The sequence below is a fragment of the Cibotium barometz genome, chromosome 16, assembly GCF_041138505.1.
Source record: "Cibotium barometz isolate CiBa-2024 chromosome 16, ASM4113850v1, whole genome shotgun sequence".
NCBI lineage: Eukaryota > Viridiplantae > Streptophyta > Polypodiopsida > Cyatheales > Cibotiaceae > Cibotium > Cibotium barometz.
In genome coordinates this window covers 39,788,437-39,860,525 of record NC_141061.1, presented here as the reverse complement: position 1 = coordinate 39,860,525, position 72,089 = coordinate 39,788,437, and the positions used below count along the sequence as shown (strand labels likewise).

General features: G+C 43.0%; 3 protein-coding genes across 6 annotated transcripts in view; 2 read left to right on the top strand and 1 right to left on the bottom strand.

Moving 5' to 3' along the window:
- The window catches only part of LOC147630640 (uncharacterized), a 17,236-nt gene extending 11,934 nt beyond the window's left edge, over nucleotides 1-5,302 (top strand). For both annotated transcript variants that reach the window (XM_086810569.1, XM_086810570.1), the window contains exon 3: nucleotides 4,361-5,302. In XM_086810569.1, coding sequence (XP_086666695.1) covers nucleotides 4,361-4,550 — 190 coding nt within the window. In that variant the 3' untranslated portion in view covers nucleotides 4,551-5,302. The remainder of the gene's footprint in view (nucleotides 1-4,360) is intronic.
- Nucleotides 5,303-22,101: 16,799 nt separating this feature from the next.
- On the bottom strand, nucleotides 22,102-55,265 carry LOC147630638 (membrane-associated protein VIPP1, chloroplastic-like). 3 transcript variants are annotated; one of them, XM_086810567.1, is made up of 12 exons: nucleotides 54,934-55,265; nucleotides 24,833-24,939; nucleotides 24,629-24,739; nucleotides 24,482-24,546; nucleotides 24,315-24,396; nucleotides 23,810-23,884; nucleotides 23,605-23,675; nucleotides 23,404-23,486; nucleotides 22,980-23,044; nucleotides 22,809-22,883; nucleotides 22,478-22,604; nucleotides 22,102-22,371 (listed from the first exon to the last, which is right to left on the bottom strand). In XM_086810567.1, exons 1-11 carry the CDS (start codon nucleotides 55,151-55,153, stop codon nucleotides 22,488-22,490), a joined length of 1,071 nt encoding a protein of 356 aa, XP_086666693.1. In that variant the 5' UTR covers nucleotides 55,154-55,265; the 3' UTR covers nucleotides 22,102-22,371; nucleotides 22,478-22,487. The 3 variants fall into 3 exon arrangements, with proteins under 3 accessions (XP_086666693.1, XP_086666692.1, XP_086666694.1); XM_086810568.1 differs by having other exon boundaries at nucleotides 22,198-22,363; XM_086810566.1 differs by having other exon boundaries at nucleotides 22,102-22,604.
- LOC147630639 (uncharacterized) lies at nucleotides 36,493-38,334 on the top strand. The gene is made up of 2 exons (XM_086810059.1): nucleotides 36,493-36,625; nucleotides 36,824-38,334. The coding sequence occupies exons 1-2, from the start codon at nucleotides 36,493-36,495 to the stop codon at nucleotides 38,218-38,220; spliced, it is 1,530 nt and encodes a 509-aa protein (XP_086666185.1). The 3' UTR covers nucleotides 38,221-38,334.
- Nucleotides 55,266-72,089: the final 16,824 nt, after the last annotated feature.

Here is a 72,089-nt window from a genome sequence, read left to right as displayed (position 1 = left end):
CAAGGGGCCAGGAGGGCCCAAGACTTTGCCCACCAGCCAAGGCAAGGGCTGGAGGGGCAGTCGGCCAGCTCCAGAGCCTCTGGACAGGCAGCCGACAGAGGTTTAAACCCTAAGACAGCAGGCGGCCAGGTGTGGGGGGCAGTCCCACACCTCTGCGTTGAATGCCCAGCAGCCAGGGTGCTGTCCCAGCAGGCTGCGCAGGCTGGACAGGCTCTAAACAGGTGTGAAAGCACTTTATTAAAGTGTGAACACCTTTTATTACAAGACTCAGTCGTGGGGCTGTTATGAGCAGGCCGACTGCATGATATGAGGGGTATAAAAGCCCAAGTCCATAATCCCATTATCTCATCTCACAATTCACCAAGAGCCTCAAGCATTCAAGGGCCAGGACAGCCAAGGGTTTGCTAAAGCTAAGGGGTGAAGGACTGAAGGTCAAGGGCAGGTTTTCCAGCCAAGAAAAGGTCAAGTACTTTGTATTTGTTTCAGATTTACATCATTCTAATAAAGCAAATACACCATCCGTGGTGGGGGCCCTACAGAGGGTAATTGGGACCCAATACTGTGTCCTTCTCCATCTCCCCCCTTCTCTCTCTATTTTTCTGCACATCGTCTTTCAATTGTGCGTTAATTCCGTCGCGAAAAGAGTGCTGTTTTCTGAGTTTTGAAGTACCGATCTTTCTCCGAAGCTTCCGCATATTACAATAACCTCCAATCATTGTACTCCATGACACCACATCAAGCACTAGCACTTCCTCGAAGACTTGTTGTGCCTCATCAATGCTCCCATATTTTGCATACATGTCTATAAGTGTGCGGCCCTTTTATAGTACTCAGAGTCGGCACAAGCTCTCAAGACACTCAAGAGCCGACCTTTGTTTGGTTTAATGCTCTTTGCTTGACTTTACAAATACTTAGCCATTCTGGTTGTTTTCTCAATAACTAATAGAAGGATCTTTTTCCCCGTTACTCTCCTTGGACTTGTGCACCTTCTTAGGACACTAACATTTAGTTTTGCTGAGCCTTGTTGGAAGAAAGGCCTTATCTCTGTGATTGTTATGGTCGATGTGTACTTGATCTAAGTGCGTGTGTGTGTGAATGGTTGCTAAGCCGTGTTGTGTGTGTACTTGGTTAACATAGTGTGTAAGTGTATTATGTGTGTGAACCCACTCTTATGAGTGAGGTAGTGTGTTTGTGTGAACCACCTCTTAGAGGGGTATCAAATAATGTCTAGATATTTATGTACTGTGACATAAGCAATGATGTCATTGGGTCTTCCTTTCTCCCTGATGGCTCGCTCACAACCTCAATAAATAGCCAACCATGAGGCACCTTCACACGTGTGAGAATCTTGCTACTACTGCCTAAACCTATTTTTTTATCCTTTGCCTAATTAGGGATTAGCCTTGGAAAGCTGCCATGTCCAAGTGTGCACATGACAATACTTCTGGTGTCTAGGCTATGAGCGAGTGGGGGTTGACAGCATTTGTCTTAGGCAATCACTTAGTGTAACTCGCCTGAATCCAACTCCAAGAAGCAGTTACTTGTTCCCCAATCCCTAGTGTCACGTCAACCGCATGTTGCTCTCCACTGGCTTCCATGCTTATACATGCAAGGACCTGGTCGAGAAATAGAAGACCGATTGATCATGCACACCGATGTAGAACGTCCACTGGATCGGAGCACAGACGTAAAGTACCCAGCATACCAGATTCCAGTCTATTGACACTTGGCGTAGACATAGTCCCCTACCAAGAAGGTGTCAGGCCACATGACCCTTGGCGTAGACATAAGTCTCTTGCCAACAACTAGGCGTCATGTCCACTCTACCACTTGCACTCCGTGTTCGTACTCTGACCACACACCTTGGAGGAGAGGTGGGCTCAAGTGTGTAACATAAAATAAGAATCACTCACAGGCATAGATATCTTGGTGCTCCACATAGTTTATAGGCATTTTGGCCACCAATATTTTACATGCATTTCGGCCGCCAATAGAAATCCTCAATCCATGAGATAACCATGAGTTTCATAAGTCCAATCATCCCAAATAAAGGGAGCCAAAAGCATAATCCATCCCAATAAAGGGAGCCATGAAAAGAATTCATCTCATTAAGGGAGCCATAAGTCCATAAAGCCATCAAACTGAAGAATGCAAAAGATGACTATATATATATATATATAACCATGTCATATATTACAGTCCTCGAGCATCGTGCTCACAATAAAAATGACCTCTAGATTCTAGGCTTCTCAACCATGAAAAGCATTTTTCTTGAAACACATTCAAAAAAAGCATACAACACTTCTCCTTGCATTTACACACGAGGGTTAGGTGTTCAAAACACATAAACCATGAAGAATCAAAAAGTAATAGCTTTGTAACCTCAAAGAATACTTAGCTCTTCTTATTTGCCAAAAACATCATGAAGCAATAGAACTCCAATTGAGCTTGAGAAGCAACATCCATAATACAAAGATAGAGGATAGACGCCTCCTCATAGACTCCAAGAAACCATAATGTTCACTTCCCATTATGCGTGGTACTATGTATAATGCTATCAATGGCCATAGACCATAGTATGCACCTTAATAAGATCATTCTCACATAAGAATGAGAGAAAGTCTTATGCTCTGATACCAATGTAACTCGCTCGGGAAGCACGGGAGTGGGTGTGCATCACTTTGACCATGAGCACAATTAAACATTTTCGCATTTAATCACAGCCATTAAATAATCCACAAAGCTGAAAATAAAAGTTGCACAACTGACACCTCCCCTCCTTTGGTGTGTTTCATTATCCAAGGAGAAATATAACATTTACGAGCTTTGAGGGCCTTACTCTCCCCATTAGAGATGCCGGATTATCCATATACAATCATAAACCTGTCCTCCTTATCCAATATGGCTACCCAATATGTCCTTCAATAGGGGCACAAACATGTATAACAGCCCTCATGGCTCTTTATGGCTTATCCATGAGCGCATAAACTAGTATAACAGCTTGTATATCGCATGAAACCAGAAATTTCAGCAAGCTTTAGGACTTTTTTTGCTGAAAAACAGCCATCTGGGGTGTGCAAGATGGTGTAGAGTAGTGAAAATCATCTTCCCCAAGTTGGATATGGCTATGGTGGGCTTAGAAATGAAGAGAAATGGAGAAAAATCAGAGTTTTTAGCCTCCAAAAACTTGTTTGAACCTCAAACTCGCCCAAGAGATAACTCTCTCATGCTCAAATAAGCAAGAAAATGCTACAATGCCATGTGTAGAGCTGAATTGACAACTGTGAGGACACTTGTCTCACTTTTATCCTCTTATTTGCCACATGTCCCAAATCCAAAGGCCAAAAATTCCACAATCTTCAGCTTTGAAAATATCCCAGATGATAGGTAATTTCACACCCGCACTTTGGCAATACTCGATCTCTGTCAAATTCCAGAGGTAATGACGCGAGCGGAAATTCCATCGGAGATTACCAAAAATAGTAACTTTTCCCAAAATTTAGGAGATGATCTCTTTGTGCTCCACCAGATGAGAAATACATGTAAGCATCATGTAGAAACTCGTTTCATTGCTTAATCTCTCCCAAATCCTCAAGAGTTCGCCATACATACTTTCCACTTGACACTTGAGCTCCAAAACCCATTTCTGTGTCCAAGAAACCGTCTCGAGTGCATGGACCTTGCTACAAACACTTGGTCCTCTGTACTGGATAATCCCCCATTACCAAAATTTGTACATTCTTGATCTTTTAGGTGTCCAAAGCCCTTCCACAAACATGAATTCTGGAGAAGCCCAATATGGTGACACTTAGTAATCTACTCTGAGAGCAAGATTTGGAGGTGACATCCATTCTATTGAGATTAAAAATGAAAATTTATGTTAGGGTATTTTTGTGCAAAGATGTAGCATTATTTAATCAATGTTCAAGAGGCCTTGCCTTTCCTTTGTTTCTTCTTCCTATTAACATATTGCCTGTCCACAGAGCTTTCAGTTCTCATGGTTTTAGAACACTGTTCAACATTTTTTGTTTCACATTTCAACATCCTGATATTTATTTGATTATACAAACAGTAGTAACTGGTTCTATTTTCCTACTTATAGTTCCACAGCCCATTTATATGTTAACTATTGTGGGAAGATTAAACATGGGCTATGGCTTGCAGTCCAAGCTCTAGGGCAAGGCATCTATGATGAAAGCATGCAACTGAAGTTGATGAAAGAAGTAAACTACAAAATACCGACTCTTGATGAAAGAAGTTGATACTGACTCTTGATTAATTAACATCTCCTAGGGTATTTTTCGTATTTAATCTCAAAAAATTGAAGCTATTTCCTTTATCTTTGACTTGCCTATAACAGGGAAATGCCACTCCCCACTTCTAAAAGCATTACACAGAATTTTCTCTCTCAAGACGGACCTGGCTTAAGATTTTCTTATATGGATCGGGTGCAGCAGAGTGGACCAGAAGAATCCCGGTTCATGGGTCTACGAGGACTTCAAGAAAAAAGAGCCCAAGCAACATCAAAGCATGCAGGGTTTTCACTTTAAAGCATCATACCCCTTGTTGCATATAGAACCCAGTTTATACTAGGGGATGAACGCTGGAGGAGAAGGGACAGCTATTTATACTTGTACATTTATGTACCAAAAGGGCACATAGGATGTGTATAGGCTGGATTAGTTTTGCTCCAAAGTAGAAAGTTTAGTGATGAGCAACCTCTTTGAATTTTTGGTGCTTTTGAATGAAGTAGTGAGGAACAATCTTATCAAGTGTGTGAAGGTCATTCATATGAGAGATGCAGCCTGAAATTCCGCGATAAATATTTTGTGGTGCCACAATTATAATCAAGTTCCAAAACCTACTTCACATATTAAGAACTCTTGCTGCTTAATCATTGGAGGTGAAGCAGTACGAGAGCATGGTCGTCTAACTTGACGGGTAATTCCCAAAGCCCTTTATACTCTTTCCCTTATATCAATTATGTGGCAAGATGTTTGCATGCAGTACTGCAAGTGTTTTACTTGACTGCCATTTAACAATGTAAAGGAAGCATAGCTGGGATGTCCAAGCTAGCTGCTGTTTGCTGGTTTGGTTCAAGTTTCAGTAGCAAACTCATACTAATGTTTTGTGACGATGTGACTAGTTCTCTGGCAGAAATACTAGTTCTCTCGCTCACTAGTAGGCTTTAAACAAGTGTACAATGATTAAGCGTGATCTCAATGCCCCTATTGAAAGCTCACAGACATTACTTCAATTTTTTTTTTCAATATTATTTTTCACAAAATGTGGAACTTGTAAAGTTTGTGAAGCTCCATGAAATGGCTTATTGTTGATGTGGTTGCATTATTAAGAAGTAAAATCAACTCTCAGTTCGGTGGCTTGCCAAGCAGTGTTCGGATCTTGGTGTAAAGAGGATCATTCCAGGGTGGCAGTTAAAGCATCATCATCATGATATGTATTTTTTCTTTTTTTTTTGTGGATCAAATGTGATCAGCATGCAAAAGCTTGTAACTTTGCAAGTCAATCCTTCAATCAAGTAGCTGCCAATGCTTTATTGATTTTTGAAATCACATCCAAGGGGTTTGCGGTCCATTGTTGTGCTTATGCACCACCACGCTATCCCTCTCCGAAAGCTTCGTGGGATCTACTAGTGTTGTGCACAATTGAGGTTGATATCTATGCAGGTTATTACTCCTGCTTTCCCAGTCTTTGCTTTTGGCATAAGGTTGGGTATAACTGGCAGTAACAACTTTGAGTTGCTTTTCTAGTCCATGTATTGAAAGCTGTGTACTTTTTGAGATCACCCAAGATCTGGAGTATACTATTAAATAAATGAGCCATGTTATTGGCCCATTTCATCAATACATTAAGGTGCACCTGGGAGCATCCAGTAGTAAGGGCTCCCCTGCCAGGACGCCACCCTGCAGTGCCTAGTGCACCCTGCACCCCCTCTCACCCTCTGCATCCTCCTCTTGCATACGTACGCCCACAGCCTACAGGACAGGCCTGCCCCACCCCTTGAATGTGTGCGCGTATGTGTGTGTGTGTGTGTGTGTGTGTGTGTGTGTGTGTGTGTGTGAGAGAGAGAGAGAGAGAGAGAGAGAGAGAGAGAGCAAGAAACTGTGAGTAGTCCAGTAAGTCATCAGAGTGTCTGCCAAAAAGCCAGAATTGCTTGGGGAAATGATGCCGAGGAAAATGAGCCTTCAAATATCCAGAAAGCCTATCAAGAAGAGCATGAGAAGACCGACAGTGCCAAAGCAAATGAAGCACCATTTCTCGTGCATGATAGCACCTTGGCCAGTAGTATACCCACACGAAGCACCCCAACCAGGCATTCCACAGGAAGATTTTGTTTCAAAGGAAGTTATTTTCCAGATTCTATTAAGGCATGTTTTCCACCAACGAAATGGTTTAGATATCCGCCAAAGCTAGTTAACATGCTCAACAATCCATGGGGGAGGAATAATCAGCTTATATGCATTAATTGCTCAAGCGCAATAGGCCTACAACCAAGCATCTATCTAGCTAATTTCCAATCCATCAGCTTGTTTTGTGCTGATCACAGGTTGTTTAGATTGCATTATCCACACAATCTCTTACCATATTGGTTTGTGATGCATGCCCAAATCATATTCACGATTTGCTTGAGGAAAGTTGAGAACCTGTCCATTCGCATCTATAACATCTTGTATATATCGAATACCTTTGGTGGATAGAAAATAATCCTTTGAAGGTTCCAATAATGCTAGTGGTTCCTCAAAGACTCTGCTCTAGTGTGTACTTTCCAAAGCCAGAGACTTTTTCAATGTCAACATTCTTTGGCTTTGGAAAGTATACAAGATTTTAGGCACTATGGACTCTATGGCATGATAGAAATCAATGAGTCTTTAGCGACTGATCAGTTGATACCTATATCTATTTTAGAGGCTCTTTGTGTGAATCTCTCCAAGACTCTTATGCCTTCAACCTTGGTTGAGATTTTTCCACTGTTTCTAGCTTGTCTATTCTTATGGGCAGCTATGCTTGTACCATACCTTGAGTGATTAATTAGACAATGGTTTCACGAGAGCGAGATTTCTTTAGCTTGAAACTAAAATAACTACAAGGTTGTCACGTATCTGTATTGATTGTATCCCTAAAATGCTCATAAAGTTAGGTGACCTAGAGAGCTCGCCAATGCAATTGGACCTGAGTAATTGAAGATCTGCCTAGGAGGCAGGCTCAAAGCTATCATGAAAGAATTAAATAAGATTTACATATAAGGGTGTGGGGACTAAGGTCTTCCATGCCACTTGTCAGTCTCATTGAGAGCTAGGGGGAGAATGGGTGAGTATGGCCTGTAGAGAAGCTAATCCATGTGTAGTGGTGGAAATACAGGTGAATGAAGGGGCCAACATTGAATTGAAGGAAGATATTCCTTACTATTTTATGAGGTTATGCAGTACTCTTGAACTCGGTTGACGCTCAAAGCTTTTCCTTCTCTTCTGGCTTCAAACTTTTATGTGTGGGCTTGTTGAAAGCTTTTCCTCTTGAATCTACACTCCTTTTTTTTGAGAAAGTTATAAGAGGGGAGTGTGAAATTTTGTTGGTAGTACTAGGAAAGGGTAGAAGGTCTTTGAAAGGGGTGGAATAGTAAGATTTATAATGGTTCAAATTTAGCACCTTCGGAAAAACTGGTGGGTTGTTATTAAGGTTTCTAACCTTTGATAATGTGAGGTGAAACGTTTATGGCTAAAGAGTGGCATCACTCCTTCCCCCATGTTATGGTGACGTAGGTGTGCATGCTATTGAGTATGTCGCACATGCCTTGCCCACAACTAAGCAAAGAAAGTTCATCACCTGTTATAGCAAAGATGTAGGAGCTGACAAATGTGGGCGGCCGATGCGATGGACTCGTGGAGTGATGAGAAGGATGGCATGCTTAGGCTTGTAGCTTGGGACTCTCACGTAGAACAGAATGCAGGCAGGTTTGGCTAAGGTGTGAGTCAAGCTTGGCAAGCACAGAAAAGAAAATGAATCACAGGAGAAATAGGTAAGGGAGATCAGGAAATAGATGGTTATCGGGCGAATCAATCCATGTAAAGCAAGGGGAAAAAATTTGATGATGATGTATGCCATCTCCCATGCGGAGCATCGTAAATTGCAAGCTCGTAAAACTATAGTGGAGATGTAATTCCAAGGAGTCGAATGCTTCTTTGAAGCAGGAAATGCTGGAGCTCCCGCTCTCCTCCTGTAGAAGCCCCCCCACCCCTCCCCTGTGCATCGCCCCGCCTCTGCTGTGCCCCCTCCCTCCACCTCCCTCCCTTTTTGCCCCAGCCTTCCATCCTCCACTTCTTCCCGTTTCATGCTGCTCGGGTTCTAGTTTGCTCTTCGTCAGCGATTGGCAGCTGTTTCTGGTCTCCCCCCTTTGGAGAACTCTATGGCAGCTACGGCATCTTCCCTGACCAAGGCCGCCACCCATTGCCATTTTTCAGAAGTGGCCCTCCAGTGTTTGGCATTGGCAGTCTCCTCCTTGGAAACAACATCCCTGATTTGCAAGATTGTGGGTAGCCGACCTCCCAGGGGTTAGAACTCGAGATGTCCTGCAGGCCGCCTTGTTAGGCGGGCAAGGGCAGATTTCCGACATCCAGCTCCTTGGCCATGGCTACATCCACATGGATCTCGACTCGGCCACCATGGCGGATAGAGTGCTCAGTCAGCATCCCATCACGTTGCAAAGTGCGCATGCATACTTTGCTCGATGGCCACACGGCTTTGTGCGCACATCTGACCCCTTGGCAGCTGTTGCAGGATTCCAGTCACAGTTTGCTTTCCGGGCCTTCACAAGGAGTACTACCCCTTTCTCGAGGCGATTGGCTGCACCGTGGGCCACGTTGTCAAGTCCCTCAGACGACAGCCTCAGTTGTCGCTAGGGTGGCTGGCATTCCGTCCATTAGGGTGATTGTAGCTGCTCCAGAGGCTCTCCCCAAGATCATCACCTTGCCCTGCCTCAACGGCGGACGTTTTTAGCAGCGGGTGGAGTACTCTATTCTCCCTGGACAGTGTGTCATCTGCCGCTAGATGGGACACCTAATGAGATCCTGCCCTCGTCGTTGTTCAAGGAGTGGTTGGCTGACTCCGGCTCCCCCAGGTTCAGTTCTGTTGCATGGCGCTCCTCTCCCTGAGGGGGAGGCGCCTCCCGTTCCACAGCTGCAACATTAACAGCCACAGCCGACGGTTGTGGGGCAGCTTGGCTGACGATGCTAACATCAGTGCCCCCTCCCCCCCCCCGTGGATCTAACTTGGCATGTGGGACCCCTGAGGTTATGGTTCGATCTCAGAACCGTTTTGGACCTTTACCCTTGGACGGTGCGGGAGATTTAGGTGGAGTCTCGGTGGCCTCACAGGTCCCGTGGTTTTAGCTCCAGACACGGCACCCCCGATGGCAGCCACAAGATTACCGTGGATGATACGGGAGATCCAGTTGGATCCACAGTGGCCTCAGAGGCTTCCTTGGCTACAAATCTTGCAGAGTCGGATGCCCCTCCGTGTGGGCTTGGGGTCAGTGCGGCTCTTGGAGAGCAATTGGAGGTTCCAGCCAGGCGCCCCCCCGCTTTGTCGGTCCGCTACCAATTTATTTTGTCCCAGTCTAGTAGAGAGGCTCCGCCCTCGAGATGACTCTCCTTACATGCATGAGATGACCCTTGTGGATCCTTGGAATGCTGGAGGACCCTTTCTGCAGCTGGATGCTGCTGCTCCTCTTTGGAGGCTGGGAGGTAGGTGTGGACACTTAAGAGTAGGCCCATAGTGTGGTGTTCTATCTTTGTATTGGCAATGTGGCCTTCCTCCGAGAGCGGCTAGCCATGGAGGAAGTGCCCCTCTATGTTGTGTTTCTTTTACTGCTGTAGCAGTGTTTGTATTGTCTTCTAGGCAGGTCTAATAGAAGGATCTCTTTTTCGGGAAAAAAAAATACTTCTTTGAAGTCATTGGCTGAAGCAGCTAACAATGTGATGGGATCTCATAGTGTCAAAGTCCTAAACACTCAGAGGCTTAGGGAAAGAGCTCCACAACTAGTAGTGGTAGTGGCGTTTATAAAGATTTGAAACCTCCAAACTTTGGGTGAAGAAAAAGTTTTAAACATGGATTCCATTGATAACTTCCTACAAAAGTAGCCAGGCCTGCATAGGTTGTGGAGAGACACTAGTCTATCACTAGAAAACCATTTTTAGTAGTGGTGGATGAGTCTTAAGAGGATGGGAAGTTGCTTGAAACTTGGGAAGCTTTTCAACAAGCCCTAAACAAGGGATTCTTGTTAGAGATTGACCAATATAGAGTGTGGACAACTTGGGAAGAATCTATATACTATGGATAGCTTGGGTTGAATGTGAAATGAGGGGAAACCCTTAAATCAATTCATTGCTACATATAGAAAAGTGATCCTCAAGGTGAAAGGCATTGATGATTTTTAAAGTAGGGATTTATAAAGGGTCTCGATTTCAATTACAAATTGGAGTTCAAGAAAGGCTCTTCCAAAGTTTGGAAGAATTTGTAAACTTGCCCATATCTATGATGATATAAACAAGACATGTAAAGCTTAGATTGGACAAGGTTCAACTAATTCATAAGGACTTACTTTAAAAAAGAAAAAAAAACTTTTAAAGAAACATGAGGGAATCTTACATGGAAAACCTAAGAGATTCAATTCCGGTATTTGACTTTACATTAGATAATTGTTAAAATTTCTTGAATTATGCTTTAATGAAGAAAATGAAGTTGCCAGAAAGCTCACAAGTATGTGGTATCTTTTGCAAAGAAGGTGTGTATAAAAAATGTTACTGTGGTGGAAATTTAAGATTAAAAAGAAATTTTGGATTTTCAAGTATTTGGACAAATTGATGTAGTCCTAATGTAGAGAGTGGCTTTATAGCCTAAGTCATTCCCTACAAAGAAGTTATTCAAATAATTTGAATAATTGAATAATAGTGCTTCGTTAGCTATTATTTAAAACCTTGGTGGCTAACTACTCTAATAATACATTACATTTTATGATGTAGAACTTAGCACCCTCAACGTTTTTTTACTCTAGCATTTACATTGTCTATTGTGCAAACGCTACAAGAGCTTGTAAGGCATGTTGACTCACTAACAACCCCCCATATTTTCCTTTTTGAGAGAATAATATTGACTCACTAACAACCCCCCATATTTTCTTTTTTGAGAGAATAATATTATACTATATCCATAAGAACATACGTCTCGACTAAAGAACTCTTAATCAAATGATATATAAAGTAGGTTCCAAGATAAAACCAAGTCCATGAGATGAGTAGATCCATATATGATTCTCATATGATTGCTAGCTTAATTTTTGAATGCTAACCAAACTCCCCAAATTTGTTGTAATGTGTATTAGGATTAAGTTTCTTGTATTACAATCTCTTGGGTCCTCACTTGCATCAAATTGTCAAGAGGCTTTGATGCTAAATGAGGCTTCCTTTGGTTCCCCTTTTACTATTGTACCTTTCTATCACGAGAGTTATAATTATTTAAAGCTAATATTCTATACCTTTTTCATGTTCCATGTTATGCTAGTTGTACCTAATATTTCTATGCTACATTAGATTTTTTATTTGTAGTTGTACAATCCATCAATTGAGTTGGCATATTAAGTTGAACTATGGGTACCAATTCAATTTTGACTTAATAAAATGATGTACTGTTTTCGTAATATAATTACTTTTGTCCTAGATTGGGATTTCAAGTAACCTACAGATAGAATTTCTAGTTTTCCTAGGTGACTTTGGAATGGTTAGACTACTTTTGATTACACTTACAAATCAGGGCATGACATTAGCAAAGCATGTGAAACGAATGCATATATCATCGTTTATGAGATGAAATGTGATTACACACTTATAAAGCAAGGTGTGATGTGAGCAAAGAAAGCATGTGAAGCATAGGTAAAAACCAATGGTAGCATATGAACGTCTCATAAGCAGTGATGTGTTGCATGAGGAGGGTACCAGTGGGGACACGAAGGCACGTGACTTTTGCCATAACATTGGATGCCTAGGGTCATTGGTTTATATATGGTTGGGTGGATTAACATAGCATACCATGCTAGGTTTTCTTCTTGGTATTTTTGGAGAGCTCATCTTCTTCTCTCATATTTTTGCATGAGCGCTTGAAGACATGCCTAGGGTTTGATGCATTAGGGCTTTACATTCTCCTTGTAATATCTACTGTGATTAGCAAGAGTTATAAGGGAAACAATGGCGTCACTCCTCTCTCATTCATATTTAGCTGCCTCATCACTCTACACTCAGCAATTCCAAAGATAGATGAAGAACCAAGGCAACAAACACTCCATGAGAAAGATATAGTCCCACTGCCTACCGATAGATTGAAGTAGCTTCAAGTTATCATCTCAATAAGAATTTCATTTTCATAACTATGCTCCATAGGTTAAGGTTTAACACTAGTTCTGTAATTGGACACTAAAGTGTCCTGAGGACACTAAAGTGTCCTAAAAAGTTAGCATTTTTTTTTGAATTTTTGTGGGCAATCTATTAAGAGTTTTGAAATGCTTAATATCCACAGATGTTCCTCAAGACCCAAAAAATTCTTGAGATTTTTTAAATTGCACTTTTCTTAGCTTTTGCAAGGCAATATTTTAATTTTCTTAGACACATGCTGATAAAACGCATGATTTTTGCTATTTTCAAAATAGTAGTAATTTGGACATAACTTTTAGAAGGGACATAGATTGATCATGAAACTTGGCTTGATGGAAAGCCCATGATGTAAACTAAATCCTGGAATCATCAAACGACAATTATTGGATAAATTTTTGACTCGCTAATATTGAAATGACGTTTTTTATACAGGTGGAGCATGAATTTTTCTCCTTCCATATATACAAGCTAATAATGTAAAACTTGAGGTGCACCCATGTTATATAGGGTAAATACTACTTTGCTTTGAATTTTCCAAAACTTTAGAGCCACTTTTTGGGCCTCTTCTCATACATGGCCTTTTGCGCAACCTATTTTTAATACATAAAATGTCTAATTATGAGCCTAATTTTGATTTTCATCAAAGGGGAAAGCTGTGTAAGTGCATTATTTGTTGTAACTATAGGTGTAGACTACTTGTGCAAGCATAGTTATGATTAGTTTTTGATAAAAGATGATCAAATTTTACATTTTTATTTTTTTACAGTTCTTTTAGAACTAGGCGATAAGAACCTACTTAAGTGGAGGCTAAGTTAGTGTCATACACATCAAATTATGGCTTATTTATCTCATCTCAAGCATGAAAACCAATAATCAACATTCCCATTGATAGGGTTACGTTAATTTTTAGTGGCGTGATTGAGTTTTGATAATACGCGTTACTTTTATTGATTTTATGCAACTTTTTTGGAAAAAATTCTAGGAAAGGAAAATGATTTTTTTGGTGAACTTCTACCTCCTTGGACTGATGTATGCTATCAAAATATCTTGGGAAAAATGCTATTGATATCATTGGATTTTTTTTGAGAGAATGATGCTTGCATATTTGGAAAAATCGTGAAAAATGTTCATTTTCAAGACATATGCTACTTTGTTGCTTATGTACTTCCAAATAAAAAGGCATTTTATATGTTTAGCATTTTTTACATAAGCATAGGGTTATGTTCTACATGCCCAATGAAGCATTTTGGTTTTTAAAGCCTACATTAGGAGTTTGATTTTTTTTCGCAACCCCCAAAAAAGGACATTCAAGTGTCCTGTTTTGGTATCAAACTAGTGTTAAAGGTGTGGTGTTAATGGCTACCTTGTAGGCACAATCCGAATGCCTATAGATCTGATGGTTCTATTCCACGTTCAACCATCTTTGTCAAGAGATCTTGTTAGTGCTTTTGACCTAGTCATTTTCCTGTGGGTAATATACTAGTGCACGACGATCAATTCCTTTGATAGAAAGCTCGCAACTTCATTGATGAAATGTGTTCCTCTATCATTCAAGTGGACACTGAAATCTAGTGATTACATATTTAAGTGGGCACTATATTACCTATAGGTAATATGGTAGTGCACAACCATGAATTCCCTCAATAGGAAGCTCACAACTTCATTGATGAAGTGTGTTCCTTTGTCATTCAAGTGGACAATCGAATCTAGTGATTACATTTTCATATAGGAATTTGGTTTAGATCTTACATCAACCAACTTTGGTTTAGGTCTTGCATCAACCTTTCTAGTTGCACAGGCCTCGACCCATTTTTGGAAGCGTGATCCATGGTTGCTATGAATGTTTTTGTTACTATTTGCTAAACTTGGTCTAACAAAATCAATGCCCAATTTCTCAAAAGACTATAGAGAAACGATAGGGCATTCTACTAATGAACCGTTGACATTTGTCACATTCTTTCCCAAACTTGGCTGCATCAGAAAACAATGTAAGCCACCACAAGTGTGACAGTAGAATTTTCTTAGTGGTGGTGTTTGTGGTGAAACGTTCCTCCAACCACACCGAAGTGGACATATTCTAGGATCTAGACATACTCAAACTCTTGTGGGCATCGTCGCATTGTCTTGTACTAGCTTGTACAAGTGCCGATAGATAGGGGCTTGCCTTCTTGATAAGGAATTTGGCATGATCTCTCTTAATTGGTCTTTCCTAGGGCAAGCCATTGATTAGATAGTGAAAATTTTCCTCTACCCATTGGGAGCTCATAAAAATTGATGCACTTGCCAAGGCTTTCTTGAGAGTCTCGTAAGCTCTTTGGCACTCTTTTGTCCACTCAAAAACAATGAGTAGACAATAAAAGGGATCTTGCACTGTTAGCATATGTTAAGTACTACAGTTAACATGGTCTTGCCTATCCATTCTACTATACCATAAGGCGCTTTGCCATCTTACTTTTTATAGTAGAGAAGCTTATCTTTTGTGAGATGGCATTGGATATTTAAAGCAGCCTTACTTTGTGTTTATTAACACCAAATGGGGAATTCAAACGTCAAGTGTATACTTAAGGCTAGACATAGTGGCCCCATGGATTATTTTTAATTTATGACCAACCAAGTGCAAACACTCCATTTGTATGTAAGGTAATTTTAACATTAAGCAATATACACAATCATTCCCCTTGCAATCGAATTCTTTTGAACTCTCTTCTCCCTACTATATCTTGCATGATTTGTCTTGGACCTTTGCGTTGGTTGATGGATTGCATGCTTAGGTAGGATTGATTTTATAGGCTCTCCTTTGAATGAGTTTTCCTTCTCATAACACCTCTTGTGAGTGAGAAACACCGTGAAGGAGACCCTCTTCTTGCCTCCATCAAGGTGGTTGAAGCTCTTTCTCCTCACCCCATTGCTATGGAGCTCTCTGGTGTATGACATCAGAGTGAGGATTTAGATAAACACCCATAACCAAAGAAGTTACACTTTACAGCTCTAAAGGTAAAGCTCTTAACAACACATGTTTTAGTAAGGCTGGATAAGCTCTTAACTTTAACATATTTGGCATTGCTCCCTTGGGGAGTAGCCTAAGAGCTTAGCTCTGATTTTGATCTATTCCAAACTATTGGGATCACCCAATATTGTTTGGTGTTGATTAGGAGGTCACACTCCGAAGGCATATGGTTTTGCAACCTCAAATGTGTTTGCTTTTTATTGTTTTCAATCTTACTTGCATTAGATTTATGATATTCAATTTTTTAAGGTTTGGAAGGGGAAAACCCTAATTTTTATTAGCTATTTGCATGATTTTTAGGCCCAAAAGGCTTGATTACTTAGGAGGCGGCATCATCATCCATTCCAAAAACATTGGCTAGAAGCTCTAATCTTATGGATTAGAGTGTGGATGCTATGTTTTTTCTTATTGTTTCTTGTTTATGCATTGAGGAAAGCTTGTGCTTGAGTCTGTATTCACTTTGGTAATGTCCCATCCTTCCATAGTGAAAGAATTTCTTGGTGGTTTTGTTGAAGTGCTTCCTTGATTTAGCTCCTTTTCTTCTTTAAGAAGAGAGGAGACACATCCTTCAAAGGTTGGTTCTGGCATATTATTTATTGTAGTCACCAATACATTGCACTCTTTTGGCATGCTTTTAAAGAGAATGGCTAAGGCATCTTTATCTCCTATCTTAGCATCTATGCCATCTACTTGTGTCATTATTTTTTTCATCTTGCTAACAAATTCTGCTAGTAGTGACTCACTGAAATTTGCCATTTAAGAGCATGGCTAATGCATCTCTACTAAGCGGGAACCCCAAGCAATAGAGTTTTAACCAAACTTTAAGCCCTATTGGATCCCCATCAAGCTACTAGAAGCCCAAGGCTTCTACGAAGGGAACAAATCTATCTAGGTCCCCAAAACCTCGTCGTCCACACGACCTCGAAAACCAAAAAGATCTAGGTGATGGCCTCAATACCCAATACCATCCTATAATTCTATGCTTCATTGGATCTTGACCAAATTGCCTTATGCACAAGGATTCTATGAAAGAAACCCCCACATGTACCCCACAAATGGGTGCCAAGATCAAAGAAAATCGTACCCTGGACCCCCGCATTCACACCCTCAAATATCACAAGTGGGTGTGAAGACCCAAAGACATGCCTCCCATGCTAACTCCTAAGTTTATGTAGGAATGGAGAGTAGTGGCTTCCACCTCGACTATTGTGTCGTCACACAACCTTCAAAAAAGTCGTAAGAGCCCATAGACTCCGATCAGCAAGAGGCCACACCTTGTACATATGCAGTGGCCCTACCCCTCCTTGTTCCCATCAAAGCAAAGATACCCATGGTGCCGAACCCCAAAGAGAACCATGCACACACTTTTGTAGCACAATCAACAAACGACCCAAGGTTCAAGAAAATCACACGACCCTACAACACGTGTGCGCCCCATCATAACACCAACTGGCAACCTAAAACTTGAAAGACACCGCTCTTACTAGCAAAGTTGTCCGTCATAGTAGCATCCAAGCTTTCGTCATGGATGAGCATTCTCCATCCTTGCCCGCTGAGAGCGCGCATAAAGGGGTGAGCCTCGAGCTCTAGCCCATGTGTACATATTGAACGCAACCCTCCCCGTCTTAAGTGTACAATCACTACCTTCAGCAAATCCCAAAAACACATCAAGAATTGTTAAACAAACAACTAAAAACACGCACATTTGTACCCCGTGCACACATTTACATGTGAGCACTCCCCACACGGCGAAGGGTAGAGCTAGTACAGTTGGTTGTTTGCATGTACTCTCCAAGAAAGTCCAAACACATCTTTTGAGACAGTTCAAACCATCTCCTGAACACGTAACCACACGACCGCGCACTTACTTAAAACCTAAGAGCTTAATTCATTTTGCATAAGAAACTCTGTGCACACATTACAACGGACAACGCCACATCCTTTTTTCACGGGCACTCATGCACATAGGCCCGAATAATCCTCTTTACGTTGTGGTCTTTTCAGCATCATCCATCCTCGCACCTATGCCTTCTGTTGATCGCACCCAATGGTCTAACCACACCTTATCAAGACACTCTGACACCTTTGCATGGATGTCTTTGATCATGTTGTCTTTACTTCTTCACTGAGTCTTATTCTTGCTCAATCTAGCCTTCTTTCCGTCCATGAAGCACAATTCTAGCGCCCTCATACTCACAAGGACTACTAGCATTCCAAACACGCTCGGCACACTCAGACTTTGTGAATATGCCACCAGTGAATCTTCCATCTTGCCCAATCATGGGGCCATCCCCATCTATGCTAATCAAACGGGGTAGAGTTGCCCATGGTACAACCACCGCCTGGACCTTTTCTAAATTTACAAGAACCTTCCTTGGCCTCTGTCTTTGACCACACCACCCATTCAACCCACCCTGTCACTATCCCCAGTGCTTAACACCGCCAAATCCCTCAAGCCATAGAGGCCGCCCTTGTAGCTATGGACACAACCTTGTGCACAAACTTTTTGCACAACCTTGTACAAAGCCGGTTGCCATGCCTCAAACAAAGTACTAATAATGATGTCAAGTTAACATTGATGAAAGCAGCAAAGAGAGTCAAAGACAGCAGTTGAGTTGGAGAAATTTTCATAATAGAGAAGTGCACACACACAAGCACACCTTCCACCCATTGCCCATGCACGTCACCTGTATATTTCACAACAGGTATCAATTTTTTTCACTTTTCGCATCTCATGACACACAAACACATGCAATCATCAATGCCAACTCTCCAGATACATCTTTGGATGGGGGACCATAGCAGGCGCAAGCCTGGCCCATGGTTCAACCCATCGCCTAGAGAACCCTCGACCTTGCAACAAGTACTTCCAACGAGCTTGCATTTGCCTTGTAGAAGCCCAATATCTAAGCATCACGCTATAAGATCCGAGCATAATACCTTATATCGCCATAATGTCTCGGACCTCCATCCACCAAGCCAATCATTTCCATGCAGCCTTGGCACTCATTCTGCCAAACACAAGGTGCAAACCGCTTCTACCAACTACCTCCTGTTAAAGTGCCTTTGACAACAAGGACTCGTTATTGCTCATGCCCATGAGCTTGAACTATATTCTCTTCTACATGCATTTAAAATCATAGAGGCTTTACCTATGTAGAATCAAATTTACAGTATATATGAATTATCATACATTAAAATATTTTTGGATTTGAGAGGATGCCAAGACTGGCGGTCCTAAATGATGCAAGAGTTTCATATGGAAATTATTTACGAGAGACTCAAAAGAATGTTGTCACGATAGCATTATCTAGGATAATATATCAAAAAGAGCTTCAATTTTACAGAAAATCAAACACTCCAATAGATACACAAAGTTCAAAATTCATACAAGTATGTCAAAGCAATGTGCTCTAACATTGGCCTGATTAATACAAAAGGCTAGCTCTAATTGAATCATTGTCAAGATTTCCATATCATAAGTCTATAATTAAGGAACAAGCGGAATGTCAAAGTATGAGTCCCTGACTCAAAGGATTGTGTTCAAGTCAAAGGCTTACCTTTGCCTTGCTGAAGCATGTGTCCTTGTGTTTTGCCTTGGATTCGCCGTCGCGTGTCAAACCAGAATGCTCCTTTTCTAGAGGGGTAAGAGGAGAGCTCTCAATGCTTAGATGGAGACAAGAAGAGAAGATACTTTGTGATGGTTATCTCTCACAAACAATTGGAGAAAAAGAAGCTAATCAAAGAGAGAAGCCTACAATCAAACCTACTCAAGTATGCATACATCAAGCAAGCATGAATGCAAAACCACACAAGCAAGCAAGAAGAGGAAAGAAGGAGAGTTCACAAGTAAACTATTACAAGGAAACAATTGTGTATCGCTTTTTGTCAAAAATGATATATATATAAATATATAAGTGACTAGTTTTCACATTGGGTCGGCCAAAACTAAAAATGGTCGGATGTCTATTACTAGTCTTAAGCCCATAGACTTTCACTATTTGACATTAAGCACATGGTAAGATCGGATCTCTATTACTAGTCTTAAGTAACTAGGTACACTAAGTCCACACACTTTCCCTATTTGACATTAAGCGCATGGTAAGGTCGAATCTCTATTTCTAGTCTTAAGCAACTATGTACTCTTAAGTCCGTAGACCCTCCCTATTTGACATTAAGCACACGTAAGATCGCTTGATATATTCCAGTGCCGTCTTATAATAGATACGTGCCCGTTTGCCCCAGTAACATGGGAAAGCGCCATATTGTAGGCCGATCGAGCGAAACCATGTTAAGCAATAGAATGGTTAACATATCCTCCTTCCTAATGGTGACCGCGTTCTCACGTCACCCAAGTTGGTCGTAAAGCTGTGATGGTGTGGATGGTTCATGATACGCCAGAGTTATTGGCAGCGTAGATTAAGTTGGTAGTTCGAGAATTTCCCATACCATCCTTTGTGGCATCTAGCTCTTCAAATTGCCTTGTTGCTACCTCATGTGCTCGTCTGGCTGCAGCCTCCATTCCTTCGAGACCGACTACAATAGATGCAAGGTAAAGTGATGGGAAGCTTTGGGTAGCCCTGATAGCAAGAAGCTTGTCGAGGCACCATGGGAAGTGATAGGCGATGTGGAGGTGCTTCATGCCGAGTCTCCATTGGTGTGTGGATGGTTCATGATACGCCAGAGTTATTGGCAGCTTAGATTAAGTTGGTAGTTCGAGACCGACTATAACAGATGCAAGGTAAAGTGATGGGAAGCTGCAATGGTGTGCATGGTTCATGATACGCCAGAGTTATTGGCAGCTTAGATTAAGTTGGTAGTTCGAGACCGACTACAACAGATGCAAGGTAAAGTGATGGGAAGCTGCGATGGCATGGATGGTTCATGATACGCCAGAGTTATTGGCAGCTTAGATTAAGTTGGTAGTTCGAGACCGACTACAACAGATGCAAGGTAAAGTGATGGCAAGCCCTTGGGCAGCCCTGATAACAAGAAGCTTGTCGAGGCACCATGGGAAGTGATAGGCGATGTGGAGGTGCTTCATACCGAGTCTCCATTGGTTGTGAAAGTGGTGTGGACTACCCAACCTAGCTAAACAAGGATATATTAATCATATCCACTACAAACTTTCCAAGAGATGGTGTAAACACATCATTTGTTAATATGATGAGTGTAGCAGATATATTGGTTAAACCAAATAACATAACTAAATATTCATAATATCCAAAATCATAGCAAAAGCCATCTTAAGAATGTCATCATCCCCAATATGGATTTTTTGATGATAACCACTTTTGAAATCAACCTTATCAAAAGTCCTTGCTCTTCCAAGTGCATCTAAGCAATTATACATCCATGGCATCAAATAATGATATCTTATAGTAATCTTATTTAATACCCTATAATTAATGCACAATCATGCCAAGACCAGCCATCCCAAACTTCAATCCCTTTGCCATTCATTGATCCCAAACTTCAACCCCTTTACCAACTCCACCATATACTATGTGGAGAAGGTTGTGTCGTAAGCTTGAAGAGTTTTACTAATGTAGAATTGATCACATTACGCATGCAATAGTAATGCATTAGGAGCTATCAGCTTGTGTTGGCTCAAAAAGCAACTTGTATTTGCTACCCTCATAGTATCCTTGAGCTAGCAGCAACTGTTTTGCCACCCATCTTTTGATGCTTTATAGATGGGTTTGGACACCGCCGATTTATTTTTGTCTATTGCAATGACCTTTATATTGTCATCAACGACTTAGGATAGTTTTGAAGGGGGATTGACGATGCAAGGTTTTTTGTGATGGAAGCCTCTTTCGCTAGTGAGGTTAGTCGAAGAGGGATTCTGACAATAGAGCCTTTAGCATGGATTAACGCGGAGGTAGGGAGTTGGTCTTGATTCTCAACAAGAAGTATTGGAGAGTTATGCTCTTCGGACAAAGGGAGGTTGAGGTTAATCACCTTTGTCAAAGTAAGATTCTGTGGATATCTATAGGGTCTAAGGGACATCTTCAAGAGTGGCTGTCAATTGCAAAGTTATGGACATTGAAATAGAAGCTTGCTCCCTAGATAGTACAAAGGCTTCATTGGAGAGGGTCTTCGACGGAGAAGATAAATCTTCAGCAAGAGGGGCGCTTGGGTGTGGAAGCTAGCAGCAGTTTGAGCTCAGCATCATAGCAATCGTTCAGTGTAGGATCATCTCAACGACTATCATAGATTGCATGAGGTCTGTATCTAACTCCACGTGGCCGCCCTTCCTGCTTCTTTGCCCCCTCTCAAGGATTCCATGGCAGACACTCCATCTACTCCGCTGAAGATTGCTACCAGTACTTTAATCTACAGCTTCTCGCCTCCACTAGGGCAGGGGGGAGCAAATAGGAAAAAGGAATGTGGAAATGCTCTAAGGAAACAAAGGAGGGGGATCAAAATAGTATACTGCTCCTCCTCCTTAACACCCCTTAGCAGAAATACAACTTGGGTCGCTCCTGAATTGATTTCTAAGAAGTGGGTAATGCTACATAAGTACCTGAAATTTGCTCAAGGGGTAAAACGAGTCTCCAATCTGTCTATCCATTGGAGTCACATCCTATTGAGTGCCACAAGGAGCATGAAGAAATAGGGGAAAGTATTGAAAACAGCCCAAGCCCAAGGATATAAAGGCAACACCAAAAAACAGGGAATAAAAGGAGGACCAAAGGAATTTCAGGCCCTTAAGACAACCAACATCACGTTCTTCTACGTCCTGTGGAATTCATTAGAACCTTTAAATAATATCATTGCATGACTGTATACATCAAAAACCCTTGAATAAAATGTTTGTACCACCACATTTGCTTGTCACCCCCATAAGAATCCTGGACACCAGCTGGAAAGACAGCGAAGTTTGGAAAAATCTGTCCTTTCCTTCAAAGCCTTCCTGCAAACCTTTTGGCAAATTGGAGACGTGCACTTCTGTTACCACCAAATTTCAAGGCTTGTTCACAGCATGATGAGTTTACTCATAAGGTGACTAGTAAAATACTGGCCTTACAAGTCATCATTCAAGAGTTGGTCTGCCTTCTTAACTCATTCAACTCCATCTCTATCTCTGAATCTTGAAATGGATAAGATGCAGTTCTGCTTACAGGTGTACGGCCAGGAGGAAGCTCCCCTGATTTCTGTGTGACAACCACATGACGGGTCACCCTTTGACATAAAGATTACCATACTGTGCAAGATCTTGAAGTATATTTAGCATTCCTAGTGTCAACTATTGGCAAGCAGTTTAACATTCTGGTGCAAGACCTATATAAACATGTAACTAGGTCAATGTGTAATTTTTTCGAAGGCCTAGTCTATATAAAAATTTGGAGGGAACTCACCTTTGAAGTCCCAAGCATTTCCTTTTTCAGAGTAGCGAGATCGTCATCAACTGAACCATTCTCTAAAAGAGCGAACTGTACACAAACAAGGTCAGGCCAGAGACTCTTTCAAACAGCTGCATCACCTAGGAACCTTCCAAGCATTAACTCTGAAGTGCAAGGACTTGGTACCTTTCCAGCAAGATCATCTGTGCTAAGCTGATTTAGGGCATCAGCTTCAGCCTCAAGGGCATTAACTGCAACATATACTCAACCATTAAAATGGGTTGTAAAAACAAAAGGCCAGGAGAAAGAAATCATAACAGTAGTCATGGGTCAGGTACAACACAACCTGAATCTGTTTAATGCTATGTACAAATCTGCTACCAAACTGGCATGAAAACTCAACTTCTAAGACTAAGACTAAGACTCGAAGGCACACTCCTTTGAGTATCAAAATGTAATCATGAAGATTTAAACTATGAAACTTGGAAAACAATCAACATCTACACCTTTGCCATATCCCATCCATAGGTGCAGATTATGAGAACGCTGAAAGTTTCGCATTTTTTAAACAATTCAACAGTTGGCACTTCGGTTCCAGTACGTTAATTACCTTTTTCTTCCATCTTCTCAAAAGCTGCTAAAGCACTGCTGGTATTGATGTTCCCAAGCATTTCATTCACCTTCTGTGCAGTTCTGCAAAATATCCAAATTGTTGACTACAAGCTTGTATTTAAGGGTTCTCATCACATGTATATTAAGAGTATGTGTGTGATCAGAAAGAAACAAAGCCTCAGAGAAAGAGGAGACAAACTTGGCAGATTGTGCACGAGCTTTAAGAGTATCTTTCTTTGACTTTGCTTCCTGAATCTTACTCTCTAGCAGCTGCATGCTACAAGAACCTTGAAATCATTCCTTCGGTACTTATCTCCACAACTTATATTGCATGTTAAAAAACCATTTTTCTCGACTCACTTCACATGATAGGAGGCCACAAGAACATGGAGTTGTTGCTATACCCTAGTGTTGGAAATGAGCTTCTCAACAACTGTTGTCTGCTGGTCAAGCTGAGCTTTCAAGGCTTTGGCATTGTCCTGCAAATGCAACTGAATTAAAACAACTCTCTCTCTCTCTCTCTCTCTCTCTCTCTCTCTCCAAATGGCATGGAGCCTTCTGTGCCTGTTTCGCACTATGCGGAGGTGGTTTCCCTTCGAACAGGTCCCGCCCCCCTTTTTTGCTGTTGTGCAGGCCCTGAGCTGAAAACGTCCTATGGTCATTGTAAAGCCTCTTGGTACTCTAATCATCTCCTCTTTTTCTTTACACAAGTACAGAATATAGAGAGTATCTTGTAATAAGGTCCATCAAATCATTATTGCCATGACTACAACATTTCTTTCACAACAAAATGCAGTCGTAAGAAACTCATTTGATTGTTATTTGTTGAGTAAGACCCAACCACTTTCATGATCTTTTGTCTAGCTCAGTAACTTCTATTCTATCCTTGAATTGTTACTTTCAGGATACCTCGTAGTCTTTTCTTCTTTTTAAAGCTTCGCGAGCAAGATCCTCCTCTCCTTTCTCAAGGGCTAGCTTTGCTCTTCTATACCTGATATTAAGTTTAAAAATGAAACAACAGACTATTAGCTCCTATCTATAGATGAGGTTATGCATGTGCAGGATATATGGCATACCAGTCATTAGCAGTTTGTTGTGCAGCCTTGTACTTGTTCTCTAGTTGTTTTTGAGAGGCCAGAACCTTCATATGACAGCAAGAACCACTATCAGCATAAAATGGCAGGTGTTAAAATAAACCTGGGTACATAACGGTAGAAGAACACCTGTGCAGAAGCTTGCCGTAACTTTGTCAGATCTTCGTTCATCTCTAGTACTGTTTGATCCAAAATTTTCTCTGGATCTTCGGCTGAACTTACAATAGAATTTGCATAAGACTGGCCCATCCACAATAGGCACAGAAGAAAAAGGTCAGCAATCAGACCTGAATTCCTCTGAAAAAATGCCACCCAAAACATACACCCACATACCCTGAAAATTCGTGCAACCCGTTCAAAAATGTTCATCTGAGATCCAAGAGCACCCCCAGCTGACGCAATACTTTCATTGAAGACAGAAGCCAATGCTGCTGCAGTTTCTGAGAAGCAAACTCTAGATCACATTATCTAAACAACAAGAGAAAAACCTCTCTCTCTCTCTCTCTCTCTCTCTCTCTCTCCAGTCATTCATGTACAAAGGTGATGCAGTTGCCCTTGTCTCTTCATATGTATACCTCAGGGTTACTTTCACTGGCCCCATCTTCTCCATGCGACCGGCTGCCCAGGCCCACCTGGGCAGAGGTTATGCCACCTCTGGCACGATTTGAGAGATAGTGCTTCCAAGCTCATTTCCACAAGCCGAGCACTAAGAGCTGGCTATTTGACACATTGGTGAGAGACCTACGATGATGTATGGAGCTTCATTTTGGGCCCAGATCTGGAAGAGGATAGAGAGATTGCAGGTGATGAAGTTCACATGCATGATCAGAAGTAAGCCATCAATACCACATGACCAGCAGAGAACAAACCAAATAAGCATTAAATGTTGCCGACTTCATCTGGTTGATACTGTCCACCTGGCCAATTGCTCTCTTATTTTCCCGACTAACTTTAGGCCCAAGATCCTCTCATAGTTACCATTTTTCACCACCCGAAGGTGCCTACCCATAAGCGCATTTTTACCACCCATAAGCAATGCCACCGAGGAAGCACCTTGTCAAGTTTTGGACCCAAGACCTCCTGGTCCTAGGCAAACACCTTCACCACTTGGGCTATCACCTCATTTCCCTGGCCAACTGCTCTTCTGACCATGTAGGGCATCTTTTGTGATTGTCTAAGCCTACTAGTGCCCTAGAATTACTCCTAGACTGTTGCCTAATCAGGGATTAAATATGAGTGTGCACATGTCCACATGTGTGCACATGACATTCCCTCCTGCTAAACGTGATGATGGGTTGGAAACCTGTCATCCTTCCTCCCTAGACTACTAACTCTCTACTTTGACTGCTTGACTTCTGCACTTTGACTGAAAACCCTGTCATTCCTCTAATTCCACTCCGAGATTGGTTTGGGAACTGTGCATTGATTCCACTTTGTCCCCATGCCTCCAATCCCTTTCCCTTGACAGAGTTATAGTCTCCTGCTGAGAATGATCATGCTTGATGCTCCACCTTTGGAACTGATCTGAGAGCCAATGGTATGCTCCTTTGAGCACACAACTCCAAGAGAATGATCTCCTCTCGCTTTGCCTGCTATAAATGCTATACCTTGGCTACATTCTTCTGTGGATCTGTTCACCTTCCTTGGGACAATTGAGTGCTTAGATGGCTAAGCCTGCATGCTCTGTTACCAATGTTGCATGCATGGAATCCTTGCTGTACTTGATCCAACCCTAAGCCTACTAATTAAGAACACTAATAGAGACGCAATGAATAGAAAGCAAAGAGGAGAGCGAGATGAACTGTATTTTCAGTATATTACTATGATACAAAAAGATGTCTTTATCTGTACAACTGCTGTGGCCTTGGGCCTTCAAAAGAGAACTGAATTCTAGACCAAAAGACTGCCTAGTGATGAACTATGACCTGGACCCAAGTCACCCAACTGGGGATCAGATGGATTTTACAAGCTCCAATAATGCCATGTAAACTGGCCTACTGCTGTCAGCCAGCAGAGGACAAACCAAATAAGTATTAAATGCTGCCGACTTCATCTGGTTGCTACTGTCCACCTGGCCAACTGCTCTTCTGACCATGTAGGGCTTCTTCTGTGCTTCTCTAAGCCTGCTAGTGCCCTAGAATTACTTCTAGATTGTTGCCTAATTAGGGATTAACTGAAGATGGCCATGTCCACATGTGTGCATGTGACAATCGTGCTTGCTGAGTTTGGGACTCTCCCGCTGGTCCTTCATGCTCTTTTATAAACCATCACCTACATCTACCATGTATACACACACTGGATAGGGACTATCTCCCACAGTTGGCACTTGAGCCTTCTAGGCAGCTTGCACAAAAGAAAACTTCATATTGATATTCCCGCACCACCAACTGGTTTGACTCACATGGTCTTCAAATGGATTTGGTTGTGCCATTTGGACTTACGAATCCTCCCGCCACTTTCAATAGAATGATGGACATAATTTTTAGACCTCAGCACAAGTTCACAAGAACTTTCTTTGATGATATTATCATTTTTTTCAAAGAGTGAGGCTGAACATAAGGAGCATCTTGCCATTGTTTTTGAAGAGCTAAGGAAACATAAGCTTTTCATCAATGGAAAGAAGAGTTCTTGTCAGAAATTCACTATTTAGGACATATTGTTTACAAGGATGGAGTACGCATGGATCCCGTAAAGATTCAAGCCATCAAGGATTGGCCAGAACTACAAAATGTGCATCAAGTTAGGAGCTTTATTGGTTTATGCTCTTATTATCGTCGATTTATTCGACACTTTGCTTTCTTAGCTTCACCGTTACACGATCTAACAAAGAAGAAAGTAGCCTTCCATTGGTCGGAACCCGAAAAGACAGCTTTTCAAAAGTTGAAGGATGCCATCATATCAAGGCCAGTTCTTATTATTCCAGATTTGCATAGACCTTTTATGGTCGAGTGTGATGCATGTGGAGATTGTTTGGAGACTGTTTTGAACCAAGAGGGACATGCAGTGGCTTTTGAAAGCCGCCACCTACAACGTGTAGAATTGTATTTGCAGGTTTATGAGAAAGAGTTGTTAGTTGTTATTCATGCCCTTCAAACATGGAAGCATTATCTTTTGGGGGCTGAATTTATGGTAAAAACAAACCACCAGGGTTTACGGCACTTTCTTACACAGCCTAAACTCTCGGAAAAGCATCTAAGGTGGGCAAACTTTTTGTCCATGTTCCATTTTTAGATTTTGCATACTCCGGGCAAGAAGAATTTGGTAGCGGATGCTTTGTCACGCAGGCCACAAGTGCCGACCGCCTACCATCAAGACTTATCAGGGATGCGAGATATATATGCTTTGGACATCGAATTTTCAGCTTATTTGGGCTAATTTGAATCATGGTACTGCTATCCCATCTTATTCAATTAGAGATGGGTTTCTGATGATGCAGAATCATATTTGTGTAGTGCGTGAATTATGCCAAAAGGTTATGGAAGAGTGTCATGCTCCACCATATGTTGGTCATTGTGGTTGTAACTTGGTTGAACACAATGCTAATCAATACACTTAAATACACTAAGATTTGATAGACACTTGCTCAAAATACAAGAAGTGAATTGCTGAATTGACAAGAGACACACAATGAGCCGGAACGGCCGACCCCAATCAAGTACATAGTGTCATAGGCATTTCTGACCAGATTTCCATACCAATGCATATGAATACAGTATTGCAAACAAGTGGTTGTCGATGTAGACTTGCAACCCACACTACCCTCTCAAGTGCCCATGTTCCCTACCATCTGCTCTCTATTGTTCCACCAACACATGGTAGCAACAATCTGCAAGAGAGCACGTAGGACAAGAGAACGCTACACAGGGTATGTGATCTTGTAATCCGGTTCCTCCCTCCTGCTACTTGCTCCCATATTTAAGCATAAAAGCTTACCAATAGCAAGTAGAGTCAATGACAGCGGAAGTCTTCGTGATGAAAATCCTTGGAGTGTTGAGATCTTTGATTTGTTGCCTTTCTTCGCGACAAAAGTCTTCAAAAGGATGAAGGGAACCTTGGGAAAGCTTCCCCTATGATTCAACTTGAGAAAGAAGAGCTGAAATTACCAAAAATTACAGCAATAAAGAGAGCTGTTTTGCTGAATTTCAGTCATTGGGAGTGTGTAGGAGAGTGATTAGCATCCGAAAACACTCTAGGAAGCTTGAAAATCACCTTAGCAAGCTTGGAAATGGAGTTGGGAAGGAGAATGTGCAGAAAATGCAGCCCCTACAGCCCTCATGAAGGAGGCGCCAAACTCTAGAGAGAGGAAGAGAAGTGAGGTGGTGAGTTGTCCCGTGTAGGTGGCACGCAGGTGCTTTGTGGAGCAAGCTAGAGTGGACACATGGCTGGTTACTCCCTTTGTACAATGGGAATAAGGTCTGGGCAGTGGATATTGGGTTATGTCCACCTCGGGACATTAGTGTGTGTGAACACTGGGCTGGTCATAATTTATAAGTGAGTTTTGGTCGCCCAAAACTTAATGAAGTGTGTACACACTCACTTATAAATTAGTGCTAACTCCTAAGGCCAAGTTTATGACCAATACTTACCACCTGTCACATGCCACATAACCATGTCAGCAGACAGTTTCACACGCACGGGGGCGTCCCCTTACCCGGAACTACACATTGGTCAAGCAAGCATGAAAACAGCATGCAATTTCAATTGCAAGCAAGCACATAAAGATGCTATGCAATGCAGCATTGGTATGGACAATCCCCGTTCATGAGACTATACCAAAATAGACGTGCTCCAGGCAAGTACACGAGGTACCAGACCCAATGGAACACCAATCCACCAAGCATTTCCGGGCATGTACACGGAGGCACAAGTCCCAACAGAAAGCCAAGTCTATAGTATCACATGAGTGGCATCAATCCCTGGCATAAACAACTGCCATGGACACCAGTCCAATGTACATACATGATAAGAAAGCACGGGTGGACCAATTGGGTGGCCAAATGGTGACAGTGGTATACTGGCTACCACACAGGCTTTGGAAAGATATTTCTTTTGGCCAGCTCTACGCAGGGATATTGAAGCTTATGTGCGAGAGTGCATAGTGTGTCAGAAAGTCAAGTATGACAGACACAAGACACCTGGTTTGCTTCAACCTTTACCCATTCCACAGTGAAGGAGCTAAAGAAGCTCAGCTGAAACAGTTAGGGTTTCATGTGGGAGACACACACAGAGAAGAAGGGAGAGAGAGAGAGAGAGACATGTGGGGATAAGTCAACTCACAAAGTATGAGTGTGACACTCCCCTATCACACATGTATATTTGCTCTAGTGCACATAGTGCACTTAGTACATTAAAAGTACTAAGTGTACTATGTACTATAAAACTTATGGGCTTGTACACACTATAAGGGTGGGCATAATGCATTTACCCCAACAACCTCCCACTTAAAGGCAATGTGCCCTTAAGTGAAGGAAAAGAAAAAATCAGCATGTACATGATAATATACAAGGCCATATCAAGGCTGAAACTGGCCTCATCCAATGCCCATCAAGTGTCTGCAATGAGCAAACCGCTCTGGAGGCAAACTCTTTGTCAACAGATTAGCCGGGTTGTCATCCGTATGAATCTTGACAAGCTGAATCAGCTTGTTCTCTATCACCTCTCTGATGAAGTGATACTTCACATCCACATGCTTCGTCTTTGCATGAAAGACAGGGTTCTTTGCCAACTGGATGGCACTCTGACTGTCACAATGCAACAATGGAATATCCCCTGTATAACCCAAATCAACCACTAACCGAGATAGCCATAATGCCTCCTTGCAAGCCTCTGTGGCTGCAATATACTCGGCCTCTGTAGTAGATAAGGCAGTGCACTTCTGCATCCTGGATATCCATGACACAGCACCTCCTGTGAATGTTAACACATAACCGGTAGTAGACTTCCGATTATCTGGATGACCGGCATAATCCGAATCCGTGTAACCATGCACTAATGCATCCTGTTTGCCAAAGCAGATGCACATATCCTGTGTGCCCTTCAGGTATCTCATGACACCTTTCACTGCTTCCCAATGCTTCTTGCCAGGGTTGGCCATGTATCTAGTAACCACTCCCACTGCAAATGCAATGTCCGGCCTGGTAGCAACCATGGCATACATGAGACTGCCACAAGCTGAAGCATACGGAATCTTGGCCATATCAGCCCTGTCACTATCCGACTGTGGGCTGTCCATAGCACTGAGTTTCACATATGGAGGCAAAGGAGTACTAGTCTTCTTTCCCCCCTCCATATTGAACCTCTGCAAAACTTTGCCAATGTATTCCTTCTGAGACAAATACAACACATGCTGATTTCTCTCCCGAAGTATCCGCATACCCAAAATGTGATTTGCATCACCCAAATCCTTCATATCAAAGGTCTGATGCAGCCTCTTCTTCAAGGCATCCATCTCTTTACGAGATTTCCCGGCAATCAACATATCATCAACATACAAGATGAGGATTAATAGACTGCCATCCAAAGCTTTCTTGGTGTATAAGCAGTGATCTATGTCACTCCTCCTGAAATCCTGGGATTTAATGAATGTATCAAATTTATGATACCATTCCCTTGGTGCCTGTTTGAGCCCATAAAGACTCTTTTTCAGCTTGCATACAAGCTTCTCCTTTCCATTCACTGCATAACCCTCTGGCTGTTGCATATATATCTCCTCATGGAGATCACCGTGAAGAAAAGCAGTCTTCACATCCATCTGAATCAAATCCAGATCATCATGAGCAACCAAAGCTAATACAGCCCTAAGTGTGGTCATTTTGACCACTGGAGAGAAGATCTAATCAAAGTCCACACCATATTCCTGCTTGAAGCCCTTAGCCACTAACCTGGCTTTGTATCTTGGCTTTGCATCAGGTGCAACTTTGAGCCTGTAAACCCACTTGCATGGCAAAACCTTCTTGCCTGTAGGCAAATGCACCAACTTCCATGTTCCATTTTTGTGCAGAGAATCCATCTTTGACTTCATAGCACGCTCCCAAAGAGCCTTGTCTGCCCTCTGTAAAGCCTCCTTATAACAAGAGGGCTCCCCACAGTCAGTGAGCATCAAGTAGTCAACCCCTGGAACAAACCTTTCAGGGGGTCTGGAGGGTCTTGTGGACCTCCTTACCCAATGATCATCATTTGCAGGTTGCTGTCCAGCCTGCATATCACCTATTGGTGGCTCCTGTTCCATGCCATAAGGTTGAAAGATCATGCCCGGTATCTCCTCTAACTGTGGGATATCCATAGGGATATCTTCTGCCATCTCTGGCTGTCCATTTGGACCATTTTCAGCACCATTTAAGGGCTGGTTTTGTTGCTGTAATGGCTGATTTACAGCCCTTGGTTGTTGTCCATGATGTCCATCATCATCAAAGATGACTCTACCAGGCTCCTATTGCCTTGCAAGCTCCTTATACATGCATGTTTCATCAAAAATGACATCATTGCTGCGTATAATCTTTCTATTCACTGGATCCCAAAGTCTATACCCCATTTCACCTCTGTCACCATATCCTAGGAATATGCATTTATGAGACTTAGGATCAAGTTTGGTGTGTATTTCCCTACGTATGTGCACGTACGCAACGCAACCAAACACTCTCAAGTGCTTGTAGGACGGAGGCTTCCCTGTCCATACTTCCTCTGGCACTTTCCCACCAAGCCTCGTGTTAGGTGACCTGATTATAAGATGAACGGCTGTCATAACAGCTTCAACCCAAAAACCAAGCGATAACGCACCATGTGACAACATAGAATGGACCTTCTCCTGAATGGTCCTGTTCATCCTCTCTGCTGTCCCGTTTTGTGGAGGATCATAAGGAGCAGAGAGCTCCCTCTTGATGCCTTTAGCATCACAAAAGTCCTGAAACTGTTTGGACATATACTCTCCACCATTGTCGGAACGCAAAGCCTTCAGTGTTTTGCCAGTTTGATTCTCAACATGAGCAACAAACTTCTCAAACACTGAGAATGTATCACTCTTCAAACGAAGAGGATAAACCCACACCTTGCGTGTGGCATCATCAATAAAAGACACAAAATATTTTGCCCCTCCCAAAGAAAGCTGAGGCATCTCACATACATCTGTATGCACAAGCTCTAACTGAGCATCTTTCTGTCCAAGAGCTTTCTTGTGGGGGCACTGGAGTTGCCTGCCATATATACAATGCTCACAAAACTGAAAACTTGAGAACTTTAGAGAAGGCAAGTAACCAAAACCAGACAATTGCTCCATTCCTTTGACACTCATGTGTCCCAACCGGCTATGCCCCACAGATTTCCGGCAGCTCGGTTGCATTTACATTAGCATGGTGACAAACACCAGCATGCATGAAGTAAAGAGTGTCCACCTTAGAGCCTCTGGCAACAACCAGTGAGCCCTTACTAAACTTCCACTTTCCACTACCAAATGTGGTAACATAACCAGCATCATCAAGCTGTCCAGTAGAAAACAGGTTCTTCTTGATCTCAGGCACATGCCTAACATCATGGAGCATAAGCTGTGAGCCATCTGAAAACACAAGCCTCACATCACCTCTGCCAAGAATCTGGAATGTCGCCCAAATAAACTACTCCTTCATTGCCAGCAGTATACCTGACAAACAAGTCTCAGCAACCTGTGACATGAAAGGAGACACCTGAATCAATGATCCATGAGTGCATACCATGACCATCTCCTGCATGGAGTGAATGGGCATCAAGTGAAGACATGAATAGGACTTCATCCTCACTGTCACCTGCATGTGACACATTGACTCCTTCAATCTTGACTCCACTTTTGCCCTTTGGCTTCATCTTTGTCTTTGTCCTTTCCTTTGCCCTTTTCCTTTTGATCATTCTTCCATTTGTAGCATTGCTTTTTGAAATGTCCCTTCTTGTCACAATAATGGCATTCCAAGTCCTTTTTGGAGCGGGACTTGCTCCTTCCCCGTTCTTGACTTTTACCCCTTTGCTGGGATCTCCCACGTGCATTCATTGCATTGGACTTTCCAACAGAGTTGTTCTTCCTGTTCATCTCCTCTTGAAGGAGAGCACCCTCCACATCTGCATATGACAGCATAGCATTTGAATTGCTACTGGCGGTCCTGAATGTGTCCCAACTCTCTGGCAAAGTGCATAAGAGAAAGGTGGCTTTGAACTCATTGTCCATTGCCAACTTTTGATTGATGACCTGGCTGACAACACCATTAAACTCATTTAGATGGACTGTCATAGACGCCCCTTCCTTCATTTGAAGACCTATGAGTTTCTTCAACCAATACACTTTGCTTGAGGCACTTTGCTGGGCATACAAGTCCTGCAATCTTTGCCACATTCCCCAAGCTGTCTTCTCTTCACGTATGCTGAAAAGTAAAGAGTCTGACACAGACAACATGATGGTGGATCTTGCCAGTTCATCCATATCTTCCCATTCTTCAGCAGTAAGAGAAGCGGGCATTACACCCCTTTCTTTGATGGACTTGTGCTGCTTCTTCTGGAGCAACACATTATAGCACTGGGTTTGCCAAATGTCATAATTATGTGAGCCTTCAAGCTTCTTGATGTGAAGCAATGAAGAGCTCTCACCTGTGGTTGCCATAGCAATATGCAACCTTTGACACAGTCAATGCCTGACTCCCTGCAAGATGTGCAAACACTGCACCAAAGCACACAAAATGCTCACAGTTGTTCTCCCAAAGTTTATCTCCCACTGCGGAAGGACGAATGCAACTCTCCTCCCACTGAATGTGATAAAATCACCAAAATCTGGTTGTTGCAGATTTATGACAGCACCTTAGATGTGCTCTGTTCCCCTTCCAAAATACAGTACAACAGTACTAAGTGCTCACCAATGATGTACCAAATCTGTACCGGCAAGTACAACAGCTGAAAATGAGCCTTTTACTCACTCAAATCAATGTACAGCCATGCCAAAACTTGTACAAAGTTGTACCAAATCTGTACCAGCAAGTATAGTAGCAATAAATGCTCTCCTGGCTGTCCAAATGAGTGAAAATCAGACCTTGACAGTCCCCACCACTGCATACAACAGTCCCGGACAGAAATTGGGAAAAAACCCCTTGACTGCAAGTGGATTTCTGAGGGTTCAAGGCATAAAAGTTTTCCCTGCTGCTTTGCCAAGCTCAACAAGCACAAAATCTTGAAAAGCCCCTTGATTCAAGATCAATTTTTGATTATGAATGGCACATTAATGCACATGAAGGCATCCAGAGCCTGTTCTCTAAGGAAGCATATTTTTTTTCTTGGAGGTTGAGAGCCAAACGACATCCTTTCTTAGGCTGAAGAAGGAGCACATTGTGTGAGATATGGACATCTGGTGGTTCATTTTTTGAATTTTGCTTGACTTCTAGATCGGAAGTGTTGTAGATGCAATCCACACTTCTAAAGAGAACCAACTCACGTGGTGAGATTGGGTTTGAATCTTGGCAAGTTGAGGTTTCTACAAATTGGATTACCGGAGGTCACCTAACACCTTAAGGTTTTCGGGTTTGGATGGCTAGACCAATTTGTGGAACACCTCAATTAAGCTTGCTTGTGCAGGAACACAACTGGGATGGGTGACCTCCCGGGAAGTAGGAGGATCCATGTTTCCAACAATTGGTATCAGAGCCCAAGTTGTGATGTTGGAAGCTAAGACCTCAACCAAAGTGTGGCTTGCTTGAGGGGAGGTGTTGGAGATGCAATCCACACTTCTAGAGAGAACCAGCTCACGTGGTGAGACTAGGTTTGAATCTTGGCAAGTTGAGGTTTCTACAAATTGGATTACCGGAGGTCACCTAACACCTTAAGGTTTTCGGGTTTGGATGGCTAGACCAATTTGTGGAACACCTCAATTAAGCGCGCTTGCGCAGAAACACAATTGGGATGGGTGACCTCCAGAGAAGTGGAAGGATCCATGTTTCCAACACGGAGCAGTTTCTTGGAGTAAGTAGCAAAGGCGGGAGCAGATCAACTTCTCGACTTGCTTTGGAGGTTTCCTTTTCCACCTCCTTGGACCGGTTTCACTCCCAGAATCTGAGAGGGGGTGTTAGCATTATTCATCTCCTGGTAGTGGGCCAAAGTTATGTTTCACGGGTGCCCAGATTTATCCCGGGCAGCACCATATTTTTCCCTCATGTTCAGGCCCTTGGTTGTAGGGTTGGCCACCCATTTTTCACATGTTTATTTTAGCTAGTCGTGAGTCTTTTCTGGAGCAAGTCGGCCAGCTTATTTTGGGGCTATATAAGGCTTGCCTCCTTCTCATTTGTACTCACCTCATAGTCACATGGGAACGCCGTTCCATTGGTGTGGAACGGGGGAACGTGGAGTTGGCCAGCTTGGGAACGGTGGAACGTGGAGGAACGTTTTTTTAATTTATTTTTCCCTGATTGGCGAAACGGCAACCTTAACGTTTTTTTTTTCACTTTTTGGCAGCCGGCAGCGCAATAGCGTAGCCTTTTGTTTTTTTTTGAATGAAATGGGTTACGGGTGCCCAACGTTTTGGGCACCCTTTAAAAAAGGCCCAAAATTTGGGCCTTTTTTAAAGGATGCCCAAAACGTTGGGCACCCGTTGTATTAAAAAAAAAAACGGTTACCTGCTTTGTGCGCCGCCGCCGACCCCTTAAAAAAAAAAAAACAAAAAACGTATAGATTATGCAACGTTTAAAAAAAACGTTGAAAGACGACCTCAATGCTGCCCTGCAACGTTCGAAAAAAAAACGTCAATATCAACGTTTAAAAAAAAACGTACCTCTCTGAGTCTTGAGAACTTATAAAATCCTGAGTGCAGCTGCAAGTACAGTGTGCATAGCCAAGTACTCTATTGCTGCTTCGTGGATTTCCGCAAGGCATTTGACACAGTACCACGAGAGAGGCTCTTTCAGCGCCTGCAGTCTCTTGGCATACCAGCAGATATGACATGGGGCATCTATGCATTATATGAGCAGGTTTTTGGACGAGTCAGATGTCCAGGAGGCATGTCCGAGACTATTGCTAGCACCATTGGTGTGAAGCAGGGATGCCCACTTTCCCCCACGCTATTTGGGTTATACATTGATGAGGTGGCTGACTTCATTACACGGGGAGGCGGAGATGGAGTTGATTTAGCAGGTACCTCAGTACATATTATGCTCTATGCTGATGATATTGTATTAGTGTCTGAGTCTCCAGGTGGTCTACAGCAGCATTTACATGCACTCCATGATTTTTGCACACAGAGGGGTCTTACTGTGAACCTTGGGAAAACCAAGGTTATGGTCTTCCATACATCGAGACAGGGCAGGAGTCAGCTGACATTTACTCTCGCAGGATGCCAGGTGGAGGTGGTGACATCATACGTGTACCTAGGGGTTACCTTCTCTGCAGCAGCCACACGCTTCACCATGGGTTCAGCAGCCAGAGCTAGATTGACACGGGGATATGCAGCATTGGCTATGCTAGAGAGACAATGCCACCAGGCGCATTTTCAGGAGCCCCGGACGAAGGGGTGGCTATTTGACACATTAGTCACACCGGCATTGATGTATGGAGCAGCGGTATGGGCGCCAGGCCTTGCTACCCATTGGTGGACACAGATAGAGAGACCACAGGCCCTCATGATGGCACGCATGATACGCAGCAAACCGTCAGTACCTCATGACATTATCCGAGCAGAGTTTGCTGCGCCTCCTATGATGGTAGAGGCCATATTTCAGACTATATGCCTGCTAGACAGATTCAGAGAGATGCCACAGGACAGATTGTCATACAGAGCTTTTGAGGCATCTAGACAGCTGGCTGAGGCAGGAGACAGAGGATCATGGTATGCACAGGTCACACATTGGTTCTCACAGCATGGCCTAGACATGGATCATCTACCACCATTCCAGTATGATAGGGATGCACCACATATCCGTCTCTCTCATAGTGAGAGGAACAGAGTATTGAGACAGGATCTATGGCAGCTCTATACACGAGAGACATGGATATCGCCTACACAGCCTCTTCCACCGAAGATGCTATACTACAGAGATCACTTCATGAGTATCACTGATGATGGATTTATAGAGAGGCCTAGATACATGGAGGGCTTTTTATCACACGGCTCCCGAGTGGCTATTGGTCAACTCAGAGTTTCATCACACCGATTGGAGATTGAGACTGGCAGAGCAGCACGGATCCCCCGAGAGGAGAGGGTATGCAGATTGTGCAGAGAGGAGGTGGAGAGTGAGGAGCATTATGTATGCAGATGCAGAGCATATACAGCCATCAGAGAGAGATATCCCATTCTATTCAGAGAGCCACGTTCCCTACGCCAGATCTTTGAGGCAGCAGACCAGCGCATACTGGGGAGATACATTCTGGACATACAGCGCCACAGAGAGACATTATTACAGGCTCAGACAGCTCCAGAGGGGGGGAGACAGACACAGATTACTGCATTTTTTCAGAGATCCATCCCCCTCCCAGCCCCTACACGGCAGGGAATTACTCTCCAGAGAGCAGAGACACTTAGAGCCCGCAAGAGACAGAGGGCACCTGGCTTTCGGACACCACGCCTATACCAGAGAGAGATGACAGAGATCAGAGCTCAGTTTCACAGAGAGGGTGCGGAGCGACTGGCTCGCTTCAGAGCACACCCAGGCATGTTCTTCAGGGAGCTGTGGACACCCCCTTCACTGATGTATACCATTCTATACCCCCAGTATGGTACAGGATGGAGCTAGCTAGGTTGCATATCATGATTGTATACTCCATGCATATAGCTTTGCATTTTTCTCCTAGTAGTAGAGCTCCATCCCCCGCACACCCAGATTCAGCCTTTTTTTTTGTTCAGTACTTTTTCATTTTGTTGGGATGACAGAGGATACCCCATACAGGTACTCCGATTTGTCTCATAGGCCGAGTTCGGTCTTTTGGAAGACGTTAATAAAATCTTTCTTTCTTTCTTTTCTTTCTCTCATAGCCAAGTACAATCTCTCTCTCTCTCTCTCTCTCTCTCTCTCTCTCTCTCATAGCCAAGTACAATCTCTCTCTCTCTCTCTCTCTCTCTCTCTCTCATATAATGCCTCCTAAGGGAACCAAGAGAGCCAAGAAGAACTAAGCATGGTCATGGTGGGATGAGGTGGATATTCTAAATATGAACAAGGTCATTGAGTTTGCTATCAAATTCTTGTCTCTTTTTGTCTACTTTCAATTGTATATTTGTCTCTTTTTGCCTGCTTTTAATTGTATACTTGTCTACTCATGTGTATTGAAATATGATAACGTGTCGTTCCGGATCCCGTTCCGGATTGCAAGGGGTCCCGTTCCTGTTCCAGATTGGCCCCTCGTTCCCATATCCGTTCCAGTTCCCTGGTCACTATGACTCACCTTGACAGGGGCTTCCATGCCCGGGTCCTCCCTTACAGGAGTAGTTGTTCATCATGCCCTCACCTACAGGGACCACCCCTTGCACAGGGTTGTTTGTATCATTGCTTCTTCATCATTATGTAGATTTATTTCTTTCTCTCTGTGCCTATGTCTCACACTTTCCGCTACGCACTCTGACAGAGGCAACCAATAAAGAATAAGCTCAGAGCCAGATTTTGGAGCATATACTATTATTATGGGCAGGAGAACCTTGTGGAGGGACACAGAAGGCTGTCGGCCAGTTATGAATGAGGAATAACTCTGTCGGCTACAACATGGTGTCGATTTATTTGTCCAGGATCTGGCCAATAGCAAATCGGCCAGTCCATGAGGTATTCCAAGGGCTATATAAGGCACGTGTCTCATTGTTTAAGGCATTCAGTCCTTGCTTGGGCTGAGTCATAGAACTAGGATTAGATTAGGTATTTTACTACCTTTTCAAGGTAGCCTATGGCGGCTGTAGGATTTGTACATCCTTTTTGTACCATATGAATATTCTGAATACTCATCTCTCTCTCTCTCTCTTCTGCATGTGTTTTGCACCAGCATGTTCCCAGATGGTGTTTAGGGCTGAAAGAAGACTCCCAAAGCTTCCACATGTAACACTCCTGTTGGTGGCTTTTCTAGTGTTTATGGGGGGCATCTCTATGCTCAGGCATTCCCCATATTTTCCCCCATTTTCCCATATTTTCCCTATTTTATGGGCCTTTGATGTGGGTTGCCCACCCATTTTATGGAGTATTTCACCTATTTTCAGGTCGTGTAGGCCACTAGGAGGCAGTCAGCCAGCTCATGATGGAGTATATGTATGGGTTGCCCTCTTCCTCATTTTATCATCATTCCTTGATCATTCTTGGTGAGCACCTTCAGCCCTCTGCCTACGGAGTCCACTCCTCACCTACGGGCTAGTTGTATCCACTCTTTTCTTGAGATTAGTGCATCAGCGTTTTGCTGTTTTCTCTCCTCTCTCTTTTGGAGCTTCAACGTTTTTGTCATTCATCTACATCTTTCCGGTGCCCTCTAACAAACTCTAGACTGACCTCTATGGCTCGGAGATTGCCCTACGTAACTCGTGCATGAATGTCCCTGGACTGAGGGCTCACAATGGGGTCACGGCGTATGACAAATGTTCATAAAAGATAATACTTTTGTACAAATATTGCACTGATGATGAAGCCAGTGTAGGGTGCACGTGACATTCCCTCCTGCTTAGCTTGGCGGCAAGTTCAAGGCTTCCAAGTAGTCTGCCAATAATCGGGAGGCACTCTTGAAAGAACTCTTCATCCAACCATACCGCTTCATGGGCTCCTCGGTCCTTGAACTTCATATAGCACTATCTGACTCTTTGACTGGAATCATGCTTCTATCTGTGGAGGAGAATTTGTTATGGCTCTATGACTTTTGCTTCGTCAATCATATCTGGTCGTTGCTCTTCGGATACATCTTGCAATGCTGGATCTACATATTGCTTCAACCAAGAAACATGAAAGACATTGTGCATATCCAACTTCCCGACAACTTTAACTTCAAAGAGATATCACTTAACTTCTGAATGACAAGAAAAGGACTGAAACTATGGAATGAAAGCTTGGGACAAGGCTTGCCTAGCTTTAGCCATTACTTCATGATCTAGAGATATACCCAATAGACATCTCCCCTGGATTTGTTGGCTTGCCGAGTATAAGCTTCTAGAGCTTTGCCAAGGCACTCCTTAACTATTTCAATGATTTTCGAAAATGTTTCAGTAGTCTTGTTAGCCTCTAGGGATGGTGATACATGTCTCGTCAAAAGAGATGAGAACCGGCGACCAAATGCTGCCTCATACGGCGTCCGACCAATACTCGATGAGTATCATTCACAATTTGCCTATACCAACGGAAGATATTGTTCCCATTTCGACTACTCGTAATCGCAGTATGATTTGAGAACATCAAAGCTTAATTGATTATATATTTCTATTTGGCCATCTATCTGTGGATGGAATGCACTGGACAGCCGCAACTTAGTCTCAATGTTGTCAAACAATGCTCTCCAAAAATGGGACGTGAACTTCGGATCTCTATCTAATGTGATTGTCCGTAGCAAACCACCAATGGGGTACCAAAACCGAATGAATAAGCAAGCTATGTCCTCGGCTGTGGCTGTCTGCTTACATGGAATGAGCATGTAGAACTTACTGAATCTATCCACGATAGTCATGCACTCTGTGTTTCTAGATCCAGATGATATGGGAAGAGGACCTACGAAGTCCATACTGATGTCGTGAAAAGGTCCCTCTAGAATAGGCAAAGGCTGAAGTAACCCTGCCTGTTTCATATGTGGAACTTTCACTTTTTGACATATCCGACGTTTGGAGCAATGTTGGACTTGGAGAAGGACTTGGATCCCCGTCGGCTATACCAGAGCAGAGCAGGAGCTGTTGGCTGAGACAAAAGGGGCTGTCAGCTGAATCAAAACCAAGGCGGCTACAGGCACATCACTTTTGTAGAAGATATGTCCAGTCGGCTGGCCGACTGCTGGTCGGCCAGCACTCCATGAAGTCCAGGAAGCCTATAAATAGGCAGTTTGCTCATTGTTGTAACCATTCTCTCCCTTATGCAGTGGATCAAGTACTAGGACACATTTTGGTGTGTTACAGCTTTTTAGCAAGGCAGCCTAGGGCTGTAGATTGAGTACTTTTTTGTACCATATGAAATATACTAAATTTTCCTGCATATCTCTCTCTCTCTACTCTCTCTTTTGTCTGCGTTTTTGCATCAGCATGTTCTCAGTGGTGTTTAGGGCTGAAAGAAGACCCCCAAAGCTTCCGTGTGTTAGATTGGTATCAGAGCATCAGGCTCAACAAAGCTAAACACTGATTCAATCCCATATGATGGTGTAAAGGTCCAAGGTACATGAAAGTACACGGATACGAAGCCCAAGGCAAGGAACACAGGAACAGGAAGAGCTCCCAGGAGGTTTGTTGGTGGTGTTCCACAAAGCCAGAGGGGATGGCAGTCCTGTGAGCCAAATAGGTTCTCGGGCAACGGTCCCAAGGGAGGATTATCCTCCAAGGGGTGATGTGAGAGTGCCAGACTCATTTCTCAGGAATGAAGACCAAGACAGTGTTCAGAGTCAAGGCAAGAACGGATTGGGGGCTGGAAGGAATAGATGCATAGATCTTATTTAGAGTCAGAGTGGTTTTGGAGACCGGGCCGGGTTTTAAGTGAAAAGGGTTGCTAGAGATGGATGGATGACAGAGGGACTCCGGGAATAGAGTGGGATGATGACAGTCATCCAAGAACAGGTTGGAATCCCGTCATCAAGTTTAGCAGAGGGAGATGTCATGTGCATGAAAATGCCATGGACATTCTCTGGAGCTAGTCTAGAAGGGACAGCCAGAAAAAAATCAGAAGAAGACCAGAGTTAGGAGCAAGCTACAGTTTGGAGCCAGTGTTGGACTTGGAGAAGGACTTGGATCCCTGTCGGCTATACCAGAGCAGAGCAAGAGCTGTCGGCTGAGACAAAAGGGGCTGTTGGCTGAATCAGAACCAAGGCGGCTACAGGCGCATCACTTTTGTAGAAGATATGTCCAATCGACTGGCCGACTGCTGGTCGGCCAGCACTCCATGAAGTCCAAGAAGCCTATAAATAGGCAGTTTGCTCATTGTTGTAACCATTCTCTCCCTTATGGAGTGGATCAAGTACTAGGACAGATTTTGGTGTGTTACACCTTTTTAGCAAGGCAGCCTAGGGCTGTAGATTGAGTACCTTTTTGTACCATATGAAATATATTGAAGTTTCCAGCATCTCTCTCTCTCTCTCTCTCTCTCTCTCTCTCTCTCTTCTGTCTGCGTTTTTGCATTAGCATGTTCTCAGTGGTGTTCAGTTCAGAACTAGGCCACTACAGAATGCAGGATGGCTGGTTGTTTTTCAAGAATTGCCTATGTGTACTCAAAGAAACGGACCAAGTCCTTCTTCATGATGCACGAAATTCTCTTGTCGGAGGTCATAGAGGGATCAACAATTAACTCTGGTCTTCTTCTGATCTTTTTCTAGCTGCCCCTTCTGGACTAGCTCCAGAGAATGTCCATGGCATTTTCATGCACATGACATCCCCCTCTGCTTAACTTGATAATGGGATTCCAACCTGTTCTTGGATGATTGTCATCATCCCACTCTATTCCCGGAGTCCCTCCGTCATCCATCCATCTCTGGCAACCCTTTTCACTTAAAACCCGGCCCGGTCTCCAAAACCACTCTGACTCTTAAAATAAGATCTATGCATCTTTTCCTTCCAATCCCCAATCCGTTCCTGCCTTGACTCTGAACACTGTCTTGGTCTTCATTCCTGAAAAATGAGTCTGGCACTCTCACATCACCCCTTGGAGGATAATCCTCCCTTGGGACCGTTGCCCGAGAACCTATCTGGACTGCCATCCCCTCTGGCTTTGTGGAACACCACCAACAAACCTCCTGGGAGCTCTTCCCGTTCCTGTGTTCTTTGCCTGTACCTTGGACCTGTACACCATCATATGGGACTGAATCAGTGTTTAGCTTTGCTGAGCCTGATGCTATGATACCAATGTAACACGCGGGCAGTAACTTACGAGACATGTAAGCTACGGGATGACCGTTCTGATGTAACACACCGCCAATTGCAATATTACTCGCATCGGTGATCACCTGAAATGGCTCGTCCCATGAGACAAATGCTAAACAAGGCGATTCTGATAAAGCCACCTTGAGGTTCTTGAATGCCTCTAACGCTCGTGGAGTCATTCGAATCTTTTGCCTTCTTGTCTTCACACCCTTTAGCAAATCGGTGAGATCCGCCGAGAGATCAGAGAACTTGTCTATGTGGGTGGAGTATGCGTGGCATATACCCACAAAGGATCTGATGTCATAGGCTGTCTGAGGTACTTCCCAGTTGACAATCTCGGCCACTTTAGCCGGATCAAGTCGAATGCCTTTGGCACTAATTATGTATCCCAAGTAATGCACCTGAAACAGATAAAATTCTGACTTCTTTTCATTGACGTAGAGCTCATTGCTTTCCAGCAACTTAAGGACTTTCTCCACATCAATGTCATGCTGCTCAACTGTAGCTGAAAATACCAGTATGTCGTCCAGAAATATGAACACACACTTTCCAATCAAATCCCGGAATACACGCATCATCATGCAGTTAAATGTAGCTGGGACGTTCGTCAAGGCAAATGGCATGACCACAAATCCATAGTGGGCTCGTTCCGTACGAAAGGCTGTCATGGGAATGTTCCCCTCCACAATCCTCACACCTGGTGGTACCCACTCTTTAAATCAAGTTTCGAGAACACCTTTGCTCCATTCAACCTCTCAAGAATATAATTTATTCGAGGCATCAAGAATCTACTCTTGATAGTCAGCTTATTGAGTGCACGATAATCGACACACAATCGAGAAGACCCATCTTTCTTCTTGACAAATAAAATCGGTGCTGCAAATGGCGACACGCTGGGGCGGATGAAGCCAGATTGCAACAATTCTTGGAGTTGGCGGTCCAACTCCGATTCCATTGCCTTGGAAAGGCAATACGGAAACTTGCTCGGGGGTTCCGAGCCTGGAAGGAGGTCAATCTTGTGGTCCTCCAGTCTGGACCGGGGGGGGGGGAGGTGTCCCCAAGAAAAATCTTCTGGAACTTTTCATGGAGAGTCGAGTACTTCTCGAAAGCACTGGCCACCGTCTGGGCTGTCTGGATGTATATCATCGCACAATGTGCGTCTTTCCTAACTGCTCGCTTAGCCTGCAAATGGCTTATGAGCGGAAAGTTCGGAATTCCGGACTCACACTTAATGGTCACTGGGACATTTGACACATTCCGATTGATATGGAACGTGTGCTTGTCCCACTTGACATCGGGAAGAAACTTGTGAAACCACTGAATTCCCAAAATTATGTCTGCTCCTACAAAAGGGGCAACCATAAAACCATGCACAAATTCTATACCCTGAATAACTAATTTAACACCTAGAGCTTCATATTTGACGCTCGTTGTCATGCCTGTGCTAAAACCCTCAACCTGTTTGTCCACCGAAGTCAAGATGAAACAAGCACGCCTAGCAGCCTGTTTCGTGACCACATCCTCCATGCTGCCGCTGTCAAACAAGACGACTCTATGGCCACCTATGTAGCCAAAGGACTTGAGCAATTCGTTACGCTCATACTCCTAGTCATGGGCGCTCTTTTGCTTATCTTCAAGCTCCCGGCTAATAATTGCTCCAACTAAAGCATCGGGATCTGAACACTGTCTTGGTCTTCATTCCTGAGAAATGAGTCTAGCACTCACATCATCCCTTGGAGGATAATCCTCCCTTGGGACCGTTGCCCGAGAACCTATCTGGCTCACATGACTGTCATTCCCTCTGGCTTTGTGGAACACCACCAACAAACCTCCTAGGAGCTCTTCCCGTTCCTGTGTTCCTTGCCTTGGGCTTCATATCCGTGTACTTTCCTGTACCTTGGACCTGTACACCATCATCTGGGACTGAATCAGTGTTTAGCTTTGCTGAGCCTGATGCTCTGATACCAATGTAACACGCGGAAGCTCTTGGGGTCTTCTTTCAGCCCTAAACACCACTGAGAAAACATGCTAATGCAAAACGCAAACAGAAGGGAGAGTAGAGAGAGAGAGAGAGCTGGAAATTCAATATATTACAAAAAGGTACTCAGTCTACCGCCCTAGGCTGCCTTGCTAAAAAGGTGTAACACACCAAAATCGGTCCTAGTACTTGATCCACTCCATAAGGGAGAGAATGGTTACAACAATGAGCAAACTGCCTATTTATAGGCTTCTTGGACTTCATGGAGTGCTCGCCGACTGCTGGGACTTCATGGAGTGCTGGCCGACCAGCAGTCGGCCAGCCGACTGGACATATCTTCTACAAAAGTGATGCGCCTGTAGCCCCCTTGGTTCTCATTCAGCCGACAGTCCATTTTGTCTCAACCGACAACTCCTGCTCTGCTCTGGTACAGCCGACAGGGATCCAAGTCCTTCTCCAAGTCCAACACTGGCTCCAAAATGTAGCTTGCTCCTAACTCTGGTCTTCTTCTAATCTTTTTCTGGCTGCCCCTTCTGGACTAGCTCCAGAGAATGTCCATGGCATTTTCATGCACATGGCAACTGAGGGCCAACTGATACTGAGTCCCGAATTCTTCCGAATCTAGATACTGTGCCTTCATGATTTCCAAGTCTTTTCCTTGAATTCCCAGCACAATGGGCTCCTACAATGTTTGAATCGTGTCTTTATGAGTGAAAGCACCGATAATGGGGTTATGCTTATCAGGGACGTATTCAATCATTCCCCCAAACTGTTGGAACAATTGAATCCATCTCGATTGCTTGTCACTCCATTGGACATTAGGCATGGTTTGCAACCATTTAAGTCCCTAGTGATCTATCCTAGTTGTGAGATCTCTCCTGTAAAGGAAATGTTTCCAATGTTTAAGCACTGTCATCACCCCCAAAAGCTCTTTGTCATATATCAAATATTTCTTTTTGGAATGGACACTTTCTGAGGACGAGTCTTCACGCCCTTAAGCAAGCCGGTGAGAGGTGCTACAAGGTCAGAAAACTTGTCCATATGCGTGCTCTAGGCCTCGATTTCCTAGGCTGTCTTGGGAATATCCCAACATAGTATCTTTCAAGGTCGAGGCTAATACCTGATGAGCTAATGATGTATCCCAGGTAATGTATTTCCAGTACTCCAAACTCACTTTTCTTCGCATTGATAAACTACTCATTGTCGTGCAAGAGTTGTAAAACTATTATTACATCTCACTCATGTTGCTTTGCAGTCCCTGAGAAGATAAGCATATCATCTAGAAAGATGAAGACGTGCAAACCTTGTCCCAAGCTTCTGTGCAAGATGTTAGCACATTCATCCCCAGTTTCTGCCCATTTCTGGTGTCCTTTTGGTCCCATCCGTATGGCCCTTGATTGTGGGCTGGCCACCCCTATTTTACATATTTTTCTGGGATTTTTCCCAGCCCTTTTGGTATTTTACCAGTCGGCCAGCTCATCAGCTCCAGTCGGCCAGCATATTCAGCTCGAGTCGGCCAGCTTTCCCCTACTATAAATAGTGGGTGCTGGCCTCTCATTATTCATTCAATCTTGTACATATTTTGCTCCCTCACTTATGAGACTTGTATTGTCTCTTGCTTGGGACTGTTTTGCTTCAGTATATTCAGCATAGTTTTCTCCATATCTCTCTCTCTCTTGCACTCTCTGTTCAGCACATTCTAGTGCCACTCTGCTTCCGCTCTGTGCACTCTTTCATGGTTTCAGAGCTCCCGGTTTAGCAACCTCTTTGCTGCCCCAGATTCAGCCCTCTTTTCAGCACCTTCTCCTCTGCGTTTTCTCACAGATCTGCAGCCCTTTACTGCCATGTTTTCTAGACAGCACCTGCTGGTCACTTCTCTTCCAGATTGGCTTCATCGATTGCAGCCATCAGGTATTTTCTGATCAGCGTTTTCTTTCCACGTGGAGTTTGGGACATAGGCAACCTGTTTTTTTCAGGACAGTGGCCTTCTGTGTGCGGCGTTTTCCTCTCCAGTGGGCTTTCCCCTTTGCAAAGGGGGTCTGTGGTGTTGCAGGCTTTGGTGGCACTCTTGTAACCTGTGGAGGACATTTCTTCTTCAGAGTTTGTGCGTTTTTCTTGAGGAGAGCCCAAGCTACTGTCCTTGTTGTTGCCTTTCCCTCTTGCATCCTCTTACAACATATTCTCGGGTGCTGTCCAGCCTCTTAGGGCTACATTTTGGTGGGAGGAAAGACCCTATATCAGCGTTTTCTGATTTGGACAGTTTTTATCTTTTGAGGGTTGGTCCTATTGATTGGATCAATGATGACAACTTCAGATTTGGCTCCCATACCACTCTCTTGTTATTTCCTTGATGAGGCAGACAAATTGGATGGTGGCAACTTTCAGTCATGGAAGTTGCAGGTTACTTCTATTCTCAGGGAGTATTGTTTGATGGAGTTTCTCTCGTACAAGAATCGGTGCTTGCCGAACCTTGCCTCTACGGAGGACGTGTGTCGGTGGAGGAAGACATATTTTGCTCCCTCACTTATGAGACTTGTATTGTCTCTTGCTTGGGACTGTTTTGCTTCAGTATATTCAGCATAGTTTTCTCCATCTCTCTCTCTCTCTTGCACTCTCTGTTCAGCACATTCTAGTGCCACTCTGCTTCTGCTCTGTACACTCTTTCACAAGAGTGTTGCGTGCGCGAAAGCCTTGTACTACTAATCCACAGCCCAAAGCTTACTCAATGAGGAACATGCTAACGCTTAATGCAAAGATAAGATGAAGAGAGAAGACAGAGATGAACTGTGTATTTAGTATATTAATATAGTACAAAAAGATGTATGTCTTTACAAGTTCATGAGGCCTTCGGCTAGCCCAAAATAGGGACTTTCGACCTTCTACATGCTACCCTATGGACTTCTATGACTGCCTATTGACTTGGCTCCGTGAAGGAGCAAGATGTCTATGATGTGTTGTGGCTCAGCCTTATATAGGCTCCAATATGCTACTCGGCTATTATAAATTGCTATTTGCTTGCTAATACTGACCATGACTATGAAATATAAACATTAAATGCTAGCGTTTGTAAGCACCTCATACAACGTGGTATGCTTAACAATTAATATTCCCGTTTATTTTCGATGGTTATTCCACACTTAAAATAGATGAATAATAAAACTAACTTCAAATAACTCAATGCTGAGATTAATTACAACACATGTGTATAAGATAGCAATACATATTGGAAGTAAAGTTGAGAGACATATGATGGAGCCAAATTGAGGGTTGAAGATGGGCAACCCCCCCAAGATAGGAATTTATTTCTACTCAATCCAAGTACTTTAGGATTGAGTTCAGTTACAATCAACCTGAGAGTGAAGAAGAAGTAATCTTCACTCTCACAGACCATGCAAAAGTCTATGGCATATGCTAATGAACATACAAAAACAAGCAAGTATACAAATGCATTTTCTTACAATACATAGATAGTGAGAAGCTTGAATGGGAGAAAGAGTAATCAGTCTTCTTGTTGATGTAGAGCTGTACAATGGCTACAACTTTGTACTTGATCCAAAGATGAAGGGAAAAGGGACTTTATAAAGCTGAAATTGGAGTAATAAGAGAGCTAAAACCTCATTTACAGACTTGCTGCAATAATGGACAGCATGGGAAAAGGTGGAAGATGGAGTAGTTACATCATGTGGAAGCGTTGATGGAGAGATAGGGCTTGTACCCAAGTGGTGTGGGCTGCTTTAGGGAGGGTAGGGACTGATTTACAACAAGGGAGTTGCGTGTAGAATGAGAGAAAAAGGGTTGTATTTATAGGAAAAGAGAGCTTCAAGGCTTAAGAGGGAAAGTAAGGCTGAAAAAGACAAGTGTCTAGCCACATGTTAGAAGGTGGGACAAGTGGAGGGACACTTAGAAACTCAAGTGACAAGTGTTGGGACGCTTGTCCATTCTTCTAGAGCTTTCTGTGGTGAGGTGTCAATTGCCAAAAAATAAAAACCTCCAAATTTAGCAAGCACAGTTAGGATGCAAAAATTACTAAGTGATTCCTAAATTTTAGGAAATCTCTATTTTTTAGGGTTAACCTTCTTAGGGCAAACCGAGATCCCTATTTTTTAAGGCCCAAGCCTAGATTTTAGGGAGTCCCCAATATGGGAGTCAAATGAAAGCTCTTTCCGTCCACATTCACAAAACAGTAATGGTTTTTCAATCTCATGTATCTAACTCATGTAAAATGAAAATCAAGCAATCACTCTAACATAGACTTTAATCGGTCATGCCATCTTATCGATTGTAACTGTCTGTTCTGGCGGATCTAGCCCACACTCCCAGGCATCAATCCTTTCTATGTGCGATCTTGACCCTGGTATGCTTGAGTTCCGACCATAGACGCCCAATCAGGTCATATAGGTGAAAGTGTGCACTACCCATGTTCTAGCCCACTGCGTGGACTCACCATGACCTATGGCCACTCACCAGTAGCCAGCTCCTATGCACGAATCTATCCAAATGAATGGATTTTCTTGCTTATCGAAATTCAAAGAAAAACATGAAGAACATAAAAGAAAGTATAATTATTACAAAGGATAGAAAGAATTCTTTCTTTCATTTTGTGTTGAGTCATAACAGCATTAGCATTAAATGTTGGCTGAACTACTAAGCCCTCCTAAAGCCTTAAACTACTCTAGGATGCTGCCTAACTTAGGAAGTAGTGTTTGATGATGAGGATTAGCCATGTCCACAGCTGTGTACATGACAAAGAGTGTCCATGTTTGCAAGAACATGAATCCAATCCTCAGAGTCAACAGGCTCCGGGAGGGGCTCATATTCTTGGTCCTCATCCTCACCATCGAACATCTTGTTACAAGCTCTACAGATATCAATTGACATGGTGTGTTTGTAGATATCGACTGGAGTGTTTGTAGATATCGACTGGAGTGGTCCACTCAATTGTGTCAAACTCATCGGCGAGAATGCCTCAATCTAGGGAATGAGTCTTCCCTATTTTCAGATTTATTTTCAAGGACTAGTTACCCCTGCGAACAAAAATGTGATCAATTTCCCACTGTGAACCAGCCTTGTGACTCTCATGTAAGGCCTTCCAAGGATCATGCCATATGACCCTCTTCTCTAGAAATCCATCACCACGAATGTGTGGTGGAAGCTTATAATCTTGAAAGAGTAGGCATACTCATAACATTATAATAATGGTCCTTTTATGGGAGACCCTCCTTTACAAGGTGTATACATATGCTGCCACCACATATGCCACATGTCAAACCATGATGCCAAGAGTCCCTAAGAGGGGTCTGTTACAACTATATTCTCGTGTACGAAAACGGACTAAATGTAAAACACGATACTCAGCCAATGCACTACTATAGTCTCTCCTTGGTCAGCCCACGCTTCAGAGAATCGCTCTACTAAGTATCAACACGTGAGAGTTTGCAGATAGGACTGAGGAAAATCCGACTGCAACCCATACTGGCCGACTGCCACAAGGCAGTCCACATGGCACAACCGCTGGCTCTACTGCTGCCTGACTGCACCTATCTGCTGCCCACTGCTCCACCTTCTGCTGCTACCTGTGCATTGTCCGCTTGCCATATGTGCCCTACATAAGTACAGGGTACAGGGTTGTATCGCATCGAACCATCCTCGAGAGCAACTGAATGCTGGATGTGCCAGCAAAGGGCTAGCCAGCATTATCATCAAGATGATGACAGTTATGGTGATTCCCCTACCTGTGCCTAGGTGCGTAAGCTGCTTTAGCATCTTCTGCTGCCCTTCTTCCACAAACCTTTATGTGTTTGCGTGACTCTCTAGCATCATTGTAAACCTCAGCTATCGAGCAAGTGGCAGTAAATGTAGGAGCAGAAGCAAATGACCAAGCCGAGGTATTCAGCTCAACAGCAGCAAAGGGGTTAGCAAAGTTGCACAGGTCCAATAAGTGAGAAGATTGACAGAGTCAAGAGGCATTGGGGAGAGAAATTGGGAAAGCAAGAAGAGCGCCAAAATTTGCAGGCAGCCAAAATAAGCCTAAACAGAGTTGCCTTCTGTACGTTGCCAGAAGCTTAGGCCAGGTCAGAGGCAAAAGACAATATCAAGCAGGCCATTAAAGGAAAAGAAAGGCTGGTTGGCAAGCAGATTTCTGAAGAAGTGAAAGTCATAGCAGCCCAGTGCTGCTTTGGAAAAGGCAGGAGAGGGCTTCCTTATCTTTGAAGTAACCCTTACTCCAAGCACCTCGAAGCTTAGGCCAGGTCAGAGGCAAAAGACAATATCAAGCAGGCCATTAAGGGAAAAGAAAGGCTGGTTGGCAAGCAGATTTCTGAAGAAGTGAAAGTCATAGCAGCCCAGTGCTGCTTTGGAAAAGGCAGGAGAGGGCTTCCTTATCTTTGAGGTAACCCTTACTCCAAGCACCTCCTCCCATTAATTGGAGTTTTGACTGCACTGAAGGGAGCAGAAGCACAACTACTTGAGCTTGACTGTCTCTTGCTTGACGAGGTATAAAACGAGCAATATCCAGTTTGAAGCCTTTGAGTAATGGACAAGAGACAACTTGAGCTCAAGAGAATGGGATGAAATATGCATATAAGGGATTAGAATTTCTTGCCTGTACCTAGGACGCTTAGGCAAGGATCTCTCAACCAGCTTTAGCGTACAAAAGCCAAACTATTGTTAGATTATTCAACTTTGTTGGAGCGATTGGCTTGCTCACCAACCAACCATAGCTCTCTTTGGGAGCACACCCAAGCGGGAGGCTAGACCAACACCATGCCGGAATCTTCATGCGATCCCCCAGGTCCATACCATCAGACCCCACCATCCAAGTCTTGGGCTTGAGCCAAATCAAGGCCTGATCCAAGGGTCCACAACCTCTCGGGAATGTCACTAAATGAGCCACACTAGCTCATTAACATTAACTTACTAATATTCAATTAATAGTAAGTGTTCCATGATAAACTAGCAATAGTCTAACTTCATCAGTATTGCAAATATAGTTATGTCTTGGAGCCAAATAGCAACCTGAAACCGGCCTTCAGAAATCTGACAGGCGGTGGAACAAACACCCACACACAAAACACTTCATAACTCATGGGAACCTGGAAAAGAAAACAAACAAGGGAGCTAGAATGCTCCTGCAGATAGTACAAGGACATCGATTGGCCCCAAAACGCAGTGGCGCCCCTTGCGGTATTTCTTTACTTGAACAAAATTTGAGTACAAAAGTACAACTTGTCGAATCCTTTACCAATAGGATCCCTTTCAGCTTTTCACCCAAGACTTCCAAATAAGAACTCTCGTTATTACAGCAAAGCATTCCATAGAGTAGGCACACCTGTACGACACCTCCTTGCTTGAAAAGGTCTTCTCCATCTCAACCATGCATCTCACAACCCTTTCCCAAACAGTGGTAGGGCTGTACCAAACCATACGTCCTTCCTAAAGTCACAGCCTGCGTGTAACCTTGAGAAAACGAGAACCTGTTCACATGAATCCAGAGACATGCTTTCCTCACGAAACCAAAGACCTGTATTTGATAAACCATAGATCTGTATCCATAAACCATAGGCCTGTATCCCCGATACCAAAGTCCTGTCTCCTCACGAAAGACCAATGTCCTCTTTTCATAACAGATAAATCCTCATATGCATCATCCAATCACGATGCCAAAAACTCAGAGAGAGAAAGATTAAGCCATCCCTGAATACACATAAGTCCAAGATGAAGAGCAACACACATCTCTTCCAAGAACATCATCCAGTGCATATGCAGCTTGATCCTCTGTATCCCAATCTCGTAAACAAAACATGCTTGCAAAGAAAGAGAGAGAGACTCCTTGGCTGTTAGCCCCTCGGTGCCTCCTTCAGCTCACCTTCTTTCAAGAGAGGTAGAGAGAGAAAGATCCACGCTGACTGCTTCCACACATGCAGCCTCCTGGCGTAGAGAGCCTCCCATCTGATCCTCGTCTGACTACCCAACTATCTGCATAGAAACTCCTGCCTGACGCCTGCCTAGCTGCCCATTGCTAACAGTAGCCCTTAGATATAGTCGCTTTTTACCGGTAGTAGCCCATGTTCAACCACCTGATCACCTGCTTGACTGCCCATGCATAACAGCACTTGCCTGAAGCCTAGGTGCAGCAGCACCCTACTGTAGGTCATGTGCATCAGTATCTTATCAGCACCCAACAGTAGTACGGCAACAACAGCATCAACCAACAGCAACGACAGTGGCTAGCGGCAGTAGCAGCAGCTAGCGGCTGCCAACAGTAGCTCCAGCTGGCGGCGGCAGCACAGTACCCAGCGGCGGCTCTGGCGGCGGCGGCACCTGGCAGTACCCGAGTGTAGCGACGACGCGGTGGCAGTACCCGACTGCAGCGGCGGCGGCGGCAGCAGCGGTACCCGACTGCAGCGGCGGGAGCTCTGTACCCGCCAGCGGCGCCCCTTTGTACCTGGCGGCGACGCCCGACTCTGGCAGCGGCGGTGACTCTGGCAGCGGCGGCGGCAGATCCGTACCCGGCGGCGACACTAGCGACAGTAGAAGCTGGCGGCAGCTGCTATACTATACCCGGTAGCAGCGGTACCCATTTGCAGCGACAACGTACCCATGCAGCCACGCCATGACCACACCCTCCAATCCACCGCCTTCCCTTAAATAAAGAAGATGCGTTTTTCATAAAAACACCAAAAGCAAGGTTTTCAAAAACGCATGCTTATTAAATAATAATATTTTTGTCTTCAAAGGTTTTAAAAACCTTAAGATTTTTGAGGATCCTTTTTGTCCCCTTTCACACTTGGACTGGCCTCCAACATGGGTTTCCTTTTCACAGCTAACTGATGCATGTCCACACTGTGTGTCCTGTGCCCGTGCCTGTGTCCACCTGCTCGTTGTCCAGAGGGAAAAACACAGGCTCGTAACACAACCTCCCAAGCTCTTCTAATGGGTACTTTCGTAGAAGATGGTGTGTAACTCACAACAAATTTAAAGAATTTATCCCTAAAGATTCCATTAGAAATATTCCAGGTCGTGATCACGTGAAAGTACAAGGTAGCCCCTGGCTAATTAAAAAAACACCCACATCATCCATAGTGTCAGGGCTGCATCTATGACCTTACATAAGCTCTCTATGTCGACTGCCTGCGGAGTAGCATCCCTGTGTCTCCTGCCTGTGGAGTAGCATCCCTGTGTCTCCGTAGAATCTCTCAAATCTGGAGCTACCACATAGGGTGTGGGCGTCCTTGAGAGAGACACATAGCTACCAATAATGCATCAACAAGAGCTGCATCCACAAGGGTATATAGAGCCGTATTTTTGACGTCGAACTAAACCACAGAATCAAAGTGCAGCTCCATCATAAATAGAGACGCCGGGTACCACCAAATAGAGTCACGAGCAATTCAAAAGCGATTGCGAATGAGGTGGTTGACTCAAACGATTTACAATGCTGCAAAGGGGATGAGACCATAGATTATTTACCTCCACCGTTGAAGAAACTGGAGTGCGTGGTTCTTGAAAAGAAAGTGCTACGCAGGACCACCTGTCCATTCGAGATTCTCCGGGGAATCGGCAAACCAACAGCAACTGCAGCTCCTACGCCTACACTAGAGACGGCGGAGGAGGAAGAGGAGGGCGGCAGCGTAGACGAAGAAGAGGAGGAGCTGACGAAGTGCCCCAAGGCACCAGCGGTAGCGGCCATGACCAGCACTGCGTTCTGTGATGAGCCTATCTACGCAGCGTTCCGGAAACCTATTTAGGAAGCACACGCTATATCTACCCGTCTATTTGTTTTTTCTTATTTTTGTGTTTGTTGTATTGCGAGAGAGAGAGAGGGGGCCATCTATTATTATTACGAAGCTAGAAAATTGATGAAAATAGCACGAGTTTTTAAAACTTTTACATTATTAATTACATTTTTGTGAACCAACCTCAATTCCGTCTAGGGTCGGCCACTTAGGATTTTCAACTGGCTAAAGATAAACAAAGGATGACCCTTTCTTAAACATTGTACCTAGGCCAGGAGGTTCACCTCCTCGCCTCACTTGCCAGGCCAAGACAAGTCAGGACAAATGACATAGTGTTTGCCTTTTCTCGAGCATCGTACCTAGGCCAAGAGGTTACAAGTCAGGACAAATGCCATAGCATCCTCCTTGAGTTATTTGATTCATCAATTGTTGTGTTTGTGAAATTTTAGTTTGTTGGTTTTCAGTGTGGGGCATTGTCGCTGCATGCACTATTTTGGTGTATGTTTTGGAGTTGCTTTTGTCATGGGAATCATCAATTCGGATGTGAACATAGTGTTGTGGTGTATGTGGGGCGGAAAGAAATCATGGTGATCATGGAGGTGATGAGCTTTGCAAGCTCATTTCCTAGAGTCTAACATAGCGTGCATAATCTATTTAGCTATGACATTATGTCTCAACTCCAAGGTAAGAATGTTTTCTTCTCACAACACAAAGCACCTTGGATTGCTTGTTGAATATGAAGAAGGAAAACACTTTAACAAAGCTAGTGCAACACATAATACCCATGCTATAAGTAAATGAGTTACCTAGATTCTATGATGGTGATGTAATATTAGAGTTTCTTGGCATAATTGATTATGGGTAAGAATGGATAGGATGGAGGATCATAAATTTGATGGTGATGTAATATTAGAATTTCTTGGCATAATGGGTTATGGGTCAAGAATGGATAAGATGGAGGATCATAAATTTGATGTTCACATGTAGTGTTACATTGCCCATAGGAAGCCGCCATAGCCACCAAGATGAGGGAGGAGAGGAGGGCTCTTGTTCACCACCCAACCTTAGAGGAGTGTGAGTAAGCATCCACACTACCAGGCTTGTGTAGTGGCTTGTCTGCCCACACTTCAACCGCCCGTGGTCCTCCAACCGAGGCACCTCACCCCTAAACCGCGGACACCATTGCCAACGATCTCACTCCAATGGTGGATCGGGATCCATGCTCGGTTGAGCCCTACATAGCCGATTACAAGCTTCATGAATACCTCTCTAGACCCTGCAGACACCCATATCTTGATTCTATCCATGGAAAGGGAAACATTCAGGCATACTAGGCTGAGCCTAATCATTTATTATTTTTGTACTCAAGTATTAATAGAGTTAAATCCAAGGAGAAGACCAGTAAAATGTGGACCAAGGACTACAACGTGGTACAAGAAAGTAAAGAAGGTGGACCATACCTTTGTGGCCTTTTATTGAGAACCCAGTGGGCACTAGACCAGTTGTTAAAGTGTGGTCTAAGAGCAGCAATCACCCAAAGGATCTAAAATCAAAGGCTTAATAGAAGCTTGTATCCAACTTCGATATCAAATATCATGGGAAAAATCTTCTTTTGTATTTGAGGATGAGAGATGGACACTAATTTGTGACTTGCTAAATAGGATATGAAGTATATGCAGATGTAAGATGTAAATACAAATTTTTTTTAGCACAATAATACATATATATTGGTCCCAAAAAAAATGCTTTGCAAAAATTTCTTGAACCATCCCCGCTGAAACATTGCCAAAGCATTCTTTAGCCTAAAGGTCATCACATTGGATGCAAAGGCACCCCATTCGTTGATGAATGTCATCTTCTCCCAATCCTTTAGTGCCATTTGGACCTGATTGTAGCCATTGAATCCATCCAAGAATGAATACATTTCGTGGTCAACTACTGCATCCAACAGGGAGTCTATGAATGGTAGAGGGAAAGGGTCTAAAATGGTTGCAGCATTGAGTTTCCTAAGTCCAATTAGACCCTGAGCTTTTGATTCTTCTTGGGGACGATCAAAGACAACCAAGTTGCCTGATCGATCAGATATATGAATCTGACATGCAATACTCCTTCACCCTTTTTGCATAGTTCGGGTTCATATGATATCTTTGTTTGTGAAAAGATGCAGGGGAGAAGAGAGCTTGAGCTCTTGCAAGCACACACACACTCACAAAACCCTAAAAGAGAACACACAAGGTGAGAGGCTGAAAATCTTCTTCTTCTTCACACAACACTCAACACACCAAATACAAAGATAAGAGTACACACAATATGAAAAGTGCAGGGGAGAAGAGAGCTTGAGCTCTTGCAAGCACACACACACTCACAAAACCCTAAAAGAGAACACACAAGGTGAGAGACTGAAAATCTTCTTCTTCTTCACACAACACTCAACACACCAAATACAAAGATAAGAGTACACACAATATGAAAAGGTCCTCAACCAAATACATACTAGGGTTCTCTATAGTGTGAACCCAACTAAATGAGCTTGCGCTATAACTATGCCAGCCTCTAGAATGGCTATCACATAGCCTGTCATCCCACTGGCCGCATATCACCCATGATCTCAACAGCCATGCTAGTGGTGTAAGTGTGGGGCCTATCCCCTAGGTGGGTCATCAGTGGTGTCCACCGCTCACTAGATGAGCTCGATATCTCAACACTCCCCCTCGAGCTCAACTCCATCTCATGTACACCAAGCAAAGCCTTGAATCTGCGGAGCTTCTTTGTACCCAATGCTTTGGTGAAGATATCAGCTACCTGATCCTGTGTGCTAACATAAACAAGGTCAACGTCTCCTGCCAAAACCTTCTCTCTGACAAAATGATAGTGGACCTCTATATGCTTCGTGCGAGCATGAAAAACTAGGTTCCTGACCAACTATATACTGCTAATGTTGTCACAGAAAATGACAACTTGTCTATCCACTGATAGACCCAAATCTGCAAGTAGCTTTCTCAACCAAGCTACCTCACATGCTGCCATAGTAGCACCTCTGTACTTGGCCTCTGTACTGGATAGAGCAACCGTAGGCTACTTCTTACTACTCCAAGTCATAGCAGCACTCCCCAAAGAAAACATGAAGCCACTAGTAGATCTTCTATCTAAGATACTACCAGCCCAATTAGCATCTGTGTACCCATGTACACATATCTCTGTCCCAGTTTCATAAAATAGTCCACAATGCAAAGTAGACCTCACATACCTCAGTATGCGTCTCAATGCATCCAAATGCGGCTTTCGAGGAACCTGCATAAACTGACTCACCAACCCAATAGCATAGCTCAAATCTGGTCTGGTGATCATCATGTAGATCAAGCTTCCTACTATGCACCTATACATAGTAGGATCCTCCAAATCTCTCCTGAATCTGCACTCAACTTGCCATTCTGATCCAATGGCACTGAGATAGGCTTACAGCCTGTTAGGGAAAAGCTATCCTGGTGGAATCGCCCGTGCTTTCCGGGCAAGAGAAGTTTTTCCAACTTCGGTTTGGAAGAATCGAGGAATTAGTCACCTGTCCGAATATCCGTGGGCAAGGCAGGCATACTAAGGGGCTCAATCACTTTCTCTTTGCCTTTATGTGATGTACTAATCACATTTGCAGGACTGGTATTATGACGCAACCTACCACTCCATGGTCTATTAACTGAACCACTAGATCGGGACTCTCCTGGTCCACTCAAAGACTGTGATTGCTGACTTGCATTCTGTGTAACCACATTTCCACTCACATCAGCCCCCAACAGCTTCTTTTTCAGCAGCATACCAGCTGCTGCTGATCTCATAAAAAACAACATCCCTGCTTACCCTCAACTCACGTGTAGCAGGGTTATAACACCTGTATCCCTTTTGCTCAAGGGAGTATCCAATAAACACACATTTTTCAACTTTTGGATCCAGCTTAGTTCTCAGCTCATGTGGCACACATGCACATATGCAATGCATCCAAAGACTTTCAGATGAGACAAATCAGGTTTTCTGCCAGTAAACCTCTCCTCGCGAGTTACATCATGTATGGCTGCAGTTTGAAGTCTTGTTCATGATGTAAACTGCTGTAGAAACAGCCTCAGCCCAATAGCTATACGGCATATTCTTCTCTCCCATCAATGCTCCCGCAATCTCAGCAATGTGCCTATTTTTTCGCTGAGCAACTCCATTTTGCTGCGGAGTGTATCTGCATGTAAACTGTCTCCGAATACCATTCTTCTTTAAAAAATCAGAGAACTCATTGGAGAAGTACTCTCCCCCTCCATCTGACCTTAGGCACTTTACATATTTCCCTGCATGTAAACTGTCTCTGAATACTATTCTTCTTTAAAAAATCAGAGAACTCATTGGAGAAGTACTCTCCCCCTCCATCTGACCTTAGACACTTTACATATTTCCCTGTTTGCTTTTCAACCATAACTCTGAAATTCTGAAAATGAGTGAAGAACACCTCACTCTTCTCCATGAAGTATACCCACACTTTCCTTGTGTGGTCATCAATAAATGTCACATAATATCTGCAGCCTCCCATAGACATGGTCTTCGTAGGACCCCATACATCTGAATGCACAACATCTAGTGCATTTCTGCTCACATTTCTGTCACGTGGAAATACATGCTTTGTTTGCTTTCCAAATTGGCATGCTTCACATATTTTCTGCATACCTTCAACTTTAAACTTTGGCAGCCCTGTCACAATTCCTTTAGTCTGCATAGACTTCATTCTCTGCACATTCACATGTCCAATTCTTTTATGCCAAATGTCTGTGTCTGCAACAATTCCTGAACATTTGCAAACATCGCAACACTCACTTCAGGCATGTTTACATTCAATGTAAACATTCTGCCCACCTTGTTGCCTTTTGCAACCAACCTGCACTTATCTTTAAAGTCTTCAACATAACAACCATTAGGGTTAAACGAACCTGCAAACCCTGCTGAATCATCTGGCCAACTGAAACCAGATTCTTTGTTATGTTCGAAACATGAAGTACATCTGCAAGGTACTTCACTTTGCCATCCTGCATAGACAATGGCACATCTCCAACATGGGCAATTGGATGAGCAGTGTCATTCCCTGTTTCCACAAAACCTGGTCTTTCAAGGTTTTTCATCTCCTTGAACCACTCCCCATGACTTGTCATGTGGTTCGAAGCACCTGAATCAACGTACCATACATCATCTTTATGTGCTGCTTCAACATTTTCAGACATGGCATTAGCAACATGCTACATAACAAACAACCTTTCATTATCCTCATTGTTTATGCTCGAGGATGCATAGTTGTTTTGCTGCAATTTCTCATTTTGCATGTCAGCGTGCTTCTTAACAATATTCCTGCACATGTCCAGGCTTACCACAATAAAAACATCCACGTGTATCATTATACTGCCTTTGCCAATTTCCACCACTTCTTTGACTCCCCCTGCCTCTGAATTGGCCTCTTCCACTTGCGTGTTGTTGTTGTTGTGAATTCTAGGACTATTATTGTTGCTGCTGCTAGCCATAATTTTGATTACCTATTCGGCCACCTCCTTGGCCGCATCCATGGCTTCCTCTACCTCGTCCTCTTCCTGAACTTGTGTAGAAGGCATGCTGCTCTGAACTGTTTTTGTTTTATGAAGGCTGTTGGTCTTCACCCAAGCTCTTCTCTTCTATAATCAACATAGACACCAAATCTGATTACCTATTCGGCCACCTCCTTGGCCGTGTCCATGGCCTCCTCTACCTCGTCCTCTTCCTGAACTTGTGTAGAAGGCATGTTGCTCTGAACTGTTTTTGTTTTATGAAGGCTGTTGGTCTTCACCCAAGCTCTTCTCTTCACCCAAGCTCTTCTCTTCTATAATCAACATAGACACCAAATCTGTAAAATTGGGAATGTTTTCTTGAGTCTGAATAGACGTCTTGAACGCCTTGTATTGTGGCCCGAGACCATGTAGACAGACTTCCATCTTATCATCATCATCTACTGAAATGCCAATAGATGCAAGGGATTCCACAATACCCTTGATCTTCAATGCATAGTCATTCACTCACAGACATACTCTTTTTCTCCACAATATGAAGTTCATTCTTCAACTGTATCTTTCGTGCCTTGGTATTCATTTCATAGAGTTTTACCAAGGTGTCCCACGCCTCCTTGGGGGACTTGGCATCCTGTATGTGCCCAGTCATGGTGTCCTGTATACTGATAGAGAGCCAATACATAAATTTTCTGGCTCCTTGGTTCCAATCCTTGAACTCTTTCACATTTGCAGCAGTCAGATTGATCTTCGGTATCTCTGGTGCCTCTTCATGCTCACCTTCTATATAGTCCCAGTAACCCTTTCCCATCAGGAAATTTGTCAGCCTGATTCTCCAAGCATGGAAGTTGTTCTTATCAAGCTTCTCAGCAACAATCTGGTTTATGCCATCATTTGACATCTTGCCAGACACATAAATTTACCAGAAGCAGCACTCTGGTTTGTCCTGCACAAACTGCTGTATTTTCTGCAACGATACTGTACTACACTCAAATGTCACAACCAGTGACCTCAATGTGCATACATACACCCAATGGCAACTGTTGACCTCCTTGTAGCACACACAATGTCTGCACAACCAATCTGTCTTCCTGCAGTTCTTAAAACAGAGTTCTGCAAAGAATCGATGACTTACCCGCAGTGCTCAAAATCGCTTGCTTTTTGAAAAACGGAGGTCGTAACGTGCCCAAAACGGGTTTTTGGCACCAAAAATACTATCCAATAGGACGATATAGTTGCCCTATAGCTTTACTCCCGCGAAGAAAGCTCCTCAATCAAAGATCGTTTGCCGGTGCCTCCCGTAGAGCTCCCGACAAGGGTGTAGTCGCCAACACAAATAGGGAAGAGTAGATGAAGCTCTTACCCTCGTACTGCTTCCTGTGCTTCTCTTGCTTGCAGCTCAGCCCTTAGCATGAACCAGGCTCTGATACCATGAAAAGATGCAGGGGAGAAGAGAGCTTGAGCTCTTGCAAGCACACACACTCTCACAAAACCCTAAAAGAGAACACACAAGGTGAGAGGCTGAAAATCTTCTTCTTCACACAACACTCAACACACCATATACAAAGATAAGAGTACACACAATATAAAAAGGTACTCAACACACAAGGTGAGAGGCTGAAAATATTCTTCTTCACACAACACTCAACACACCATATACAAAGATAAGAGTACACACAATATGAAAAGGTACTCAACCAAATACATACTAGGTTTCTCTATAGTGTGAACCCAACTAAATGAGCTGGCGCTATAACTATGCCAGTCTCTAGAATGGCTGTCACATAGCCTATCATCCCACTGGCCGCATATCACCCATGATCTCACCAACCATGCCAGTGGTGTAAGTGTGGGGCCTATCCCCCAGGCGGGTCATCAGTGTCCACCGCCTCACTAGATGAGCTCGATATCTCAACATGTTGTTGGATTGGAACTGTGTCCTCCCTCAGATTGATTTGACGTTGGTAGAATCAAGGGTCAATCCCTTTCATATCGGTGTAGCTCGATGCAAATACATCCTTAAAGGACGTGAGCAATCGCCGAATCTCCTCCCAGAATGTAGCATCCAATTTAGTGCTAACTCAGGTGATCTTTGGGTCTGCCTTTGTACCCAGATTCATTTCAATCAGATCATCTTCTCTGAGCTGTTTGGACTGCTTCAAGTCCTTTTCGAAGGCCTTATCCACTGCTTCAAGTCCTTTTGAAGGCCTTATCCACTGCTTCAAGTCCTTTTCGAAGGCCTTATCCACTGCAATGATATTCTGGAGGTCTGGTACACTGTCATCTTTGGCCAATCCTTCATAAAAGTCTTGGGTCTCATCTGGAGACTTCATCTACCTCAGCTAATCTTGCTAACTCTCGCCTGCCTCATCTCCATGATGTTGACCAGATCAACCTCAAACAAGCTGATCACATTGGTGTTTTTCTAGAGGTATTCCTCTTCTTCATCCATATCTAGTCCTTCCAGCATGTTGACTCCTTTGACTACTTTCGGCCTAGATGGGTTCTCCACTTTCTTGTCTGACCCACTGAAAGTTGACCTTCTTCTTACCTCTCTAGATGGTGATTTTATCTACATCCCAATCTTGCTTTATCCATACCTGTCAGAGCCATGGTCTTCCTAGTAACATTGTGTAGGCACCTTTGATGTCCTCCATGCAGAGCACCACCACTACTATTTGGAAGGTGAATCGAGAGACTTCCATTATCAACCTGGGGATCAATCCGAGCGGCTGTACTCTGTGGTGCTGATCTACCATTTGTACCACGAATGGGGCTGGATCTCACTTGCTTAATTCTAGTTTTTGGCATGTCGTATTTGACACAATGTTTACTCATGATCCAACAATACCTCTGCTATGTCCATTCCAGATAGCTTAACTTGGATCATCGGGATGGCTTCATCATAGATCGAAGCTTCCTTCAGTGGAGTCTTCATCTTGTCAATGTGCATGGCTTCCAGAATCTGGGATGGACTTGTCCTCTCCTCATGGGGCATCAGTTGGTGGACCAACTTCTCTCTGAAGTTCGGCACTAGGATTAGGATCTTCTCCACCGACATATGGATCTGCTATTTCTTCAGATCTTCCCATAGATCATATTATAGAGTTTCTTTCTCCGCTACTCTTTGGCAATCCTTATTCTTTCCTTGGTGCTTGAGGGTTTACTGTGTCCCGTGTCTTTGATACTTCCCCCTTGATCCGTGATTTGTTGGGTCGGACCACCAGATTGTAGTGTGACCTCAGCTTCTTGCTGAGTTATCAGCCGTGTCCTTTCCTCCTTGCTGAGTTATCATCCGTGTCCTTTCCTTCTCCATCTTTCGAAGCACTTCTTGAGCTTGCTTCTTCTGTACCCAATCAGATACTTGTGCCAAACCTTGTGCTTATCCTACCATGTGACCACCTTTTGCTTCCCTTTCTTATCCGAGGTCAGTTCTTTCTCCACCTTTGGAGTCTCGGGTTGCATTGACCTTGTCACCACCATGGCTGACAATTCGGTCTTCTCTGTGGTTGGTCTATCTACTGTGTGCTCCTCCAGAGCTATAATTTCCATGGCATTCACCGCCACTGGCAGGGCGGGCCAGAAGTCGATGCCTGAGTGCCTTCCACCTCGGATCTTTGTTTCTTCCATATCTCACACACCCAATGCATGGCAATTAAGGCATGTGAAATTTAGAGCGGGGCGTTGTGCACTTGGGACATCCCTAGGAGCAAATCCTCTTGGGTGGAAAGGAGACCTTCTGTATGGTTCCTATGAGCCATCTGTGGGGTAGGTTGAACCGCCGCCACCATTGGGGATGGTATCGTGGACTGAGGTAATTGCCTTCCATTGTATCTGCAAGCATCCATGTTGTGCATGCCAGTTCTGCAAATAGTACACTAGAGCAAATTTAAGCCACATTCCTTGGCCACATGGCCATGATTCTGACATCTCGCACACCAAGTGCCCAATTAGAATTGTTCAGGGGTCTTTTCTCTGTCATCACTGGACAACTGAGCCATGGCTGTAGCTAGTTCCTTGGCCGCTTTCCCTGCCTATTTTCTCTTTGACCATTCACTTGAATCTAAGACATCAGAATATTCCTCTTCTTCCTCATCCAAAGAGTCAGAAGTGTACTTTTTTGACTAACTTTTGCTCTTGCTCTTGCTCTTGCTCTTGCTCTTGCTCTTGCTCTTGCTTTTGCCTTTGATAGATGTCACCAACACTCTCTCCACCCTGACTCTACTAAGTACACTATCTACTTTGGAGACATATTCGAGAGATCTACACACCGGCATGCCCTTTTTAGTTGCTTACTCAATACCTTTATGAAGTAGGAATTGAGGATTAGGTCAAAGGAAGCCCTGAGAGGAAGATATGGGAAGGCAGATAGTCCTGAAGATCTATGGAGGGAGCTGAGTAGGTCAAACCAGGCAGAGGATGAGGAAATGTCAGCCTTTGTGGGTAGGTTTGAAACAATTTGGAAAAGGATTCTAAGAGCTTTGGGGAAAACCAAGAACCTCTTGACTTTCTAAAGAAGGAAAAATTTGTTAAGGTGCATAATAGGAGTATCCAAGAAAAGGTGGAGCTGAGAGATCCAACTACATCTGTTGAAGCTGTGAGGATATAAACTAAGCAATGGAGAAAGAAGCTAAGGAGCTGGCTAGGTAGTAGAGGGAAGCAAATAGATCTGTGATGATAATCTTGCCCATGGATATGCATCTACAAAGAGAAAGCTCTCTGGAAACTCCCAGGATTGTGGAATCATGTAGAAGACAGGAGGGTTTGCATTAAGAGGTTCAGAATTGAATCAGCAGGTTAGATATCTGAATCTTGCTATGTTGGGGACTTTTGGAGTCAATGAGGGGGTCAAGTGCCAGGACTCATGCAACTCCAAGATCAGTTTGGTGATGTCAATATGTTGGCAACAATACATGAAGAGGAGAATCAAGTTGCTGCTTTGGTAAGTGAGAGGATGAGTGACGATGCTAGTTTGCCAAAGTCCTTTGATGAAACTGATGATGTTGATTTGGATCAGAGCTTGTTGGAGTTAGTAGTAAAAGATCCATGTGCTAATATTCATGGAGTTGTGGAACTGAATATTAAGATGCATTTAGAGAAAGCTAATACAGATCTGGAGGATAATAGTATGGTGGAACAGAAGCTTGGATGTGTGTTGCTGGTGATAGGGAATTCAATCGATGTTGTAGATCATGTGTGTACTCAGGCTAAGCTAGAAGGTGCTTCTATATGCTTTGTTAGTACTTTCTTTGATGCTATTGATATTACTTGCCTAAAAGTGGATGATGGGGATGTTAATACAATTGATGCTAAGCCTTTAAATGTGGGTTGTATGGGTATTGTGCTAGATGGCTATGATTATGTGATTGGAGAAGACTATAGCCTACCTAATGTAGATTTCTTGAAGATGATCCGGAGTATGGAAGATGTAATAAGTGGGCATGATGATGGTATCTATGATGAATCTATTTTGTAGGAGGAGGAATGGTCTGAGATGACTTATAGATTTGTGCCAGGAAATGATCATCTTTTTTATGAAGATGATTTTGATGGGATGCTTATGCACAGGGGCATGAAGATGGTCTGGATGGACAAATCTCTGAGGTTAATGGGAGTATTGTTGTAGATGTTATTGAGCCTATGGATGTGGGCTCTATGAATGTACAGCCAGCTAGCTTGAAGAGTTGGATGAGGGTGATTATATGCAAGATGCTGACTACTTGGGGATGACTCAAAGTTTAAATGATGTGAAGAATAGACATGGTGAGGATGTTTATATAGATGTTAATTTGTAGGGAGAAGAATGCTTATATAGATGTTAATTTGTAGGGAGAAGAATGTTGTTGAAAGACTTATGGGTTTGTTTTGGTAGATGATCATCTTGTCCATGAAGATGTTTTTGATGAGATGCCTATGCACAAGGGGCCTAAAGATGGTCTAGATGGACATATCTCTCATGATGGAGATATTTCTACAGTTGGACATATCTCTCATGATGGAGATATCTCTCATGATGGAGATATTTCTACAGTTGTTTGCTGAGATCTTGGAGATGGCTTATGTGGGTAGGGTATTCAATCAGCTGGCTATGGTGGTGTAATTTAAGAGAATTGGTGTCAATTGTGGAATGCTAACTGTTGGAAGAAGACCCAATGTGTGGATGCTATAAAGAGTGGCCAGAGTGGTGATGTTTATTTCTGCTATTTTATAGGAAAAGGAGTGATGTATGAAGGCTTGTGACTCTATGTTGGGAGATCAACGTTGTTGATGGTGTTTTACAGAGATAAGTGGCAGGTGGGTATGCTGTATAGATGCTTCATGAAGCTTGTGATTGAGGAGGTCTATGGGCTTATGGAAGCTTGATGGGAGTACACAGAGTTGGAAAGGATTCTAAATTGAAAGAAGAGCTCAATTCTAACAAGGATGGAGAGGCAAGGAGGGGCTGGACAATAAGTATACATGGATGATGCAGCCATTTGATAGGGGCAGGACTCTGATGCCATTTGATAGGGGCAGGACTCTGATGCTATTTGTAGATTGTTTATTGCACGTTTTTGATCCAGGTGGAATCAAATGTTTTTCCCAGATTTCATGGAGGATTTGAAGCTTGGGTCAATTCAGGATCTATAAAATTTGCTGAGAATTAGGCATGGATGTTTCCTCTATCCTACTTGAGCCTAGAATTTCAGGAAATTGGACATGGTTATCTACCATAGGTTCAATCGCTGGAGGGGAATCGATTGTGAGGAAAAATCACAGCATAATAGTTTTAGGACTTAGTCAGATAGAGCTGGTCAAGGGAAGCAAAGTGGTCATGCAGGTTAAAGTATTGTGAAGGTTTTTGGTGAAAATTACAGGTTCTCAGGGAAGCTTCAAAACTTTGTGAGTTTGGGTGAGCTTGAGGGTGTGTAGATTTGAGAATATGCGAGACGTGTTGCTATCTTGTGGGTCAAGATCATCAAGATGATATAGAATTCATTTAAAAGAGCCAGGGGAGCAGGGAAGCTGACAGCTTAAAGAGGTTTCAATCCATTTAGAGTAGAGGGTGCTTAGGTATTCAGAGGATCATCTAGGAGGGTGAGGTGCCCTAGAATCTCTCACGTGCAGCTATGTTGGAACTTGGATGCATTTGGAACTTGGTTCTACTGCTCATCATTGATATCTAAAGTTGAAGAGCCCTAAAGAAAACTGCATCTTACATTGTTGAGGCTTGATGCTATGAGAGTGAAGATTAAGCTATGAAGACTACTGCTAAGTTCTTGTGAAGGTTCCTCTCTTTTTTATGTTTTTTGTTCTTCTTTGTTTAAGCCCATGGTGGGCAGTTGAGATTTATATGTTTTCGCAAGTGAGGAGATAATAGGGGATATGACTTGAATAAGTTGTATATGGTATGATGACATTACATGATGAGATGTAGGGAAGGGTGTGTTTTCTTTTGGATGATACTATTGAGCTGAGTCAATTATGAGAGCATCATTAGTTTGTGTTAAATCATATGAGATCAATTATAGACCAGTTGTTTTGGGTTGAGGTATGTTGAAAGAGACCATTTGGGATTAAAGATCTAAGTGTTTGAGAGTCATAGTTAGGTCAAGCCTAAATGGGCTTTGTGAGAGATACTATTTTGGTTGAAATGATTGAGGTGTCTAGCTGTGTCAACTGAAGGAAAAAGGATATCTGCTGAATTGATTGGTGCTTTTGGAGCTAACGATTTAGTAGCCCCTAATTTCTTGTTTCTGTATATCTCACTCTTGTGCTGTGTTTGGTGGTGTTATAGAGGCCATTACCCAGAGCTCTCACAACGTTGCACTCATACTTGTATCATGATGACAAGTTCTCTTTGTATCCCATTGATCACCCAAAAAATGTGTCATATCCATCCATCATCTAGACTTTTGCAAGCATAGATGATTTTGGTTTTCTTCATTATTTCACATTATGTAAAGAAAAATACTCAAAATAACCAAAATATAAAAAACCAGTGCAAATGAACACCTTTAGAGCCCATGATTGGTTTCATTACAACTTGCACATCATTTGTAATCTTTAGCCTAAACGCTTGAATCGGATCCAAGGTGGGAAGTGGCCATTCAAAAGACTAGACAAGACAAATTGCAAAAATTAGCTCCTCTCATTGGTAAAACATATAACAAATCATAAAAATAGATTTGTAGGTAGCCAAATAACTTGTATTCTTGTTGTTGTACAATAATGCACCAATTTTATTAATGATTCTCCAGAGACTAGCACGAGACTAGCACACTCTTCCAACGTAGAGGGATATAGATTTGTTAAACATAACATGCTTCAGGATGCAATCAAATTTCTTTATATGTATATATATGCTAAATAAGAACTTCCATTGTCATAGTTGTACCAACAATCTGCTATCTAGACTCTAATATCCTTCCCTTCCAATGTTTGAGAAAATTGCCTATATCTCTTTGCTTTGCTCTAAAAGAGCCTCCAGTGCTCAATTACATTAACACCCATGAGAATTTACTACATTATTTGGGGACCCATTTTTTCTCTTCATCTCTCCTATTTAAAACCTCCACAGTGTGTATACTACTTTTGGTCTTCCTTCTTTGGAAATCTATAGTGAAGAAACAAATATACAAGGCAAATAAATATTTACCAAATGACACCTGAACATAAGCTACTCAATAAACTAACATTGAAAGAACATAACGAAAACTCAAGGTTAACAATTTTACAAGCATAAACTTAATGACCTAAGAGCCCAACAAACTTTCTTATTACTTTTTTCCTTCTCTAAAATCAAAAGTAATCTCGATACCAATAAAACCCAAAGATTCAAAAACCGTACAAATCAAAGAAACAAAACCTACATAGGGCAAAGAAACAAAACCTACACAACAAAGCAAAGAAATAAACCCTACATAGAACAAAGAAACAAACCTAAATCACAGAATGAAAAGGGCAACATTAATAATTAAATATAAGCAAAATGTGAGTAACATCAAAATAAAAATTGCTTATTACTTTTCTCTTTTTTGAACTAGCCTCAATACTAACAAAATAGAGAGTTTCACAACCTACAAGAGAAACACCAAAGATTCAAAACCTAGTAATATATCAGAAAATAATATATAATTAACAACTTAAACTTTCATAAACTTTAAAGTAATAACTAAATGAAAAATGCTTCTTACTTATTTTATTCTTGGAAAGTTGTGAAGTGAAAAAAATTAGACCTTCAAAAACTAACAAAATAAAAATCGGTATACCTTGCATAAAACTTATATAAAAGGTAAAAATGTATTAGTGTAAAATAAAAAATTATATATATAAATAAACACAACTTCATATTAGAATTAACAAAAGGCTCTCACCTTTCTTAAATATTGTAAGAGAGAGCTATAGTACTCTATTTGGACCTCTAAATGAAGTTGGCATGAGATTTTACCCAAATAAAATAAAATTAAGGATGCATGCACTAGAGAGGAAGCTAATTATACATTTCCCCCTAAAAAAGAAGCAAGGAAGCATGAGAAAGGGTAACTACAAGGTGGCATGAAAAATTGGTAATCTCTATGATCTTTTTTCCAAATAAAATTAAATTTTACATTAAGATGCATGCACTAGAGTATAAGCTAATTGTTAATTTTTATTTTAAAAAAAGAAGCAAGGAAGAAGAAGATATGGCAAACTCAAATTCCACATAGGGAAAAGGGGGGAAACTCAAAGCGTGAAAAAGGAAAATCAAGAAGAAATTTGGAATCCAAAATGAACCTTCACTTTTCTGACATGAGAATATTTTAATGTGAGGACCATAAGGTACATCTGACATTTCTCAAGTTTTTTAAGATAGGGCCCCAATATTATAATCCACTAGCTTGATTTTGTTAGATGTGTAGCAGAGACTCAAAAAACTCCATACTACATGGATCTAGAATCCTAGCTCTCTCATTGGTTGGCCCATTGTTTTTTAATACTTTCTTAGAGGGCCTTTTTGAGTCCATAATTCTCTTAATGAAAAAGATATATATTAATGATTGGATCCTCCTATTTGAAACCAGTAGCATTCTCACCACCCAATCTTGGTGATGCAAGGATAGAGTTGACTTTAGAAAGGGAGGTATGCTAACCACTTAAGCTAACATGGTCTCACCCCTCCTACTTCTATACGGTGCTTCATTTAACATGATCTCTTTTGTAAGGTTCTTCACCATCTTACCTTTTTATGATGGAATTATATCTTCTATAAGATAGATTTTAAAGGTGCTTCACCATAGTACCTTTCTATAATGGAAACATGTCTTTTATAAGATAGATTTCAAAGGTGCTTCATCATATTACCTTTTTATAATGGAAACATGTCTTCTATAAGATAGATTTTAAAAGTGCTTCACCATTGTTGGAGCTGGGCAACTAGACAAGTCGACAGCCGAACAAGTTCGAACACCACAATCATGGCCAATCGGCACTTATAACAAACTTGTCATCTTAGCCATCATAGATGTAACATAGCAGAGCACGGGAACTTCTTTTTCTTATAATTGCACCTTTAGCAGTATAAACTTGAAATGGAAATCTGAACAATGGCTGTTGGTTGTTAGCCAATTTTTGATCAATCAAGTGTCTCTACTGTGTGTATCAGTCTCTTTTCTTTCTTTTCATATGGTAATACATAAGTGCTGATTTATCTCTTGTAAATGGTAATTAGTCTCTTGTGATTTAATTTATACTTTGTACTCTGCACCTGTTTGTGTAATTATTCAGTGCTACACTAGTGTATGCTGCGCACATGACCAGAGAACACTCAGTAGGTTTTCGAACAGAGCGGTCACCAAATAACACTTTGGTAACCACGATGCGTCTTGTTGTTTCTGCCTATTTTGCCATTTGTGTAATTTTCTTTGATTTTGAGTTCGTCATTCCTTGCATGGCCGAGAGAGCCCATGTCAACACATGAGCAGCACTATTTAGCACATCCACAAGCTCGAGCACTTCCATTTGCTGTATCTAGCTCGGAATTATCACACGAGGAGGAGGACGAAGAGTTTATAACTCGTCCATACTCTCCGGAGGTCGGGAACAACCCGCCACCACAACACCCAGCACCTCCCCCGCCCCTACCACCCCCTCCTCAATTTCATCAATACAACATACTTCCACGACCAACTGTCACACTGAAGTATCCCAAATTCTCCGGGAAATCCTCGGAGGATGCAGATGCACACATTCTTCTTTTTGGCAACGCTTGGCATGTGAATGTCCTCGGGCCGATTGATCAAAATCTGAACAAAGCAACTTTTGTACCAACCTTACGAAAGAGTACAACACTCTGGGTTTCTCAATATGAGTATGC

What these genes read in the sequence shown, in the direction of transcription:
- LOC147630638 (XM_086810566.1), bottom strand. Translation starts at nt 55,153, where the DNA reads ATGGCCGCTACCGCTGGTGCCTTGGGGCACTTCGTCAGCTCCTCCTCT. An exon ending in AGCTCATTTCCAACACTAGG is followed by an intron (nt 23,676 to 23,809) that starts GTATAGCAACAA and finishes TGTAGCATGCAG; the next exon opens with CTGCTAGAGAGTAAGATTCA. An exon ending in GCTCGTGCACAATCTGCCAA is followed by an intron (nt 23,487 to 23,604) that starts GTTTGTCTCCTC and finishes GATATTTTGCAG; the next exon opens with AACTGCACAGAAGGTGAATG.
- LOC147630639 (XM_086810059.1), top strand. Translation starts at nt 36,493, where the DNA reads ATGTCCGAGACTATTGCTAGCACCATTGGTGTGAAGCAGGGATGCCCA. An exon ending in AGATGGAGTTGATTTAGCAG is followed by an intron (nt 36,626 to 36,823) that starts GTACCTCAGTAC and finishes TTACTCTCGCAG; the next exon opens with GATGCCAGGTGGAGGTGGTG.